A 72,089-nucleotide genomic window follows, 5' to 3' on the forward strand; every position below is an offset into this window, starting at 1 on the left:
GTTTGTTTCTGGGACTTCTGCACACGCGCTCTATGGAGCGTGTCAAGCCTCGTTCTCACCCCAAGTATTGTGGCAGCCATCTTAACCAAGGAATATCCTTCTGGCGGCCATATTTAACTATATTCGGCACATTAGCAAATACAGGAATCTGCCTCACAACCAGAGTGACTTTTACTTCAATACACTTATTAAATCTTACATTTATTGAAGCATATTACAAGTGAACACAAGATATTACCAGACACTTTCTCTACAGTGCGTTTTAACTCGGTATCACGCTCATTACACGTCTACAGTATTTTACAACATGCAGAATGTTACCTGCCCACCTTTTTCCTTGTCTTCACCTGGAGAATCACAAATTCCTTGGAAGAAATGGAAATGTGTTTTTGCGTACTATGCTCGAGTGTGTGGCACATCCTTAAGTGCAGAAAGGAAAATGTCTCTTCTGATGCACTGTTTAGGTTCTGAAGGACAGGAAGACTTCGAAAATCTATCTGAACTTATGATGGAAGAGGCTAGTGATCTTAATGATTTTGAAATCTGTATTAAAAAACTAGACCTACACTACCTGCCCAAAATTTCCACAGTTTTGGAGAGATATCATTTTGGGAAAAGATATCAAAGGTCTGGAGAATCTGTGGAAGAGTACATTACAGTACTTAGGAAATTAGCTTCCACTTGTGGTTTTGGAAGTAGTAAGGATGAAAGATTGAGAGATCAATTCATGTTGGGCTGCAACATTAATAAGGCAAAAGAATATTTCTGGACTAAGGACAATCCATTACTTCATGAAGTAGTGCCTATCGCGAAAACACATGAACATAGCTCAGCTTGTCTTAATGAAATCAGAAAGACGAATTCACTAGGAAAAGATGATGAAATCCAGTTCGTCAGTCAAGGGAGTAGTGTACAAGATAAAACAAGCTCTCAGAAATTAGCAAAAGATAAGTTTAATGGCTTGAGAGCTAAGAAAGGTGTACAGGGAAAATGTTACAGGTGTGGTAAGTTTGGTCACTACACTAATTTAAAGGTTCCATAGGTTGGAAGGTTTTCTGCAAGATTTGCGGGAAAAAGAGACATCTTGCTTCATGTTGCAAGAATTCCAATTTTAAAAAAGGTGTTCAGGAAATAACCCTGGAGGATGAAGATTCTCTGAAAGGATTTGTCTTACAAATAAAAAATGGAACAGGTGGCCCGGTAGAAACAGTACATATTGAAGGAGTTTCTGTCCCTATGATGTTTGATTCTGGAGCAAAGATCACATTAATCCCTATGAGTATTTTCAACAAATATTTGAAACCCTTGGTAAAGTTGTTCAGGCCGGATATTTCTCCTAAAGGATATGGAGGGGAACCTACTAAGCTGTTGGGTTATTTTATAGGTTCCATTCAATACATGGATAGGTTCACAGCCGGTAAGATATATATCTCTGTTAGAGGTGATTCCCTCATTAGTTGGGCTCATCAGAAAGATTTGAGGGTTTTCTTGATCCAAATGAGTCTCCATCAGTTAGACTGAAAGATTTGAGCTGTATTAATGCTGTGAAAATGATAGACCATCTTATGAACAAGAATTCTCTGATCTCTTTCAGTCTAAGCTTGGCTGTTTGAAGTGCTATGTTCATGAGATCAAGATGAGGAGGGGTGTAACTCCAGTAGTCAGTAAAGTGAGAGGTGTTCCCTAAATGGTAAAGGAGAAAATGAGAAGGGAACTAGAAAGGCTGGAACAGGATGGAATAATTGAGAAAATAGATGCCACTGAGTGGTTGGCTCCAGTAGTGATGGCAGTAAAAGCTAATGGTGAGCCAAGACTGTGTGTTGACTTGAGAGAGCTGAATAAGTGAGTGATAATAGATCACTATCCCTTGCCCAATATTAACAAAATGTTAACTCTTCTCAGTGACGCTAAATGTTTTTCATCCTTGACTTGACCTCCGCGTATCACCAAATTAAGCTTCACCAAAATTCTCAAGACTTGACAGCCTTCATAACACCCTTTGGCACTTACAAATTCCTTCCGATGCCTTTTGGGTTGGTCTCTGCGGCTGCAGTTTTTCAACGAGCCATGGAGAAGATTCTTGAAGGGATTCAAGGCGTCAGGATAAACCAAGATGACATTCTAGTGCATGGCAAGGATGTATACACAATACAAGGGTTTGACAAGTTCTCTTGAGATTAAGAGAAAGTGGTTTAACGTTGAAAGCAGAAAAATGCAAGTTTAATCTTGGTGAAATTGATTAGTTAGGTCACAAGAGCTACTCTCTTGGCATTGAACCAAATGAAAACTTAGTCAACACAATTGAAAATCTTGCGAGCCCAACTTCAAAGGAGGAAGTATTGAAGTTTTTAGGGATGGCTGAATTTTACAGTAAATTTATAGACAACTTTTCTGAAAAAAAACAAGACCATCAGAGGGTTGATTAGAAAGGGTGTTACGTTTCGATGGGATAAGGCATGTGAGGATGAATTTAGGAATGTGAAACACTAGCTGAAGTGTGCTCCGTGTTTGCAAAGCTTTGATCCAGGTCAACAAACTATCATTATGGTTGATGCTTGCGCCAAAGGTCTTGCTGATGTTTTACTTCACATTCATAACGGTGTAGAAAAAAATATACTTTTCATCTCAAGGTGCTTAAGGGAGGCAGAATCTAACTATTCAGTGATCGAGAAGGAGGCTCTTGCTGTATATTGGTCAGTGAACAAACTAAGGAAGTTTGTTTGGGGGAGCAAATTCTGTGTGAGAACTGACCACAAACCCCTGAAAGAAATTTTTTAGAAGAAAGGGCTAGATACTATTTCAGGAAGGATCAGGAAATGGGTAGTGACTTTACAAGAATTTTGTTTTGAAGTACAATATGTACCGGGCGCTAAGAATCTTGTTGCAGATTGCTTTTCTAGGCTTGTGAATGAAGTTCCAGAACCTGAAGATCAGATTGCTGGAAGTCTTGATGAATTTGATGTTTGTTCAGGGAAGGAATAATTAAAGAGAGTGAGTGGATGACCGATCTAAATAATGATGTAGTGATGCAAAATGTCCTTAAAAAAATCCAATATGGTTGGGATGGCACTGAGAAACAAGATCAACTCTTATGTGGTTTTTGGAGAGTCAGAGATGAGTTGTCCTCTCAGAGAGGTCTATTATTGAGAGGGACAAAACTGGTTCTTCCAGAGAAACTAAGGGATCAACTTATATCTATAGCACATAAGAGTCATCCAGGCATCTCTAAAATGAAGGAAAGATTAAGGCTTACATATTGGTGGCCAGGAATGGATATCCAAATTGAGCGGAGTGTAAGGAAGTGTGTGGAGTGTTCCAGAGCAGACAAGACCATGATGTGTAGAGTTCAATCCTATGGAAGTGAGGGAGCTACCCAGTGAACCTAGGCAGGAAGTTTCTTTAGACATTTTGGGACCTATTAGATACTCTAGTACTGACAAGTATGTTTTGGCTTTAATAGACATGTATTCAAGGTGGCCTGAAATTGGGATCACATCATCGGTGGAAACTCAGGTTGTCATAGACTTCCTCAATCAGATTTTTGACAGGGAGGGGTTTCCATCTTCCATCCTCACAGACAATGGTATACAGTTTGTCTCTCGAGACATGGAAAGTTTCTTTAGTAACAGAGGACAGATTAGACATAAGAAGGCCTCTCTCTATCATCCTGAGACTAATGGCATGGTAGAGAGATTGAATAGGGTGCTAAAAGAAACTATTCAATTAGCTCTAGCTAATAACAAATGTTGTAAAGAGGAGATTTTGAACAAAATCAAGAACTACAGGTTGACTCCACATACAAGCACAGATCTTACACCTTTTGAGTTGTTTAGGCGCAGAAAACCTAACACGCAAATGTGTCCGTCTTGGGTAAAGGACAAGGTGCGGTCAGAACCTGATATTGGGCATATAGTAGAACATAAGATGGACAGGGAAATTAGAAAAGCTTTGGAAAGAAAGGCCAACTTTGATAGATGGAAAGCAGTAAAGAAAATTGTAATTTCAGTGGGTGATGTCATCAAAGTGAGAAATCCTCGTGTTGGTTTATCCAATACTCATTCTAAATTCTCCTCTCCCATCAAAGTGATAAAAGTCATGAAAAATTCTGTGAAGACAGAAGATCATAGGATATGGAACATTGGGAGAGTGGTAAAAGTTACTGGTGATGGAGAAGATAATTCTGCGAAAGTGAGTGAAAAAAAGTGTGAACAATGGGATGGTGCACTGAGGAGAAGCTCAAGAGTCTATAGACGTCCTAAGTCTTTAGAAGACTTTGTGACCTCAAAGTAACAATTTATGTAACTTTGTTATTTGTTCGTGTTGGAAAAGAGCTTCAATCTTTCACATGTCTGCAAATCTTTCACATGTCTGCAATGCATAAGATTGTATAATTGCATTATTTTCTTCTATATTGTATTGAGTTAGAATTACAAATCTGCTTTTAGTTTTGTTAACAAGGGGAAGATCTGTGGTATTCTAAGTATTCTAAGTTGGAATGATTATTGGAATGTGAGTGTCTCCAAGGAGACTACGACAATTGGAGGGTTGAAGAGGCAGAAGGAGGACGGGGAGAGAATCGTCTGTGGGCTGAGGTGTTTATTACTGCAAGAATCTCTTAAATAAACTTCTGTCTCACTCGAAGAAGCTGTATTCCCAACGATCTTTCACAAGGCTTGTTTGCGGTCTTTCTGCATGGAAATAACTCTGCATCCACCAGCACGCCGTGGGACATCTTCTTTGCAAAGGAGAAGCTCCTGGCATCTTCCGTTGTTGCAGAATCTTCAGCTTCTCCCACCTGGAGGTAGCCATTTTGCACCTTCATCCAGGGTTTAGTGGGCTCCTGCCCCCCGGACACTTTTGTAACTCTTGGACTTGGTCCCCATCCTTTGCAGGTCTTCAGGTCCAGGAATCCGTCTTCAGTGCTTTTCAGTCTGTTGTGGTCTTTGCAGAATCTCCTATCACGACTTTAGTGTGTTTCTGGGGAAGTAGGGACACTTTACTCCTACTTTTTAGGGTCTTGGCCTGGGGTATCTTGGACACCCTTAGTGTTTTCGTACACTCCCAGCAACCCTCTACACACTACACTAGGCCTGGGGTCCCTAAGTGGTTCGCATTCCATTTTCTTAGTATATGGTTTGTGTTGCCCCTAGGCCTATTGCATCCTATTGTATTCTACAGTGTTTGCACTACTTTTCTAACTGTTTACCTACCTGATTTTGGTTTGTGTGTATATTTTGTGTATTTTACTTACCTCTTACAGGAGTATATCCTCTGAGTTATTTTTGGCACATTGTCACTTAAATAAAGTACCTTTATTTTTAGTATCTCTGAGTATTGTGATTCTTATGATATAGTGCTATATGACATAAGTGGTATAGTAGGAGCTTTGCATGTCTCCTAGTTTAGCCTAAGCTGCTCTGCTATAGCTACCTATATCAGCCTAAGCTGCTAGAACACTAATAATCTACTAATAAGGGATAACTGGATCTGACACTAGGTGTACGTACCATCAGGTACCCACTATAAGCCAGGCCAGCCTCCTACAAAGCTTTCATCTAACCCTGAACTGAAACCTCACCCCTTTCCTGGTGTGTTAAGTATTATCTCTCTTCCTGAACCGATTGAATTTGCATGATCTGGAGTGTTTGCAATGGACATCTCTGATTCTGACAAATATACTAGTAATCTTCTATTAAAGGTACTATAGCTATTATAAGAGGTAGTATCATCTCGGGACAGGGAAAATGCAGGTGATCCTTCAGAAAGCCTTGCATTGGGAAAAAATCCTATTCAATTAGTGGTCTGATTTGAATTTTGTGTGTGTAGGGGTTATTTGTCTCAGGACAGTGGAAAGTCTTCTGATTGTGAAGGTACTTGAATTAGTTTGATTAACTGGGGTATTGCTTGTCTTAGGGATAGCTGGTAATCAATGTGTATTATTTCCTCTTGATTCTGGGTCATATAATGGAAAAATGGGACCTATTGCCACGGAATCTGTCAATGCATCTGGAGTGGATAATGAATTCTGAGGAATTGTCATTCCTAAGGCCTGTCCTGTCTGACTTGTGGTTGGTTGTACTGGTGCAGTAGGTATGTCAGATGTCTCATCTTTAACTGTCACGTTTTCTGATCCTGTCTGTATTGTGTTATATAATAGTGGACAACTCAACGACAATTAATTTATAAATTAATTGTCCGAATTACTCTCACAATTGTCATCCTTGTTCTTACTATCACCTGTTGTTTCCTTCTCTTTATTTTCCTTTGGTTTGGGTTTTCCCTCATTTTCCTTTACTAGGGCAGAATATAATCTAGTTCCTTCAATTATGTCAGATTTCCAAGCTTTTTGCTGCTCATCTCATCTAGCCTCTCCAAAAGACCTTACTGCTTTATTCATTCTTCCCTCATACTTCTCTCTCTGTCTTTGAGGTGCCATGGGTTCCCAAGTATTAAGTGCCTCAAACTGTGCAGGGCTAGGAGCTGGTTTCATCTCAAATGAAATTGGACTCAACCACTCAATTATTCTGAAATTAAAGGTTTCCATGTGGAAATTCTAACGCAACCTCTTTCTCAGTAATCTTATGCCATTGTTCAAGCCAGAAACATGCAAGGAGACCTACATGATGACCTGGTGTACCCTCTGGGGGAGTCTCCACTCCCTCTCGAACCGGAAAAACTCACCACCCTTCATTAAACCTTTCATTGCATTAAAGAATTTCATTTTTACAATCCAATTTACCACAGTTGACTTTTCATTTACAAAGGAGGAAGTAATTCTACACCCTCAATCCTCTGCTCGATGTTCACAGCCAATGCCAGTGCAGTTTTACACCAACCAACCTAATCAAGCGTGACACAGTGTGACATCAGTCTCACTACTTGCAGCAGCTCACCCTCCTTTAAAATTTCTATTGTAATCACTTTGTCACTCTAACCTAAATGCAAAATTTGAAAATGCAAGTGTTTTCAATAGCAACCTTCATCTGCTTCACTAAAGGTTCAGGACAGAGAATGTATGGAGCTCACTTTCCGACATACTCAGGATTCACTAATACCAACCTCTCAGAATCATACTTAGAAATTACTGATACTGTTGATGACATTTCAAGTCCAAACCCCCATACACAGCAGACAACAATAAATTAGCCAAGTGTCTTCTCCACTTGTGCATTATCCCGGGATCTTAGGCCATGTCAGACCCGTGTATCAATTTATTAGCAGCAAGCGACACATTCACACAAAAGCTTTGAAAACTCTGAAAAACACTTCACAGCAATCTTACGCACAAGGTATGAAAAGCACAACTGCATTAAAACTCACACATCCGCTGCATAGGAATAACGCTGAAACACCATTAATCTTCTGAACTAACAATGGACTCAGAATTTGGTCTGGGACAAAATCTTAATGGGACAACCTAAATTCCCTATCTTTATCTCCCTAAGGACTGAACCGTCCTCAGCTACCAGCTCTGATAGTGCATTTACCTGTTATGCTCTAAACTAGGTTGACGGTCTTGAAATCCTGCAAAGGGCTAAAACTAGAAATAGGAAACAAATCTATTCAACATTAATCAAATATTAAACAATGCTATCAATTTTGCCATACATTGAAAACCCAAGTCGGAAATCAATTTAAAGTGTTTTATTACAGTTTAACACTCAGGTTAATGTACACGATTTTCAAAAAGATCCTGTAAAGGTACACAATGACAATAGGAAATCCATAACACCGGAAGAACTGTAAGTGTGCTAACATAAGGCAGACTAATAGTTCAGAGACAGCAATGTGGAATATCAACAACAAACTCTGGTGCTTGGACAACAAACGCTGGTGCAATCTGTCACACATTAGGGCAACCGTATATCTTCTGATTAAATAAACCAAGGTGATCAGGAATTTCCTAAAGGAACCTAAGAATACATATATTCCAATCTAATGGACACCAGGATAAAGAGTGAAAAGCCAAATTAGAACAAAAATAATTTGGAAAATTGTCATCAAGAGCAAAAGGAAGATAACAAAAGAAGGCAAAAATTGGGAAACAAGGAAGGTGTCAGCACATCAGAAGCTCGGTCAAGAGCTTTCTTAGGGAATCCAGTGTTAGCCTAAGCCACACTCAGCAAGCATGGGGAAAGGGAATTAGAGGACTATACCTCTCAAAGTCCTGGTAAATCTGTGTTTAGGCTTGTCAGCATAATTCTTCCCTGGGGTCAGGATGGGTCTGCCCCATTCATAAGTGAAAGTCCTAATTAAAACCAAAAGTTTCATTGGTTATCCCTCCTCTGATCAGGAAAATTCCAGTTCCAGCCTCTCATCGCCTTACGGGCAATCTGTAACATCCACATTCTTTCCTAAGACCATCCTGTGAAGGCAAACATCCTTGGGTTTCCGTGTGACTTTGTAACATGATTGAATCAGGACAGTCACATTTCTTTTCAGTCTCTGAGTGTACCTTTTAAGGCTACTTTCTAAAGCTCCATATGAATAAGACAATAGCATATCTATTTACAAGCCAACATTTCTCTGTATGAAATACCTAAAAGAAATGTCATGTTAGCAAAAATGGAAAACTATTTCTTACATTCAGGGGACTATAGTTATTGAGGCCTAGTTCAGCAAAAATAAAGAAATACATTCATGGCACATTTAATTTAAATTACACTAAAATCTGTCACAATAACATTTTCAGACTATAATGTTAATCCAACCCTTATCATTCCAAACTCCATGTTACTGGAAAATGCAAAATGAAACAAATTGTTAACACATGTAAATGAATATCACGAGGAACTACATTTCTTCAATGTTAAGCAACGTTTTCAACATACATGTTAAACAAATCTGTTATTGTTTCAGGGTAATCACTTTTAAACAAGTAGAGGATAGCTGCAGAACCACCATAAATTATTAAAATTTGATTAATTGTGTTATGCCATAGGACTTTGGTTTCCTACACTACATGCAACGCTTAAAACGTGTCAAATATAACACTTTACAATTAGCAAACTATTATTTCAAACATTTGATTCAATAATATAATAATATCAATAAATAAAGTCATTGTGGGCATTCATGACTGATCCTCCTTTAAACCCCACTGGCAGGGTGAGAACTATAATGATTAGGAACACCTAAGTCTCTTTGGAGAATTTATATATAAATCATAACACAACAGGGGCTTATTGGGCAGAAATATCACAACGTGTTTTTTTTTTTAAACAGAAGTTGTTTTTCGTGTGCCAGTGAGCAAGTAGTAAGAAATGTCCTAATGACCACCCTTCATGGTATGAGTGAATATACATCAGGGTAGTACAGTGTTTCAGGTTCAAATGGTATGGACTGTTTATATGGAGTTCCCCCCTAGAACTATTGCTTGACAACATGATAACAAAGTTTTGTTTTTTTTATCAAAAAATGATATGTGCTATAGTGATATACAGAAAAAGTTATACAGTGAATAAAATGTTTTGTAAACATCGTTGAAAAATAGGTAGTATTGTGAATACAATCGTAAATTAAAACCAAAGAAAATTGTAATGTAATTCTATTTTATTTGCATTTGGTGTGTTAAAAACAAATAAAATCTAGACAATGTTAATGTTCGTAACATGCACTGCCTCGTCTGATAACTCACTATGTTTATAAATGGGTCAGGAATCAATAGAGGAATCTGTAAGAAAGTATAATACATGGACATCCTTTCCAGTTCTGAAAAGAAGCTGGTACTCTGAATGACGCTACTTTTTCTCAGGTTTCTCCTCTCTGTCTTGGACACAGATTTGTTTTTCGAGAAGCATCCTGATAACACTGCTGATCAGAATTACACAGTGGACAGACCCTTTCCTGGAGACATTCTTTCTTAAGATCTGTGGACAAGCCCTAGTCTCTGGAGCAAATTTGGCCTTCTGCCAGTTGAAGGAGTAATCTTTGCTGCCTGGAGCAGAGCAGGCCTCCTAGCCAAACCTGCCAAGGCCCAGGTGGCTCTGCCTGTGTATGGAGGTCATCTCAGTAGAAGGAGATACCTAGGAGTCACAAAACCATTGCTGTCCATCTGACAAAAGAGCCAGGAATGACCAGATCAGCAGAGATTGAGGAGCTGCAGAGACATTCTCTAGGAAGACATCTGTATTGAGCCTACATTGCCCAACCTCACAAGTATCATACGGTGACCCATGTTTTTCTGTTCAGCAGAAGACAGACAGTAAAACTCTTCTATTAATCATCATTTTTGGGGTTATGTTCTGAGGAATGCATCCAGTTGTTTTTAAAACCTGGAATCTGTTGTAACCTGTGATATAAGCTAGTAGATGAAAATATTTTTTCATTGTTTAGGGGTTTTAAGTTTGTTTGTCAAAAGTGAAAAACTTATATTTGATAGAAAATGCATACATTTCCAGAAACTGTTATGTAGATGCGGGCAAACACAATGGGTGCATTTTCAAAATATAGTTATGAAAGATTAATTTGTACCCATATATACATATAAAGCAACATACTGCTGTCCTAAAACTAAGATGGCAGACAAGACAAGGAACATGGATAAAGGAATCAATGTGAGGGGCCCAAGCGGACAAGTTGCTGGTGAAGGACGGACATGGAGGAAAGCTGGACCAGTAAATGGGAGAGATGAGTTTAAGAAATGGAGTGCAAAAGACGTATGCCTCTTGGATGCATGAGGTGCAGGGATAAAGTTGGAGGCAGGAATATAGTCCTGCAAGGTGAGAGAAATAATTGACATTGTAGTAGAATGGAATGATAGACTCCGTTTGGGAAGGGCTAGGGACTAGGTGGTTGCACAGTGGAGTGAAATAGTTAATGAGTAGGTTACATTGGGGAAGTTGGAGGTGTAAGGAGGAAGTGTAGGGACTCCTTTCTTTAGACTCTGGCCACTAGGAGTTTACACTGTAGCAAGGTGTTGCTTGAAGCCGTAAGCCTTAGCTCTATCCCCAGTGGATGAGAGCTATTTGAAGCTGAAATGTAAAGATCACCCGAAGTTTGGAATACTCATTACAGATGTCTTATTGGTGCTAGAGGCCGCTTCCTGCTATATCCTCTAATGTCATGACTAGTGTATGAGCATTTCATCAACAACTATACTCAATAATAACTATATGACATTATGAGTACTGCTTCCTGAGGCATGAGCGTGCAATATTGGTGTAATCTGTCATGCAAACTGTGAGGTCTCTGTAAACTGAGTGTGACATCATTAGAATGAACATTTAAATTTTGCCTTATTTTGCTGTCTGTGGCTTCAGATTGTGAAATCTGTGTAATTTTTAGGTCGAGCACGCAAGCTCGTGACCTGTTGTAAGTATTGTGGGCTTTTAACCACACCCACCGCATGCCCATCACTTTCACTCCTTTGTGGGCTTGCCTTTTCAAAATCCTTTGCTAATTGGTAAATGTTTACGTTTTTCCCTCTTTGGGGCGGTTTTGTTACCGCCTTGTAGACTGCCCCTGTTACATGGATAATTGCACGATTGCTGACACGTTTGACTGCGAGCAAACTTCTCTTTCTTTTTGTGTCCCTCCTTCGCGCTCATGCTCATGGCGGACATGGCACTTTGAATCGGCTCGCTTATATCAACTGTTTTACTTTTCATTTTCAATTTAATTGACAAGAAAAGTCCAGTGAGGAATTTACAACGCTAATAGCTGTAACTCAAGCAAATGCGAGACGCATTACATTGCAAATGCTTGTTCATTTTTCCACCCTGATCCTTTCAAGTAGATATTTTGTATAAACTCCTGACTTCAATTCTACTACTTGGGGGGGTAAGTTGAAAGATGAAAGGAAAAAGGTATGTAGGAAGATGATACTTAAGTTTTAAAAATGCTACGCTATGTGAAATTGCACACACAGATTTAACTACATTAAACACCTTTTTAGCACATATGGAGAAAAGGCGCTGAACAATTCTTGACTTTTTTGAGGCAATTTCTTTCGAATTTGGATTGAAGAAGGGAGACATATAACATCCTTGGAAGGGCAGACCTCTTTGGCACCCCGAGAAAGGATTGCAGTTTTTCAGTAATGCCACATAAAAACGCATGGTATTGGAGCCGATTTAGTATAAAGAAGGCTCTTAACATTCTCTAATTTGCTCCATGTTTACAGTTTCCCTAAAGAACAGCCAACAAAACCGCCTTCCAGGAATTCAGGCTTGTCGATTGGCTTAATGCGATTTAGGGCAGTATTTACACCACACAACTTAACAGTTTCATCAACAGCCAATTATGTCCCACCATCTTGAATGCTCAACAGCCACCAGTAACTATGGTCTCCAATTACTAGACCAAAGCCTGCTTCTGCCTCTATATATATAGTGCAACGGTATTTTGGTGAGGGGTATATACCAGCACTTCCACCTTTACTAATTGTCACTATGCACTATCAAGTATGAGCCCTCTTACAGTCTACAGTCAGACTTGAGCATTCTATTTTTACCTAATGGCTTGAAACAGGGGATGGGCTCTCATTATCTGTTACCTCAGGTCAAGTCGACCTAAACTCTTGGAACCTATATGTTAACCAACAGAGGAATGCAGGGAATATACAATTTCATAGTAAACTTTTATTTTTATATAATAGCGCCTCCACGATGAGTATACCTAAAAACGTTTTATTCTATAAAAATGGCAATTTGCACGCACATACGAAATATCATGATTCACTTTAATAAAACACTGCCCGGCCCTGGAGTGGGTGTAAGACATTATGGCCCAGATTTAAGCGGGCCTACAGCCACCTTGCGTCACATTAGCATCATTTCTTTTGCGCGAATGTGGCAGAACAAGGCCAAAAATCGCCACACCGTACATTGTGCCACTTTGTAACCCCTTGTGCCACATTATGCCTGTGCCAGGTATAATGTATGCAAGGCGGGTGCCAAAAAAATGGTGCAAAGCAGGCGTTAAAAGGGGGCATTTAGAAAGAAAGATTGTGCTAAACTCCATGTTCCTTAACATACTATAGATGTAATGGATATATGCGTGGCCCTATTGGGGTTTATGAATCATTGAAAAGTTATTCCGCTGAAGGTAAAAACATATTGGGTATGTTTAAAAAAAGGAAACCTTCTTGGAATGTAATTCCCTTGCAGTACTGTATTATATTTAATAAATCATGGTGAGATTTCCTCATTCCATTATTCCACAAATTCATTCTCAGCTGCAGTGAATACTCTCCTTTTCCTCGACCTCCTACATGGCAGTAAGTTTTTTTGGGGAAACTGCACACTTTTTCTGTTCCCTGTGAAAGTAAATACACTTCACTGCCTGTTCCACCACCGTCCCACTCGTTCGGTTATTCTTCGCTTTCTCTCTCCTCCCTGATTTGGCTGCCTCATCAAGGACAAAGCAGGGAAACACGTTTGCTTTTGTTCTGGCATTAAATAGATCCTGTGTGATTCCGTCCTTCAAACTGCAGAGCTCAAACGGAAGAGAGAGGGCGGTCACTGAAACACGGTTTATGGTCTCATCTCAGGAGTGTCTCTAAGGGTAAATCTGAGACAGGTCCTGGGTAGTGCTCTGCTTAAGAGCTGCCCAGCTCCACCTGTAAAGGGGCATCTTCAGGGTCATTGTCAAAATAAACACAGCTCCTGACCTCCACTCCTTCTCTCTCCGGCTCTTAACTCCCCGCTGACAAAGCTTCTCCCATAGTTCTGCACAGCTCCACATTCCACATGGCAGGAGCTTCAGCTCTGCTGCCGGCAGAACAGAACAGAAACCTCTCCCACATGTCATGCAGATAAAACAAGCATACAGACCTGTGAAATGTGCTCCCGCTCAGAAACCGTAGAGTGGCGTCATTCTGTTCAGGCTAATAGACTCTAGTATCAGATCTGCTGAAGGACTCCAAGTCAAGGGTGGTTTTTATTAACTTTATATAAGCACTGCACCTTCCTGAAGCAAAGTGATTAATGTCACATCATGTAAGGTCGGTTAGGACGTGGAAGATGAGGAGCTCTGTGTGTGCATGCTACTGCGTTTCATTGAAGTTTAAGTAAAGAAAAAGAGAAGGAAAGTTCATTGGGGCACATACACAACGAAGCTACATTTCATGGGCAGTTAGGATGTTAGGGGAATTAATGAACATAGTTTTCATTTTTTTAAGTTATGTTTATTTATGAGACACTAGTCACAATTATGTTCTATAGAAGAGGATGATAATTGTCTTATAGGATAAGAATCAATAGTTAAGCTATAATTTAATGAGTAAAAAACTGTTCACTTTTTGCCAACAAGAAACCCTTTCGTGTTGCGATCCGGTCTTAGTAAAATAATGTAGCACTTGGGAATGAATATACAACCCAGGAGTCCCGCAGTGGAAGCCAGGATGGCGAAAATCTCCACGGCCACCATGTATTTGCCCTTGGTGCTCAGGTAGGCTGGGATGAAGGCCACCCACACACTGCAGAAGACCATCATACTGAATGTAATGAGCTGAGCCTCGTTAAAAGAGTCCGGCAACCTTCTGGCAAAGAACGCCAAAAGAAAGCTCAGGAGAGCCAAAACTCCAATGTAGCCAATAACAAGGTATAGAGCAACAGCAGAGCCATCATTGCACTGCAGAATCATCTTCCCCATTTCAGAGGTGTCTACGTCTGGGAAAGGTGGAGCGAGGATGATCCACACGATATATATTATACCTTCCCCCAAAGATAAGAAGATGACTAAAGAGTTTCCAAGTCTTGGTCCAACCCACTTCCTCAGCTGGCTGCCTGGCTTTGTGGCATTGAAGGCCAGCACTACTGTGACGGTTTTTGCGAGAACGGAAGAAACAGCAATGGTAAAAACAATTGAAAAGCTTGTTTGTCGTAGTACGCATGTTACTTTTACAGGTCGGCCAATGAATATTAAACAGCAAAGGAAGGAAAGTATTAGAGAAATAAGGAGGATGTAGCTCAGGTCTCTGTTGTTGGCTTTTACAAGAGCGGTGTGATGGTGTTTTATAAAGATCCCTAGAACACCAGCTCCTACTACTGAAAAAAGAACTGAGGAGAAGGCTAACAGAACACCCAGCAGATCCTCATAAGACAAAACCTCCAGGGTCCTTGGAATACATGAATCCTTCTTCTCATTGGGCCACTGATCTTTAGGGCACCTTACGCAGTTTTCCATGTCTAGGAGAAAAAGAAGAAGAAATGTAAAAGAGAGAATGTTATGCACAATCCATAAAAACATAAGGAGGTAGAAAACACCTCAGCCCTTAATATTGATATGGGTCTCTTAAAACCATGTTTTTGAAATGCAAATATTTTTATGCTGAAACAAAAATGTGTTAAAAAAAGAATCATGTTAGGTCTGAAGTATTTGTTTACTCCCTTCCTACTACTGGCGAGTCTGACCCTGGCCAAGCTCTAACTCATATGTCCACCCTGCTAGCCTTGATAAGATACACAATGACGTGGCTCTACCTCCCTTGTCCACCACACATGACTCTTTTAACAAGACTCTTCAGTCAGCCTTTGACTCCAAGTTTCTCCACTTGCACTCTGCCGCACCACATATCCAGGCCTGACACACTCCCACCATCACTTTCTTTCATAAGCACGTGTGTCTCCATCCCCAAACGTGGAGTAATTGCCAGCAGACCTCCGACACCTCAACAATTAGAACCATAAATCCCACCACAACAGGTCATTAAACAGCTCAATCTTCCTATAAGTGTGACCTTATCTCCTCAATCAATTCAGTTTTATATCAGCTGCTATTCTGTTTGGTTAGCTATTTACCTTCCTTTTGTGCTGGAGCATATCCACTATTAACTGTGCTTACGATTTCTTTAAAATCATAATTTTCTAGGACACACACAACACATTCCTCACTGTCCCTCTGCACCTATGATCACCAGCAATAGCCCCCTTCAGTTTGCTCAAATCACCTAATTCCCCCCACCAAATCTTCAAAGGAACTTGTTCGCCTACAATTTACTGTGAATCCTTCAAATGACTACCCAGAATGTTTAAAACAGTGCCTGCTTGTATAAAAATAACCCTACAAACGGGGTAAACTGTAAAATATTCCCCATTAAGTGAACATTGGGAAATTGGCATACCTACAAATCTCTCCTCAGGTTATCAAAGTGGAATGATTTATTGTTTGCCAGAGAAGCAGAGGTGACCATACTCAAAATGTCTATTGTAGTATTGTGTTTAATTTTGTTTTATCTGGAGATTGTTTTGTTTAGTGACCACACCACTTTACAGCAGTTTCAGAGGTCTTCAAGGAAATACTTAAGGGAAAGGCAGTTGGGTATCCAGATGGCCAGTGATTCCTTGGTCATGTGGCTTGGTGGACCAGCAGGTCACTATGAGGGAGCAAGTCCTTACACCAACAAGAACAGGAAGTTTCAGTCCAAATATAAATTCAAAAAGTTAAATGTAAATTGGGAGTGCTAAGGAGATTCCACAGATAAGCCTTATGAGAAAACATCAAAATGTAGCATGCCTTACACAAAGCATTCACAGGGATGGCTACCACACTGAATAACTCTTTACTGGATGACATAAGATGTGAAAAAGATTTGGGTCCTTCAGAAAAAAATCCAAGAACATTTCTCTTTAAACAATACTTAAATGTGCAGCTCAATTAGCTGACTGGTATTTTGATCCTAACCTGTTTCCTCTCTGCTCCAATTACCCTCAACGGTCTGACATATTTACTAATTATCCCTGATTGTTTCAAGTAGCTTTTTCAACCACAGCATCATTCGCAAAACCACCACAACCACTACACCTGCTTTTCTTGGAAATAAGCTCACTATTGTTGGTATATCTTAGCACACCCACTGCCAGGACTCCTTCAGACTGCAGAGTAAGAAGAGTGAAAAAAGAAAAACAGTGCAGCAGGTCATTTACATCTATACTCCCAAGATCTGGAGCTGAATCCAGTATCCATCAGTACCGCACCAACGCTGCTCCAATTTAGGAAAGAGTTGAAGACTGAATTTTCAAAGAACACTACGTCACAATGCCTTAACAGTCTGCTAACCAGCTACCTCTCCTATCACTTGTTGATTTACACTTGTCTTTAACCCATTATAGTGTTCTGCTGCCTTTTGGCTAGGTTTGCGCTATATAAATACCACATACATACATACATTTATGTTTAGTAAAATATAATTATCTAGATAGGAAAGGTTACTTATCAAATATGTTGAACTGTACACCTGTTTGCTCAAACAAAATTTCAAATACACTGTAAAAGGGCTCTCACACCCAATACAGGTAGACCAGCACTACAGAAAAACCATAAACAAATACAAATAAAGTCACTGGCTTGAAGTCAAGTTAATTGTGGACCATTAAAATACGATGTCTAGTCAGTTTAAAGAGTATACACCTATCCCTAATGTAGTGAAGGCCACAGCCATGCAGTGCTTTTTTTAAAAAAAAATTTATGCTTAGCGTCTTGAGCTGTTTCCTGCCTTTCATCAGGCATCAGTTTCTGAGTTCCAAGGTTTGTGTGATGTGGTCTGTTTGTTGTAATCCTGGGACGGAATTGGCTGCACTTTTGTTTGTTCTTTACAGTTTATGGACTCCGCACTCTCAGCACCTGGCACCAGTCATGCAGGTCAGCTTTGGGGGTGGTGTTAAATTTGTATGCAGGACCCTTTTACTGATGGAGGGATTGATCTGGCAGAAGTTCACTTTGCAAGTCTTGTTCCTGTAAACGCTTTAATCATGTTCTTGTACCTAATGCTCTATCTCACATTTAGAGGACAGTGGTAATGTGGGAAATGTGCAATAACTGGGCGTGCATTCTACTGATTTTGGTTAATTCTATAATACTGTATAAGAAATGTTGCAACACCATAAAGCATTTCGGGCACCATCCCTCCAATGCACGGCTCAAAGTTCCAAGTACCCACTCACTCAGTCCATGTGTTTAGCCCGGTATACTGGCTTCCTCCATTAACATCACAGGGCTATGCCCACCCTGCTGTTTTCAAGGCGAACCTTTTTCATCTGAAATGTCATCAGCACAGTCAGACATCATCTTGAGCACTGTCTCCTCTTCATCATTTATGTAGTATGTTACATGTACGCATATATTTAACTTCCCGCGACTGTTCAGGCACTACATATTGTCATTGTGCCTGTTGCCTTTTGTCTCCCCATCAATTCTCAATACCTTACGTTTTGGAATAGGTGATGTCTCAGGCCTCACAGGTCTCAGACAAATGACACCAAACTGAAGACCAAGCACATCCCTTCAGCACTTGACTCTCAAGGTAGTGGTGTCGCAGGGAGGTGATGTGGGTTGTAAACTCAGAACTCAATAACACACCTATTAAAACTCAGGTAAATCAGGTGCAGTGAAGGCTTCTATTTTAAGAAAATACACACAAAGCTAAATACTACACATAGAATTGCAAATAAGAATACAATATGCAGTAGGCAAAATTAAAATCTAAATAGTATACAGGATCTTGGTGGGGATAGCAATTTAAGACCCCTCCTAAATTGGCTGCAGATAACCAGGGGACACATTACCTCCCATAAAAATATATAACGGGGGAACCCCATCAATCTAGTCTGCTTACTTTATCTGCAAAGGACCTAGTGTGAAATTGCAAGCCCTAACATGAAAAACTGCAATAGCCCTAACAAGCCTTTTTGTAACATCATGAACTCTTCATAATCAACAGAGTTAGGCCTGCAGGCTCCGCCAAGGTCACCACAAGCAATAAGAAAGGCTGAATGCCTTGAAAATGTATTTGCGTTTATTATTCCTCTGAGCAAAGTTCCACACTATTCCAAAGTCGCTGGGGATTTACTGCTCTAAAAAGGGAGCAGGGAAGAGAGAGTGGTGTGGGTTGGGTGAAAGTTGGAGGGTGGTCGGGCGGGAGACAAAGGGAAGTGGACAATGTGGCTTGGAGGTTGGAGTATTACATGCAGTACCTGGGGCCTTAGAAAGGGCTCGGGTGAGAGGCAGACAGCAGAGATCTGGTGCACTTGCAGCTCAGGCCTAAACAATTTTACTAACTGGATTGCCTGGCTGGTAAATTTTGGTCCAGGCTTTTACCCCTGGGAAATCCAGGTATAGTAACACCAGGGCAGGAATAATTGGGAAAAGCAGTGTCCAACCCAGGAATGAAACTTAGTCCAATTTGCAATCAGCACTAATGCCTGGAAAAGCCTAAATTGTGGACTAATCCTGTACACTCTGACAGCAGCCATTGTGTTATTTCCACATAGAGTTATCCCTAAATTTACATTACCTTCTAAATAGGGGTGGACGGAACTTGCAGCGTTACATAAATACTCCACAATATTCTGTGAGGTTCCACTTACCCATAGGAGTCAGGAAACCTGCATCATAGGACGCGAGCAGCTGAAAATCATTCAAAAGGCTCACGCACTCTTAAGTGCATCACTTGTTTTCTTTATCTGTTGCTGTGATGGACTACTTTGACATTTCTTTGGTGCTCCCTTTTCACTGTGGGTGTTTTAGGCTGGTAGCTGCCTGTGTTTTATTGCAGCATTCCATTCCTCCCACCTCCTCCCATGTAGCTGACATTTGTTTTGGGTTTATTCCAGTGCTGTCCTCACCTCTGGCTTATATAGTAAGCTTATTTTACAAAAGATACACCCGGTTGTTTAGCTCACTGCTCACGAAAGCCACAATATGCCCTTTCTGGTAAAATGTAGCTAAACCTAGAAGCAATGATGTGAAACTTGCTTAGTCTTCGCAGAGTCTCTCTTTCTCCTGGGCCCCTCCCTGCCACCACTCATTACATCGCACACATGACATTGCTTATCTCCTATATTGGGGCCATAAATCTCAGTCTCTCTGCTATTGTTAACTTCATTAGGGCTTTGTCTTGGTAAACAAAGAAGATCTCAGCGCGCACTGACTTGGTAGCCAAAAAAGCGCTCAGCACACGCCAGTCCGATGGAGCATATCATGCACATGGAGCGGTCAGACACGCTGTTCCTCATTGCGACACACTACTACTTTACTCACGAGTGACAGAGTCTCATGGCAGATGTGCGCTGTTGAAATCTTTGGTTACCCTGAGATTTCCAACAGTGCTGCGACCATCACTGCTGAACTCTACCTGTCTGGCCATGATGTCCAGCTCTATCAAGCTCAGTTCCTGAGCCAACATCAAGTTCTTTTCTTCTATGGATAACTTTTTCTCGTCCAATGCCTTCTCCTTCTGCAATCTGAGCTTAGCCAGCTCCAGTTTTAGGTTCCTCTCCTCTCTCCTGTCCTCCACTTCCTCTGGGGTCAGGTTTTTTAGAGGACACACAGCTTCCTGCCCAGAAGGGAACCATCTCTCCTTGCAGACTGGTTGTTCCCATCTCACAGGCAATCCCAGACTATCCACTGAATCCAGATCCAGCTTGTTGTCATCCTTTGTCTCCACATCATCCTCCTGTGGGGTCACATGTGTTACATCTGTTGATTCCAACTAGGCCCTCAGCGCCTTTTCTAGCTCCACCTTCTTGGTGAGGCCTTTAGTAGAAACCCCAAACTCCTTGCAAAAATCCTTGAGTTGTTGCTCTATGTACTTCTCCATTCTGGACAATTCCAACTCCAGTTTTGCAGGTGCACGTGAGGGTGCAGTTATGGGACCTCCATTCAAAGACGTGATTTAGAATAAAAAGCAAAAATGCCAATCAGGGTGAATTGAAAAATAAAAATACCAATTGAAGCAAGTAGGAAGGAAAAAAACAATTATGCCACAAGACAATTGATTTGAATTGGACTAAATGTGGATGGTAGCGTACCCCCATTTACTGTAAGGTATTGTACAAACACAAGTCCTATCCTCACCACTGATCACCAGTGTTAGAAATTGGGTCTCTAGTGGGCAGGGGTATTTCACTCGAAGTAGAAGCCACAATTCTAGTCAGGGTACGCCAGTCACACTTCCTAAATTAACCTGTGCTCACCCTCCTGTAGCTTGGCACTGAGCAGGCAGGGATAACCTAAGAGGCAATGTGTAAAGTATTTGTACAAAACTTGAACTATAGTAACACAGTGAAAACTCCACAAAAAGGCTCCACGGCTGTTTAGAAAAATAGGAAATATTTATCTGATTAAACTTAGACCCAAACAACAAAACATCCAATTACACTTGCAATGGTTATCATGGTTCAAGCTTAGTATTGAAAATCACAGTGCTTAAAAAGATGCAGGAGCTCCCCTATAGGGAGTTCCGGTAAGTTCTCTTTAGAGGAGTCCTTGGACAGCATGCACAATTATGGTTCTGATGCTGTCCGCCAAAAAGTTTGTAGGGTAACCCGGCTCCTCGAGACTGGAAGTCAATGCGGGGTGGAAACACACAACAAGCAGCCAAGAGCTGTGGTGTGGGGTCCCGCAGGGTATGCAAGCACAGAGGCTGTGTAGTCAGCCTCTCCCCTTACTCACAGTACCATGTCCATGTCTGGACAGCTGTGTGTAGATGAAGAAGCGCTATGAGCACTGGCTTGGTGAATGAAGAAGCGCTATCTACCTGACTTGGTGAATGAAGAAGCACTAAATGCGCTAACTTGGCCAGTGAAGACGCACTACACAATGAGTTGGCAAACCAAAAAGCAATATGCGCGCTGATTAAGCAAAAGAGGAAGTACTCGCCACGCGCTGACTTGGTAGATGAAGAATCACTTAACACACGCTGACTTGCTAAATGAAGAAGCGCTTGGCACACACTGAGATGGTAGACGGAGAAGCACTTAGCATGCGCTAGTCAGGTGAAGCATTTCATGCACACGGTGCGGTCAGACACACTGTTCCGCATTGAGATGCACTGCTACTGGGCTCACGAGTGACAGAGTCCCAAGGCAGCGGTGCAAGGTTTAAATTTTTTATGGCCCTAAGATTTAAGACTTTTGGCAAGTTAGTAAGCCCTTGGAGTTAACTGAGATGTCCTTTCAAGTTGTAGAGCAGGAGTAGTCCTCACTGCAAGAGGCAGCAGGCCAACACAGCAGAGTAAGTTGCAAAGTGGCAGTCTCTCCTAGAAGCACAGCAATCGACAGGCAGTAGGGCCAACAGAGCAGTTTGCAAAGTGGCAGTACATCCTGGCTGTATAACTCCTCTTCTTGGCAGTGTCCTCAGAACCCCAAAAGTAAATTGAGTTGGTGGGGTTTGAGGTCCAGTACTTATAACAAAATGTGTCTTTGAAGTGGGGGAGACTTCAAAAGAGGCCTTTGGGGATCACAAGGTCCCTTCCTTTCCTTCCCTGACTCCACACACTCTACAGGGGGGGGTATGCAGCCCTTTGTGTGACGAGAGGCAAAGCCCTATTCTGGTGTAGGTGTCAGCTTCTCCCACCTAGCCCAGGAAGACCTATCAGCCAGGTGATGAACCATCAGGAAGCAAATGTCACACTCAAGCTTCCTTTTTGTGTGACTGTTTATAGGAAAGGCACAAAGTTCAGCCGTTACCGACCCCAAACGTGTACTCAGAGACAGGCAGAGGTACAGAACGGTTAAAGTAAGAAAATGCCAACTTTCTAAAAGGGGCGTTTTCAGATTTACAATTTAAAATCCAACTTCACCACAAGTTGTGATTTTAAATTGTGAGTCCAGAGACACCAAACTCCACATTTTCACCTCTTTCCAATTGGAAATTATACTTAAAGGATGCTTCAAGGCAACCCCAATATTAAGCTATGGGAGAGATAGGCCTTGCAGTAGTGGAAAATGAATTTAAGAGTTTTTCACTACCTGGACACGTTAAACTAAAAGGTACATGTCCAACATTTTAAATACATGCACCCTGTCCTTGGGGCTAACCAGGGCCTACCTTAGGGGTGATTTATATGTAATAAAAAGGAAGGTTTAGGCCTGGCAAGTGTGTACACTGGCCAAGTCGAAATGACAGTGTAAAACTGCACCCAAAGGTAATGCAGTGGCAGGTATGAGACATGTTTGAAGGCTACTTTAGTGGGTGGCACAAGCTGTGCCGCAGCCCTCTAGTAGCATTTCATTTACAGGCCCTGGGCACATGTAACATATAACTACTACTAGGGACTTATAAGTAAATCAAGTATGCCAATTGTGCACAAACCAATGTTAGCATGTTTAGAGGAGACAGCACTTGCACTTTAGCACCTGTCAGCAGTAGTAAAGTACACAGAATCCTAAAAGCCAGCAGAAAAACATGAGTTTGAAAACCAGGAGATCAGAGGGCCAAAAGTTATGAGAAACCATACCAAGGATGCCAGGTCTACCAAGAATCATTTCCTGTCATGGAGGGTTGTCAATGGAATTCACCTTGGTTCAGCAAAATGGGATTTTTGTCTGCTGTACAGGAACAAAATGGTAATTAGCTTGTGCTCACTGCAGCCTCACTCAAACCTCAAGAAGTGCGTCATTAAAAACCACATTGCTGATAAAATATCTGAATTTGTAGAAAACTGAAAGATCTCCATTTGCAAATGTAATAACCCCTGTACAATGCCCACAAACATAACTGAATTTGGAGCATTCTTTGCATTTAATGGTAAATATATACTGAAGGGGAAAAATATATATTTTAATGGTACTAACAACTCCTAATTAAAATGTATAGAATTCAGCTCCAGTAACTAACACGTAGGGCTGATGGTACTGTGCAAGTAGCATTCTGTTTGTGAAAAATAGCACTAAGAAACAGATATAGAAAACTTCCACGTTAACGTCTCTGCAGTTTATCGGGAATGAAAGGTGGCAGAAACTCACGTAAATCTAGCAGGCGGCCATGTCAGAGTGAATAGAAGAGAAAGGAGAAGGTGCTGTTGAGGGAATAAATTACGTTAACGAGCCACATCCCTGTATTCTGCTTGGCTCCAGTAAGGTTAGGCTGACCAGATTTTGAGGAGCAAAAACCGGGACAGGTCAGACATAAAAGAGGGACTAAAGACTTTACTCTCACCTTTATATCTGGCCTGTTCCGTTGTTTTGCGTAGCTTTGTGAATGTGTGCCTATACATGTGTGTTTGTGCCTATACATATGTGTGTGTGTGTGTGTGTGTATGTATATATATATATATATATACACACACATACACACACACACACATATGCACACACACACACGCCTACAAGACTACATATATAAAATTATCTATGGCTTGACCTCCTACCCTGCACCCCTAACACCCCCCCCCATCCACCTCTCTCTGCTCCCCACTCCGTCTTCCTTCTGGGAGCAGAAAGGGGACTGTGTTGCCTGACAGTAGCAGAGAAATTACTTTAATTCCTCCATACTTTGTAGGCGTCTTTAACTTATGCTTCCCTACATGACCTGACCTTTGTCCAAAAAAACGGGACATTTATTCAATGATCTGCCCTTCGTCCCAAAAAACGGGAAATTTATTTAAAATTAAGAGAAGCATGGGGACACCGGGACAGTCCTCTAAATACCGGGAATGTCCGGGGAAATTGGGGACGTCTGGTCACCCTAAGTAAAGTCCACTTCCAAACCTTTATGTGCCATGCTCCTAGTGTTATGGGGTGGATGTTGTTATTCCGGAAAAGCATGCATTCAGATAGACAAGTTTTGCTGTCTGGGTTGCACAAGCGCTGGCACATGATATGACATGACACTGTGACCATAGACATTGAAGATGGACGAGTGTGCTGGAGCCAAGCAGAATACAGGGATGTGGCTCGTCAAGGTAATTCATTTATTTCCTCAACCGCTCCTGTCAGGCTTCACCCACTCTTTCCTCTTCTGTTCACTGGGACACTTACCCGAGTTTTCAACTCCACTCTCCTAGGCCGAAAATAACGAGAGCCCCGCTGCCTGGGAATCAAAGTTGAAAATGTTCTCTAACAAAACAGCTGCAGCCCTGGCAAGTGCCACACATCTCATGTTAGAATAACGCATTTTCGGTCATTTTCTCGCAATGCCTGAGATTGTCACACAAAAGAACCATGTACTGAAGTGTGGTAAAACAGTGTAGTTCAAGTTTTTCACTTTGCTAGAAGCTCTAAGTACTGTTTATCAAAAGACACAAGGTAGTGCGGGTGTATAATGGGAGGTATGGGATTCTCCATATATTACGAAAAAATATGTGTTCTACTGTCACAGAAACTCATATCTCAGCCAAGCGAGCCAGCCCGCCTCAGCATCGCAATTCCGGGGCCCCATGGTCCAAGCACTGGTCCTTTGGTGGGAGGGGGCACTCAAGGGAGATCTAGTGCTGGGGAAAGTGCCCCACGCATGCTTCCTTCCCATAGATCATTAATCAAATAATGATGTGCTGATGCCCAGAAGCTTCTCCCTCCCTGAAGGAATGAAGAGAAAGTGTGGACGAGCACAATGCACCTGAGGTTACACAGCCAGCCCTCCCATTTCTGGTGCTTTGCCGCAGTTTTAAGATCTTCCTAGAGTTTCTCGTTGCTCAAATGGGTGTAATTTCTAATAATTATATGGTTCCATTGTCTTCATCACTTGATTTTGCTTGCGAGAAAGTGTCACTCATAATTACACAGAAATTATGAAAATGTCACACATAGCAGTCTGAAGCCTTGGCTGCTATGAAGCTGTTGCATCATGCAAGCCGCATGCTAATTTTACGTGAGTTTCTGCTGCCTTTCATTCCTGATAACCTGCAGAGACATTGGAAGTTTTCTACAGCTTTTTCTTAGTGTTATTGTTCACAAACAGGATACTAGACTGGCCCGGGAATGCCGCTGCCTCCCTCCATGGATGGAATAATGGTGCATGCATGTGTGGATGTGAGAAGTGTTGGTCGGAATGAATCTGGGATCCTGAAGGAGAGGAAATGAAAAAAGTAATGGAGCAGGGAATCTTTTGGTTCAAAAGAGCAAACAGGATGAGTTGGTGGTGAGATGGAACCTACCAGCAACTGAAAACATGCCATTTGGGAACAAGGAACAGGCTTTAAATGCTGATTGTAAAAAGGGTGGGGGTCCACATTTGTGCAAACAGAATTACCGTGACAAGCACTACAAGCCCATTGTGCAGAAGTGATTGTAAGCACAGAGAACTGAAGGCATAAACAGAAACCTAGGGGCAGCAATGTATTACATCATTTACAATCTTGGTTTCCTTGTTGTTCATCTTCAACCAGCCCGTCATCTTTTAGTTAATGCATTTTAAGTAAAGCTTTTTATTACCATATCGTTGACTCATGGTTAATAAACAATTTTTTTGTGTATATACATAAAAATAAACATAATAATACAGTTATTCTTTATTATTTAAACCACGTATTCCTTTTTATGACATTAATGCTAATATACACTTGTTTTAGCATACATTTACCTGGTGCTTTTACTGCTTTTTAGGTTTCGCCTGCATGCGCACTTGTGTGCATGCTTGTGAAAACTTTTGTTGGTAAAAAAAAAAAAAAAATTAAAAGGGCTTGGAGCCAACCACTTACTTACCTAAACTTACTCCAATGTTGCTCTGATTTACCTACTTCAGATTGGCCAGCACGTCTTCTTCACGTCACTTCCTGTCGCTGTCTTCTTCGCCGATCTTGCTGTCGAGTTGCCTGTGGACCTAGTACTCCTTCCGATCACTTCCTATTGGACACAGGCCAGTGTCCTTCCCACTGGCTGCGACGCTGAAGGTACTTCTTTTTTCTTTTTGCATGCCGTCGTCTTTCTTCTCTGATGACTTCGCTGCCGTCTTCTCTGTCTTCTTTCTTCATTCCTGACTTCTTTTTAATTCCAGCATGTTGTCTTCTTTCTTCAATGCCTTCTCCTCGTCTTCTTTCTTCATTGCCTCCTGTCTTCTTTTTCCTTTCTGCATACCGTCTTCTGTCTTTGCTATCTTCTTTACCGCATGCCGTCTTCTGTCTTCTCACATCTGCACTCTTCTCACGAGACGTGTCTTCTCACGCCTTCTGTCTTCTGCCATCTTCTGTCTTCTTCCACCTTCGGTCTTCTGCTGTGTTCTGTCTTCTTCTGTGTTCTGTCTTCTCCAGTCTTCTGCCGTCTTCTATCTTCCATCTTCTGTCTTTCGGGTTCTTTCTTATGTCTTCTTCCGTGTTCTGTCTTCCATCTTGTGCCTTCTTTTTTCTGTCTACTTTTAGAAGCAGTGCCTGTTTTACCCTCCGTACATGCATGCATTGTCCGCGTTAACATTAATATAACACTTGCAGTATTTGTGGTTCGAAATGTAAAGAAGACTGCAATTTGTGATACTCATCCTGATCTACAGTTTGTAAAGTCAAGCATTCAGATGTGAGAATTGAGTAGCAGACAAGAAATGTGATGTGGTGGACCGGCATCATAACTCACTGGTAGTTTAACCCTAACTGGACCAACTCAATAGAAGTCCGTGTCATCAGCCCCAAGAATAACTTCCCAAATTGCCCTGTGAATGCATGAGTTCATTTCACAACAGTTGTCGAGTTAAATTGTCCAGACCAATATGCAAGCATTTTAGCACTGACGTATTTACATCTGCTTTCATCTCTTTTTAGTGGTTAGTGGCTCATCTGTGACTGTGCAGACATATTTAATTTCCTTAACACTTCGATTTTTCCCAGAGTCCAGCTTCCTACTGAATTTACAGTGGCTCTCACCGAACTCATGTTTGTTTTTCAGCAGATGATCCAACTAAAATACTGCGTCTGCTTTGCAAAACACCTTTACATGGCAATAGGCATAAGGTCTACCAGGGCTATCATCCGCATAAACAAAATTGGGCACCATGATCACGCAACTCAGGAGAAAACATGCAAACATCTTATAGGTATAAAGCCTGCAGTGCGGGCCCCCCATATCATCCTTGTCCGGCGCGTTTCTAGCAGGGGGCCAGGAGGGCCAGGCCCACCCAAGGAACCCCCTGGCCCTCCCAAGGTCCATATAGAAGTATAAATATATATATTTCTTTATTTCCTTAATGGTTAATGAGGGCAATCAGCAGCCTCGCGTTCTGAACCTAAATGGTAAACTTCCTGACAAACACCAGTGGGTAGGATACTTGAAGTGCCAGGGATAGGTGTGAAGTCTGTGGGATGATTGTTGTTTAAATGCTCAGGTGAAAACCAGTGGTACCTGTGATATGTCTATTGTATCAAAAGAGGCTTGCAAGCTACAATTAAACATTACGTAAAAGATGACATAGGGCCAGAGGCGCCAGGATTTTGTGATTCTGCTGATGTCGTGATTTCTGCATAATTATGGATTGGCCGCATTTGCCACATAGTGCCAATAATTTCCAGATTTAAACAAAAAAAAATCTACTTCAAACGGATTAAAAGTAACTAAACCACTACCAAGTGTTGTCATGCAGTAGCAGGCGTTTTGTCACGAACAGGCAAGACACTTCTCTGTCCCAGATTGCTGTGTTTAGATGTTAAACTGATATTAGTGCTGTGAAATCTTTGTTAACATGTAAAAACGAGAAAATGATGAATACTGCTTCAAAATACGCCACATTAGGCCACATAATTTGCCTTTTCTTGTTGCATAATTTATTACACCTTGCAGCATTATTTGGTTTTCCCTTGCCAGGTAATAACAGTTGGGCCTGAATATGGCAGAAACAATCTGAAATGGTTTTGCCATCCTAAGAAAAGTAATTGAAAATATGCATACAATCCGTTTATATCTTTGTAGTGGTTGTAGTTTCTTCCTGCTGTGACCCTATTCTTAACTCATTGTGCTATATGAAAAAAAAACCAAATTTTTCTGAATTGAAAAGACTTTTCGAAGTTTCAATAGCATAACCCAGATACAGCACGGGCCTGCGCAGTGCAAGTTCCTATTATAAGAGAAACAGTATTGGCAACTATTCTGATTGAGAGCTGGCAACATGTACTGCAACTGTCCTAACTACTGCCTACTCCCAATCTCCAGTGGTGCTAGGTGAGTCACATAATTAGAAGGACCCTAAGAGGGAGACAGAACCTTTTAGAGTACAGGGAACTGTGTATTTATTATCTCCCAACAAATTCTCTCTCTATGTCACATGGATAAAATTGGATTATAGGGCTAATGTAACCTCTCTGCCCTAAACCAATAAAATAATATAGTCGGCTAATGCACTTACTGCTAAAATGTTCCTATAATCTGTGGAGTTCTAATATTGCTCTTCAGGATTTTCATTTTTAACTAAAGATTTGGACAGTAAATGTTGTAAAACATTCTATGTCCTGCCATCAATGTAAAAATTCTGAGCTTCTAGCGGTCCCTGTTAAACAACACACTTATTTGAGTTGCAAGTAATTGTGTTTTGGTGCATTTTGAAAGGCTCAGCACATAACCAGGTTAGACCACTAATGTTATTAACTAATAATTAACTCACAGCTATGGAAGTGGTGGTGTCCTTTTGTCAGTAGTCCTGAAAACCCTTCGTCCACAGCTTCCACCACTGTGGCTCTATGAGTAGTGAACTTAGTCATAAATTCTAGATTCTTGACAAGAGGAAATGGTGATAGGAATGGTGCATAGATGAGATATGAAGATTACTTAGAGAGTGTGAGGATAGAAAAGACGTGGGTAAGGAAAAAAGGAAGGATAAAAAAGAATGGTAAGGAAAGAGGTGGATGAAAGAAGAATAAACTAGTGAGTAGAAGGGAAGGTAGAGAGTGTGATAAAGATGTGTTGAAGGTGAATGAATAAGGGTATGGCAGGAGGACAATGAGCAAAGTGGGTGATGGGAATAGGGTGATTGATAGATCTGAACTGAGAAAGAAACAAGAGGTGGGATGAGAAGGAAGAGTGGAAAGGGGTGAAGGTGCTGAAATAGGCTGATAAAGGATTAGGATGATGAAAAACAAAGGTAATCAGAGAGGAGCGATAGAGCATATGGTAAATTGTGTTGGGGCAGAGAAGGTATGTTAAAAGGAGAGTGGTAGAACAGGAGGGAGAGGAGAGTGATGAGTGAGAAGGGGGTTGGAAACAGAGAGGGTGGTGGAATGGAAGAAACTAGAGGAAGAAAAGAAGAGGAGGGGATTTGTCAGTCACAATTTAGAAAAGACTGTTCAGTCTAGAGGCAGTCACCTGACCTATACATTTCCACATTGTCCTCCTTCAAATACTTTCAACTGAAAGGACTGACAGCTCAATATTGGTTGAAAAACTAATCATCAAATTATAGTTATAGTCTTAATCCTCAGAATCAGTGCTGTTGGCACAGTGGCAGCTAACAAACAGATTTGCATATGATGTTTGGCCAGTTGCCACCTTTGACTGCTTTTTCTGTTGTTATTATATTTATTTTAAGTAAATGGTCAACAGTAGGGTCTCCAAAAAGTTGCACAGCCCTGTGCAATCCCTTTAAAATATGCAGCCCCCATAATCTTTGTAGATCTTCTGCGCACACACACACACTGTATAATCTAGGACTCGGTGCTGCTGGTGTTTGAGATGCTGTGAGTTGCCAGTGGGGAACAAGTACAGGGCAGCAGGATTACAAAGTCCATTTATGCACGCCCACAAAAGCACAACCACTTGTTCAGAAACAGTTCAAGCTTCCTTTACAAACACACATGTATTACCCTGGAGGCAGCAGCAGGGAAGGTAAGGCTGACAGACGAGGGTGAGCAGGAGAGAGTCAAGGTTGAGCTGGAGAGAGAGGAGGTTGTTTTTTCAAAGAGGGCGTCTGAAAGCTGAGGCAGGGGTGGGAGACAGGAATGTGCGAGGGAGATAGGAGGTCAGGCAAAGGGGCCAAGGATACTGAGTAAGAGAGAGTGAGGCTGGAGAGGGGAAGAGAAGAAGCAGGCGAGTGCGGGAGAGAGTGAGAGAAAGGCATGGTAGAGAAAGAAAGTCACAGCAGCAGTGAAGAATGAAGTGGGGACGAAAGAAGAATGTGGAAGTACAGTGAGAGGACAGTAAAGTAAGGTAAAGAGAGAGAGGAGATTGAGTCAGAAAAAGAAAAGGGTGATGGGGAAAAAGAGATTAGGATACGTTGGAGAGAGAGAAAGAGGAGGCCACTGCAGGGAGGCAGGAGGATGAGATGGGTGTGATGGAGAAAGAGGAGGGTGAAGTCAAGAGACAAGAGTGAGGCAGGAGGATGCAGAGGGTGGTAAGAGCAAGACGAGGTGGTGGCAAATGAGGGTGAGGCACAGAGGAAGGAGGATGAGGTGTAGAGAAAGGAGGGGCCGGCAAAGAGAAAGGGGCGTGAGATAGGAGAGTGACAGAAAGAGAGAGTAAAATAGATAAAGAACTTAGCTACACAACAAACCCTTAGAGATAGCGGTAACACTAGTAAGCATGACCCACAGTATGCAGAGCATGAAGCTCATCCCCTATAAGACTCCCCGGCATGACCAGACCCAGGTCTCAGACACTCAGGGGATGCTATGCAAATCCATTCATCATCATGGCCCACCTGTGCTTCTTCATGGCCCTCCCAGATCCAGTAACCTGGAGCCGGGCTTGATCCTCGTTAAGGCCTGCAGTGCGGGCTGCTCGTCCGAAGGGGTAGTTATGAATCCCATTACACACTTGTAAAACAATGTTGAATTGGAAACAATTCTTCAGTTTCACTGCCATATTTAAAGTGCTAAATAGTCTTTTTTCCTAATTCTGTTCATAGAACGAGCAGTGTTCTGTGTAACGTTGCACCACGGGTCTCACAATCTCAACAAGCACTGGCAAAGCCAATAGGTTTTGCCTTTGTTTTTTCATTTGCATTCCATCTTGCTATCAAACTGGATTATAAATATTACAAAAAGGTTATAATAATGTTTGCTTTAAAATTGATAAACCGTTTATAGTTGTTTATGTTGTCATGTATGTTAAATTAATAAACAACATAAACAACTATTATCAAATTTAAAACAAACATTATTATAACATTTTCCTAATATTTATAATCCATTTAGATAGTAAGATAGAATGCAAAAGAAAAACAAATGCAAAACCTATTGGCTTTGTCAGTGCTTGTTGCTTGTGGTGCTGTCAGGTGAGTAAAGAAAGGACACAGAGAAGCAAACATTCTTTAATCCAAAAATGTTTAGAACAACTCTCTTTGCCACTGTTCAGTGGGATTTAGTTTTAAGGGGGCTCGATGATTTAAAAAAACATAAAACAGCACCAATCATATTATAAACATTATCTCGGGAGCAGGGATTGCTCACTTAGGCCTAGATTTACTAAGCCTTTGTGTCGCTTGTTTGATGCAGGGCAACAGAAAGGCTTATTTGGAATTTAGAAAGCCACGCAAGGCCTGATTTGTGTGGCCTTGTATGTATTTGTAAAGCAATGTAACACAGCGCAGCTGCTTGGGCTGCATTATGTTACATTTCCACCTTTCAGGCATTCTATGGGTGGAGAATGGGCAGTTCCATGCATCCATCCATAGAGTATTGTGCATTCTCAGATTTACTAAAGCTAGTAAACCCTGGAATGCATCAGATTGCCCCAGTGAGGCATAATGAGAGCATAGTCCTCCTTGTTATTTCGTGTATTCTGCACAACAAATGGACAGAGGAAAATGCCTCTACGGAATTGTTTTTTTTTTTTTGTTGTGCAGGACGGAGTCCCTTCCTACACACAATCCTAGCTGTAAGGTAGGCACCCCAAGAGTGCGTGTGTTGGCGCTAGAAGAGAGCAGAAATGTTCTGTTATCTTTGTATATATGGGGCATATCATCCTTTCACGCAACGAGGCGTAGCACCTTTGGTTGCTCCCCTGGCTTGTGTAAAAGTTTAGTAACTATGTCCCTGTGTCTGGGTGAAAATGTGCATACCTGTTTGGTTTGAAATTTCCCCTTCTGGACACGGGCTGCACGAGTAACAGCATACTTGTTTCTCTCGTTCAGGGACTTTTCTGAATCCGGGCAAGCAGCTTGGACTGCAAACGGAGACAGGAGTCTGTGAAATGTAAAAAACGTGAAGAGCTGTCAAAATGAAGGTGGTTTCAAGACACGCCCCAGTGTCTCGTTGTTTCACTGAGTAGAAACCAGTCTGATTTATTTATTCATTTTCGGTATTGTCATATTGCAAACATAAATGGAAACTGTGGCCAAATAAAATAGTTACACGCCAAGTCTGGTGAAAGACATTCATCGTGAAAAACTAAAGCTATATCAACGTCAAGCAAAGGAATGACCAAGCTCATTGATCTGCAACAGCCAATAAAAAGGAACAAGTGTAGAAAAAGAGGAAAGAATGACATGGAAGAAAAGATCAAAAACGAATATTGTAGTTAATATTACAATTGGTTTGGAGAACATAGCCTGAAAGGGCCTCCCACACATTGTCGCACGATCTTTGACTGATATAAACTTTCCTCCAAAGACATAAGATGTCAATGTCCTGGGTTGGACAGACTATTTCCAAGTGAGTCTTTCTTTTCCAGTTTCACCACACTGATGCTCTTCCAAACTGTCGAAGCTTGCATGACTCAAAGCTTCTAATCTAACATTAGGTCCTTATCATGAGTAATATCATTAAAAACAATTGCTTTGTTAAAGACTTAAGGATGAACGTAAGAATCAAGGTCAGTCCTAACAACAACATCCTCCCTGAACGGTCTCAGAACTCCAAAGTTACTAACAAGTGAAGTGGGACTCTCCGAACTTCTTCACACTTATTGAATCCCTTTGCAGGAAATTAGTTTTAGCCATGTTCTTCTGAATTTCTTTTTTTGGACTGCAAGTAGTATTTCAATCTCAGGAAAGTTGGGGCCTGGCAAGCAACTTGCAACTGCATGAGCACTTCTATAAGAAAACAAATATTTGGCATATATGACCCTTTGTTTAGCCAATTGTGAATTGTGCACAACATGAAGTTACATTTAGTGACAAAGCCTTCAGTAATCATTTCCTTAACTTACACCTGAAGCAAGGGTGTACACAAGGCCACAGGCAGCTCACGGAAGGCTCCCTTGATAAAACAGAAAAGGCAAGCTCAATTTGCAATAAAGGGTCCAGATTTAACTCTTCTGTAAGTGTGTATTAAAATGTTTCGAACAGCTCCTTGCCCTATCAATCTGGAAAATAAGACTTTATTTAAGATTTAGTCTCGGATGAGATCTCCAAATGATATAGTTGACAATACCAATTCACCACCTGTTCCAACCAATGTGCGGAATAATAATAACTGTTAGGAACTTGAAGAAAACGAAGGAAGTGAGTAGGACACTGGAGAGACAAGTTCTAAATTATGCCAACTACAGCCAGTGATCGTCTTAGAACCACTACTTGGTAACCTTGGTAGAACACAGAAACGAAAAATAATTACTACAATGTTGCGAACAAACACGTATTAACATGCAGAACCGGAAACAGAACCCATCAGCTTACCTCTCAACTGGCTGCAAAGTGCTACGACTAGCCTAGGCCCTACCAGGTTCCAGGATCAGAGCCGAATACACAAAGGTGAAGGGCTCAGTACTGCCAAGGCAGCATGTTGACAACAATTCATAGAGAGCAAATTTTGATGCAGATGAGGATTAATACATTTTATAGGGCACTGAGAAGCAGTAGAGGCAGTGTGATCTCTGAAAGTGTTGAAGCGTAATACTTATCAGTAATTCTAGTATGCTGCCAAACAAAACAAGTCTGGCTTCATCAATAATCATTACTGAGCGCTCTCCCCATATCATATTTTTTTAAACGGGGACAAATAGTGAATTTTAAACAATAATTTTCACATACCTTCGCTAAAAGCCATTGCCTCTAAAAGGGCACGTATCATTGGTGGCTTTTCGACAGAGGTATTAGGGCATGGGTACTCGCAAACATTTTCCCAGGGGCCAAAAAGTTTGGTCTGTGACGTGCTTGGGGGCCGCATTGATGCCAGGGCGGTGGCGGGTGGGTGGGGTGACTAGGGGGATTGGTGGCAAGGTAGGTGTAGAGGAACCAAAGGATATACATCTAGTGGGTGAAATAAACAATGGGAAACCAGAAAACCTAGAATTAATCCCGGCTTACCCACTTTTCCAAATTTTGTGATCCTAGGCAATTGTTTAGTGCCACTTTCCCTCCTTTTTCTGCATTATCACATTTAAGATGACCTCGAAATACATGATTCATGGTGTGCACTGCACAAAACCTGCTTCTATGTTTGATTTAATAAACTATAATGTTGTCTATGTCTGATAGGAACCCAGGCCGCCCATAAAGTGCACATACCAAGTGACTTGCCTCTTTAATTTACTATTGGTGGTGTTCTCAGGGTAAGGGAAATAATTAATGTTTTCAAATTTGTGTTTGAAAACTATCACTTTAAAATGAATACATCACAATGCACTGATAAAATAAATTGTACTAAGGCGAAAAAGGTTCTGCATGTTAACTAAATACACTTAGTTTTGAAGAGAGTGTCTTAGTTTTACACTTATGCTGCAAGAGGTCTTTAAAAATGAAGGCGTTTCTAAAGTTAAGTGCAGGAGTCCCTAGTTACTTCCTTTCTTTAACACCAGTTAAGTTTGAAATAAATTATTGTGTGTGTATTTAATATTTTTGTTAGTGCGGAGTCGAGCAAACAGCTGCCCAGTGCTCTTGTTGCCCTAGGGGCCACATGTAAAGGTCAGAGGGGCCGCATGAGGCCCGCGGGCGTACTTTGAGTATCCCTGTATTAGGACAACACCCTGTCACCTGTGAACCCCACCTAGTTCCCCTAAACTATTGCTCAGTGCTATTTATTTCATTTTCCATTGTTGATGAAAACATATCATTTGTGTTTCCATGTACTCTGACTGTGCAGGCTTCTCTGGGCTCCTGATAACAGATGGGGGACGCTTACCATGGGTTCTCTCGTTTTTTTTTCTTCAAAATTTGCCTTGAGTGCCGCAATATGTTAACATTACCTCCAGTGTGCCAATGCCAGGATTTTGTCATGGGTACCACCTTATGCCAAGAGTTGAACAGAATATGCCAGTACCATAATTTTCCATAAACTGGCAGGTGTGCATAGAGCACACCAGTCCCAAGACACAATGCCTAACAACATAAGTTGAATTTGAGCTAAGTAATCCATAGTAATCCAAGTTTTATTTCAATTTCTTCACTAGTTTCAAAGTTCATACATAGGCAACATGGTACCATTCTTCAGATGCATGGAAATGCCTATTTAGGCTTTATTTCACAGCATGTCGAAATTCACGTTTCATCCTGGGTAACCGTGATAACATAAACCCTATGCATTTCAGTCATCAAGAGCTTCATCAGGTGTAACTATAATGTAAGAAAGAAGTCCTTCAGCAAACTACAATGATGTTATGCATATAACCATGAGTAAACGATTAAGCATTCACTGTATTAAAATTAAAATTTTAAGCCGCCACCAAAACATGTTATAAACGATTTTCTCAAGAATAAACACACTCTAATTGGAACCAAAAGGAAAAAAGCAAAAAGTGATCAATACTTCATGCTTCTCCAAGTGCGGTGACATTGAAAAATGTGCCCCTTGCCACATAATGTTGTGAATAGAAGGCGAAGCCACCATGAAACCCAGCTGAAAGTAGACCTAACCTAACCATTAACTCCACTTACCATATGTGTAGAGATACACTGGAGATCATGGTTAGGTTGGCACTGGACTTTGGAACCAGCAGGCATGATTCTCAATGAGGAGCCAGTGAGCAACAGCACCAGGGTTAAGGTGGATACTTACTGCAAACCATCTCCCAGCTTCTTAATATAATTGGAGGTAGAGCCCCTAAAAGCTGGATAGGAGCTTAGGATCCTGCTGCTCTGCTTCAATTATTATTGACCTCAGGGATCCACCGATAATGTCTCTGACAGCCTAAGTTTAGCTGATATACTGTGCTGCCTGAGGCATGCACAGTATGCCTGCTAAGTAAAATGGATTGTGCCCGAGTAAAGGAATTGTAGTTCAGTTACACCTGTCAGACTTGTGCAAGCTAGCCATCCACCTACAGAGTGCCATGTTTTGGACAGCACTCTGTAGATGAATCGTGCCTAAGCTCCCCAACCCCCAGTTCTCCCACCAACTATCATCAGAAGACTGGGGAGCTTGAGAGGGATGACTTTTGCACTGACCGTACTCATGCAGGCACAAAATCAGTTTTTTTTAAGAGCACTGCTACATTTGATAATGTGCACTGTGAGCACAGGCAATGGGCATTATGTACTGGCTCTTAGGTGGCAGGACTGTGTTCTGATGCTCCTGTTGATGAGCCACCACTGGTATTGAGGAGCGAGGCAAGAGAACTAAGAGGAGAATGGATAAGTGTGCCAGAGAACACTGTGAACCTGTGGGACGCATGGCCAAGTAATAAACAATGCAAAAACAACAAGGTGATGGATGGAATGCTTGAATTAATCTCAGCCAATGGCAACTGCTCGAGCGGCATCCAAATCCATTGTTTTTTTGCCCACCATGCCACCCCAGTTTGGACCCAGCCATATGCAAATCAGTCTTGATCCTAATCCCCATGGGAACAGTCCAGCCTAAACTGCCAGGCCATGTCATCCCAGGACTGGAAACAAGCATTCCAGGACCGGTTCCAATGTTGAGCAGGGTTGAGGCTGATTTGAACGTGGCTGGGTCCAAACTGGAATGAGATGGCGAGCAAAAAATACAATGGATTTAGGCTCAGATCTGTGACTGTGGTGAATGTTTGACATTGTTCGGCACTCCGTCCATCATCTGTTTTTTTTTGCAAGTGACAAACAAGTCATAAACCAAGTAAAAAAAACAAAAAATAACTGGAATATGTTGCCAGGCACCTTCCCAGATATAATGTGAATCTTATAGATCAATTTTACCCCATCACCTCAGGCATCCTGCCCCATCCTTGAAGTGAGCACCACATAGTTCTCATCCTTGTTTCTATGTCCCCTGTCTTCCACATTTTCTGTGCCTGGCTTCTTAAGTATAGGTCATAAGCCAGGATATTGGGTTGTACATACTACATTCTCCTGCTCCTCCTTACTATTCCTGTCAGATGTTTTCTTATTTGCACCCACAAAAGTGTGCAGCCAAAAAATTAACATTCACTTAGTACCTACATTATGTCCACGTTACTTTTAAAGTAACAGTTTTGCATAAAACTTCTATTTGTCAACTTCTGTCAGGAAACAGAAAAACAGACAGAACAATTTAGACAGAGTGGCTTAATCATTTCCACCTTCTGGACGGCCTAAGCCTCAGAGACAATTGGAGTCATTCATACATCATCCTTCCGTGGAGCAATGTCCCAGAGTATCAGTTCCACTCCTGCCTGGTGTCCCTCCTGGTCATTGTTTGTCCCTCACCTGATCCCAGGCAGTCTGTATGCCCGGATCCAATAAGTTCATCGTCTGGGAAAGAAAGTTTATCCTGGGAAGGTCCTCCTGGTTCACAGTGCCGATGGTAGTCTTCAGGGGCAGCTCCTCCATATGGGCAGAGGAGCCTCGCCCCCCGCCAGCAGCAGAAGCTGCAAACCTCTCAGAACAAAAGGATAATAAACAATGTTTATTATCCTTTCGTTCTGAAAGGGAAAGGGCCACGGGGTGACGTGCTCTGAGGGAGAGTGCAGCACTTTCCCTCAGAGCGCATGTGTGTTTGGCCGGCCATCTAGGGCCGGTCAAACACACAGGCACTGTAGGCTATCTCTAGTCCAGCAACACAAGCCTGTACAGGCTCCCAGTCTGCCTGGGAGCCTGCGCCTGCACCCTGCGACGGAGGAGTCGTGCGTGGCGAGTTAAGGTAAGTTTTTATTTTTCCAATTAATTTAATGTATTTCTGCCAACCCCCATGCCATGCCTGAACTCCCCAGGGAGTAGGAAACAGTGGTGAGGGGGGGGTCTTACTACATCAGTAAACCACGCCTGCCGTCTGGGCAATTCTCCTCCGTTTTGCCCCCCTCTGTTGCAGATTCTGTGCAAAAGAGCGCTTGTGTGAGTGTGACACTAGTGACCGGCACTTCACACCTGATATATACAAGTTGTAACAATGGTCAGGGCCACACAACCTAGGGCTGCTAGGGCAGGATGTTTACCTTACAAACGTGGAGAAAACCACAATGAAAACTTAAGGTCATCAGTGTGCCATTCAAAAGGACTCACAGTTTCATACCAATGTTTTCAACAAAGTTCCACCCCTTTTTCTTGCATTTCTGTTTTTCCATTGTCGTATGTTTCATTTACTTGAAAGCTCTTTATTATTAATGTCATAACTATAATTTCACAATGGCTTTATTAATCTTCTTGCTTTCTCAAATTTGCTTGAAAATGCACCATTTGCCCACTCTTTTTTCAAAATGTTCCTGGGGGAGGACCCCCCGAGCCCCTTTTGTGACAGGTTTGCTCGCTACGCTCACTCACCCCAAACTTTTACGCCCCACCACTTTCAAATGCCACCAGCCGCCACTGGCAGTCTCCATCATGAGTCATGTTGGAACAAATTCAGGTCTTGTAGAAACTGCTGTTCTCAAGAGAGCACCGGTCATCTTGGGTACAGCTTTTATTTAAGTGGCTTCTAGTTTCTTTAGCCTGCTTGCCTTCATACATCATTCAGGGTCAGGCCATATGCACGGGCACACCTCCATGGCTCTATGAAGACCCAGTTCTGCTTGTTCCAGTCTCTGGAAGCCAGTCTGCCCATTGACAGGCCTCTCTTGGATTGGACCCAAAAAGAAAAGAAGAATGACATTAAGTAAAGCAGAAATAACGCCCTAAGAGCGGTCAGCAACCACCTGTACCATCTCTGCTTCTCAGCACCTGTTGTCTGTGAAATCTGCTTCTGCTGTGAATCCATTCTAACACAAACAAATATATTGTTGGTGACCTTGTACAATCATGGAAAGAAACTACAAAGTTATGCACTTAACACTTATCCACGATACTGTAGAGGGTAAGTAATGTAAACTGATTAAACGTCTGCACCAGCGTAATCCTCGAACTCAAAAGTGGACCGCTGCTCATTCAAAGGATGTAAAATGGAGATACTGAATGAAGAAAATGTGGTGCAAGAGGTATTGAGTGTGAGACAGACCTCGGCCCAGGTTTTCTTTTTGTTTCAAATGCCCCATGTTCTTTTGCTGTATTTAATGTTTGATGCTTCTACCTTTGTTAAGTGGTTGACTCCAGCAGGTGCTAATGTTGAATGTTGGGAACTATGTGTGTGTGATTACTGTGATATAGTTGTCTATATCTCTGTGAAGAAGTCCATTGGTATTGGACAGCATTAAGGGCTTGTGCCAAAACAAGTGTGACGGAGTCCAAAGAGAAGATGAGAGAGATGGTGACATCCATTGTCTCTTCTACTTCTTTTTTACCACCTTCTGCGTTTTTGAGCCAACTAGTCCCATGTGATGAAGCTGGAATAGGCGCGGGCGGGCAAAATGTATCCACACTGTTCGCTCAGGCAAACAGCTTGGACAAAAGGTTACTGGTCTGGCCTGCAGGCCAGATATGCAGTTTCAAAGGATTCTGACTCAATAGGCCTTCCAATCAGTTTAGCAGATACCCAGGCTGTGTTTGCCTAACAATGAGAGTCTAGGAAGAACCATTACAGATTCAGAGTAACTATTCACTGCTTCGGTGTGAGAAAAGAGTGAAGCAGGACTGGGGTTTTTCCTCTGATCCTCTGGAAGGTATAAGTAGGATGCCCTTGGTCAGAGTTTGGATGGAGAAAAAGGCAAAAAGCTAAGGAAAGCTTTGAGGTACCATTCTGGGGAATGGCAACACAAAGCACAGAAGGACTGTATTTACAATAAGGAACCTTGTGAGAACTGGGTTACAATGTAGTAAAATCAGATAGCGCAAGAGACCACATCCAATCACAGTTGTGAGACTTTTTCCAAAATTTTGAAGAGATTTGGAATTGCCAAGGAAAAAGGTACAGAACCTTTTCTAAATGCCTGCCAATGTTTTTGATGAAGAAGTGTTGATAGATGCAGTTTCCTGATTTGTCCCACTCAGAGTTTTTCAGTGTGATGTTCAAGGCAATCATAATTCCGTGTAATAGAGATATCTGGTTTGTGGAGCCTTATTGGTCCTCAGCTTCCAGCTTTGCTCTGCCGATGACTTTAGATCTTTGAAATAAAGTTTCAAGTGCAAAGATTAACATAGGGCGAACTGTAAACCCTTCCATGGGTCCTTCATACCACTACCCTCTATCCAAGGCTGCCTGATTCCCAGTCAACCACATTGACTTTTATTGTATTTTGAGTTCCAATTACTTTCTATAAAATATCCAACCCACACCCTCTCAGGAGAATAAATAAATGGCATGTTCTAAGTTGTCCCCGTAAGACTCTTTATTTCATTTCAAATGAAACAGAAGCAAGCAATTAGAAAACTACCTGTGAATAACTTGAGTTCTAACCTCTTAACCCCCACCCCCCACACCCCAACCCAAGAACAAGTTGATTAGGCCTGTGTAGGCTTTATAATCTAAATGAGCATCCACAAATATCGCTGCTTTCTTTTTTTTAGTAAAGTGTAAGTTTGTAGAGCTTAATGAAAAATATCCTTGCAATCTTGAAATAAAGTTTCAGTTCTGTTAATGACACACCGATTTTTTTAAATTAAAACATTTTTTATTGGTTTCCAACCTTAGCATGGGTCAACAGACATTGTATAGATTAAGTACTTAACAAAGATGTGAACAAGCGGTCCAATTCTCAAACCTTCAGGTGTGTCTGAGCATTCTATAATATTGAACTTTGGTGAAGAACGAGGCCCTTCCTCTCCCTCTCCCCACCCCAGCCCGCTTCTGTCATCAGTCATATGAGTAAAGCCATATAGGTCGCAAGTATCAGTGAGCCTCTCGGGAGTACATCTCCTAGAAGGTAGGGCCGACATATGTAGTCTTCCTAAGAACAATGCCACCCTTTATGAATCATATGTGGGGAAGGTGAGAATGAGAACCTCTTGGGTCGAAATTTGTCTAAACCTCGGGCTTTTTACTCTCTCTCTGCTCACAGTATTGTTTTAGGGACGCTGCTAGCCTCATTGCTGTTATTCCTGTGTCTCATTCTGTGCCCTAAATGCTTCCACTTGTGTGTCCCACTCTAGGGATTTTGGTTTTCGTCTCATCCCTCTGTATTCTTCTCTCCTGAGTGCCAAACTTTCAGCCTGGCTCCAGCGTAATACTTCTTGCCTCCATGAGGGAATGGATGGGGCATGGGGAGACTTCCTGAGCCTTGTCAGCTGCCGTTTCGCCAAGAGCATAGTCATGTCCATGAAGCTTGAAGTTATCTTAGAGCCTCTTGTTTTAGGGTGTAGCCCCAGGAGTAAATAAGCAGGCATCCGTTCCACTGTCTCCTCCGTGACCTCTATCAAAGTGCATCCGTTCCACTGTCTCCTCCGTGACCTCTATCAAAGTGGCTCCTATTGTGGCCCCGTACTGTGAGAGGGACGGACACATCCAAATTATATGAAGAAGGTCAGCGTCAACGGTATGACACCGAGGACACTGCGCTGTTGTCGTGTGATTTATAATATTGAGCCTGTGCGGAGTGAGGTACGCTCGATGAAAAAGGTAAAATTTTATCAGTTTGAATCTAGTGTTGCCGGATACTTTTTACCATATTGTAATAGGAAGGCCCAAACTTTGGCAGGAATGTCTATACCTATATCAGTTGCCCACTTCGTTTTTAGCGTATCCAAAGACATGTGGAGGTCTGCTCGGTATAGCAATCTATTAAGATGCCTGCTGTGTCCCATTGTATGAAGAGCCTGAAGGGCTTCGTATGTTACTAGTTCAGTGCCCTGTGATTCCCAATGATTGCGTACGTAGGTCAATACTTTAGCATGGGTTAAAAAGAAAGTTTCAGACAAGCCATGTACTTGCAAAAGGCCGAGTGCGTCATTAACATGCCATCTTCAAACAAGTCCCCTAGTGTAAATGGTCTCTGCTGTTCCCAAACTCTGGGCATTATCGCCATGATAATTCCTGAGGGGGCAGGGAGCCTGCACAGTGGTATGTTGTGTGCATAGGGGGTTGATGAGGCTGTGTAACGTGTAGCTAGTTTCCAGTAAGCCAACACCGTATGCTAGAGCAAGGTAGTCCCGGGGGTAATTTTGCAAACCAAGGACAACGCAAACGATGAATGAAGCCTTTCTTCCACATCACAACTGTACAATTTATCTCTTCCAGATCATGACCAGCTAGCCAGTACGACAGCCATTGGAGTTGGCCCGCTATACAGTAGGCTTTGAAGTCTGGGGCTCCCAGGCCACCCATGTATGGGGGTAACTGTGATTTCCACAGGCCGACGTGACGGCAACCCTTCCCCCATATTAAATCAATCAGTAAGGAGTTCATTGTTCAAAATATACCAGGTGAAACCATGAGCGGCAGGTTCACAAAATGGTATAAGACACGGGGCAGCAGTACCATTTTTGCCAGGGCTACCCTTCCTGCCACCAAAAGGGGTAGAGTGATCCAGAAATCGACTTGGGACCGGAGCGATGTAATCGTCCAGCTTAAATTACCTTCTAGTGAATCCGCTTGGTCACGGTATATGCAAATAACAAGATAATTGAAGGATACAGGTGCTATTGCAATGCTCATGGGTCCAAATCGAACCGAAGGTTCCGGATAGGTGCCCCGGAAGGACTATGCATTGGTTTTATTGGGATTAATTTGAAGCCCTGATAGAAGTGCAAATCGAGAAAAAATCTGCGCTGCTCTCTCCGTGCCCTGCCGCTAATCCCTATAATACAGTATCATATCATCTGCGTTTAAGGAGCAAGCGTGGGTAGTGGGATTGAGCACAACTCCCCAATCACTTACGCTGTGGTGTGGGTTTTGTGCCAAGGGTTCTAACGCCAATACCAATAAAAGGGGGGACAGAGGACAACCCTGTCTAGTTCCACAGTATATGGGGTAAGAGTCGGAGCTATGCGCACCCGTCTTGACCCTAGCAGTCAGAGCCCTGTATAAGAGCTTCACCCACCGTATAACATCTGGGGGTATGCCATAGGCCTCCAGTGAGGCCAACATCTAGTTCCAGCTGAGAGTGTCGAATGCTTGTCCCATATCTAAGGAAATGCAGCCAGCATGCGGATATTGTTGTTTCGTCTCATCTATCAACTGAAATAGGCGGAGGATATTCATCAATGTACTGCGGCGTGGAACGAATCCACATTGGTCCGTGTGTACTAGCCCCGGAAGAAGTGGGAGGAGTCTGTACGCTAACACTTTACTAAGGAGCTTATATTCTGTATTTAATATAGACAGGGATCTATAAGAGGACATCTGTGTAGGAGATCTATCCAGTTTAAGCAGCAAAGTCACCACTGCTTCTCGAGTTGCGGCCGCAAGCATTCCTTCTTTGAGAGACCTATTATATAACTTCTCTAGGTGGGGGCGCAGGCGATTGGCGCATGTGGCATAAAATTCTACCGGCAATCCATCAGACCCAGGGGTCTTATTACTGCCCATCACCTTCAGTGCCTCGCTGATCTCAGTGATCACGATTGGAGCTCGCAGCGCCTCTCTCTACTACTGTCACCTGCGGAAGCGGATGTTGGTGCAGAAACGTGTATGGTGTTGTGGTCTACAGGCGGAGGCGCGGCACACAGGTCAATATAGTATTGACAGAAGGCGTCGTTGATGCTAGTCTGATTATTTACTATTCCCAACTGTGGAGTTTGTATCATTAATATAGGTGTGGGAAAGTGCTGTGAACAGATTTGTTTGGCAGTAAGGGTGCCAAGTTTGTCCGCTTCTGCATGTGCCCTTTGGGTATAAAATCTGTAATCCACAACACGCAAGCGCTCTAGGAGTTCTGCGTGGCGTATCTGTGCTGTTTGTAATTGCGCTGCCTTGGTGTCATCTAGGGTTGCCTCTTGTTCCAAGGCACCCAGATTATTTTCTAGGTGTATGAGGTCCTTTGGAATTTCCACCTTTGCTCCCACCTGCCTAGAAATGGAGGACCCCCATATTGCGACCTTAAGGGCCTCCCACTCGATCAGTGGGGAGGGGGCAGTGTCTGTGTTTTCTGAAAAGAATGTGTCTATAGTAGTAGCTAGTGTGTCCCTATAGACCGTGTCTTCTCAGAATGTGGGCTGTAGGCGCCATGTTGGTATCGGGGTGGGTACCCGTTCCAGGCGAGTTGGATCTCGAGCGGGTTATGATCAGATAATGTCTTGCCTAAATATGTAGCATGGGTTATGTGGGACTGCAGGCTGGAAGTGCACAGGAATCAGTATAAGTAAGAATGGAGCATGTGCGGGTAGGAGTAAAAGGAATATTCCTTCACGTCCCCATTATGGCTCTGCCATACATCCACTAGGTCCCAACTCTCAACCTGTTGTCACAATGCTCTGGCCTGGTGAACCAGTGCAGCACTTGGAGGGGTGGGTGTGAACGGTCAAGGAGAATGTTCAAGTACCCCATTCGAGTCCCCACCCAGCACCCATGGAAGGTAAGCCCAGTCCGATAACATGGTGGATAAGCATGCGTAAAAAGCATCTTGTTCTTGGTTCGGAGCATAAAAACATCCTAGTACTATCTGTTTTCCATACTGGAGTCCCCTGAGTACTACATATCAATCCTGTGTGTCAATCTTTGTATCTTGGACTGAAAACGGAATCTCTGCCGTTATCCATAAGGTTGCTCCCTGTGCATATGCTGAGAAAGAGGTATGGAACAATTGTCCCTTCCATCTTCGTTGCAGTTTTAGGTCTTCTGGTGTAGTAAGGTGGGTTTTTTGTATGAAGGCCAGGTGAGCGTGGCAACTGTGCAATTGCGCCAGCACCCTGTGTCGTTTATGGAGTGACCCCAGTCCCATAATATTCCAAGTAATTATATTGTATGATTTAGTGATTGTGGCAAATGCGATTAATGTAGTGAATGTCGAGAAATTTCATCCCCATGATGTTACTGCATTAGTGGTGACAGAAGCGTAATAATAACAATCAACACCCCTACCCAATACATGGTCCAGCGTGGAAAAATGTGCTCGACCAGTGCAACAAATACAACAAAACTGTATAAACATGAAGATAGCAAGGCTTTCGCTAGTAAGGTGTAGTGGTTCATATTCCAATCTATATATCTGCAAGGCAATCATATCACATAATAAAGGTCAGGACCCAGGTCTCACATGTAATAAGTTACCCAAATAGTATTTCCCAACTTCAAGCTAATAATACAAGGATATCACACGTAGATGGTGAAGTGCAAATGTAATGCTGGCTAACAACCATTATGTCTTCAAATAGGAATCGGTGTAGCGGTCTGGGTTACAGTGCCGTGGGATGGAGGTTCTCTCCAGCATCATTGCCAGGTTCTCTGAAGTGGAGCCGAGGAAACGATAAGGGCAGCCCTTTGGTCTTTCAAAGTTCATTAGCAGTCTGGGGCGCAATAGTTGGTAGTAATGCTACGCTGCTCTCAGTTTCAGAGTCTGAGTCCCCAGCCAGGGATGACTCTGTGCTGGACCTATGGCGGGGATCCCGTAGAGTAGTAGCAAGTTGAATGGCTTCCAGTTGACATACCTGTTGTGGGGATGGACCTCCTTCTCTGCCGTTTGCGGCGTCCTGTTTACGGCGGGCGTGCCGAGCCCGACGGTTTGATTTCTATGATGCAAACTCATGTTGTTGGTCACTCTGTGTTCCCTGGAAATTTTGAGCTAGCCATTCTCTGGCTGCTGTTGGGAAATCAAAGAAATTAGAACGTCATTCATGTATTACTTTCAATTTTGCTGGAAAAATCAGTGCATATACAAGGCAGTGTGCTCTGAGGTGTCTTTTTACTTCCTGGAAGGAAGCCCAGGGGCGTTGTACTGACATCGCGTAGTCTGAATAGTCTGAATAGAGAGATACTCTGGAGCCAGGACCATGAGCGGCGCGCGTTTCCACGCCCGGAGCAGCTGGTCTCTGTCCCTGTGGTTCAGTATTTTTCCCACTATTGGCCACAGTGGGGCCCCTTGAACAGTTCTCTTGGCCGGCACAAGGTGCGCCTGCTTCACAGTGAGCAGGGCAGATAGGCCTTCCAGCGGCACCATCGACTGTAGCCAGATCTCAACGAACTGAGTGGGGCGATCTACCTCGGTGCCTTCTGAAAGGCCAACAATACGGATGTTATTTCTGCACGCTCTGCCTTCGGTATCTTCGGCACGGTCCTGGAGTTGTTCCACTTGTTTGCGCAGTTGTGTCAACATTGAGTTGTACTCTGACTGTGCTGACAGCAAGGTAGCTAGCACTTGCTCCGTCGATTTGACTCTGTCCGCCAATTTATGCTGGTCATCTTTCAGCAGTTTTAGGTCCGTGGTAATAGCGCCAAGTCTCTGTTCCATTATTACTCTGGAGTCCTGAATTTCCTGTAAAATAAGATCTAGCTTGTCCCCTGATTGCTCTGCTCTCGTGGGAGGAACACAGTCAGATGGTGTGGAGGCAATCACCTCAAGCATCCCTCCAAAGCAAGAACTTTAGGTTAGCAGGGGTCTGCCTGCGTACTACATCTCTCATCACTCCTGGACAGCAGCAGCCATATTGCAGAGATCCCATCCATGCAACCACCTCACCTGATCTGCATCTGGTCCTGCAGGTGTTTGTGCTCTGCCGTTGTACAAGAACCCCACCCGCCGACTCTGGGGCCTCCAGGCTCAGCCGCTTCATATATGTCAGAGGTTGAGCCAGGAGTAGCCATCTTGGCGCACAGTTAGCCACGCCCCCACTAGTACTACCAATAATACAACCACTACTGCTACCATCAGCACCACCACCAATGCAATACAAGCCTCAAACTCAGCTCCACCAATACCACACCATCAGTACCAATAGCAATCACGGTCAAAACCAGTGACTTTAAAGGATATTGCATTGAACAATCATTTCTGCATGCATGTTTGTTTATCACATTAAACCCGAACTCTGACTTTTCCAGTCATTGTTTTTAACATATGCTTCTGGTGCGGCCAGTAGGCAGAAATGTGCCAAAATAATTCAGACATTTCAGAAATGTAAAATACATAATTTGTACAATGATTTTTAGTTTGACAATCATACTGGACAAATAAAATTACTTTATAATCATGTTATTGAATTATCTAAAGGTACCTCTGTGAAGTAAGGGTTCCAGGAGATATTGCTTTCTCCTAGGAAGATGTCTTGAATCCCACCGGCTGAAAAAGAATATCCAACTTTGTTGTAACTGAATGTTTCACCTTGTGAAGCAACAAAGTTCAAAATTTCGAATTGGCTTGGAAGACTGCCAGTTTCATCAAAGTAAATGTCATTTCCGCCAGTAGAGTTGAAGCAAACGGTTTTCATATATTTGTTCAACTAAAGAAATATGTCCAGACACAACAAAAATAGTAGTATTTTTAGTATAGATGATCTTAGCCAAGAAAATAGTACAGTTGCCTATGAAAATAATCACATTATTTGTTTCAGTAAAGTCACAAAAGTAAATAAAATGAGAACGAGAACTATTTCACTCATTGGATGTGGAAATTGGCATCACAAGCATTTACCAATAACATTGAATAGCACATTTTACTTCAATACTAAGGGCTTCATTACGAATTTGGCAGTCATTTGGCAAGACCACTGTGGTGGCGGCCGCCAAAAGACAGCCATGTTGGCGGTAATCCGACTGCCGTATTAAGAGTCACACTGTGAAGGACACCAAAAACAGTCAAAATTCCTACTCCGCCCGGACACAGGAGGGTGGGAAGGATGGTGTTCTACCACCAGCACCACCAGCCTGACACAATTCTACCCACAAAATTACGAGCCACAAATCACCACAGCGGTTCTTCCATTGCAGCAAACCATTGGCTGTCTGAACCGCTGTGTTCAGTACAAACTCCTATTGGAACATAACACCACATTGGACAGTGTGAATACCCCAAATCTGACACACATACACACACCAGACACACCTACTCACCTTACTATATAACACCCCCTCACACGCCCCACAATCCTTTGCAACTAATACCACATATAGAGATACCGAGAACAGGCAAATACACTAATATACCACCTATACTCTGTAGGCACACACACACACACATCTCACTCACACACACCAAACAACTGCACTACCAACACAATACACACATAATGAGCACACACAAACACCACAAGCATCCAACACTCACAACACACCACCTACAACCCCTTCAATCACCCAATATTGCACCCTTACACACAAAACACCTCCCACCCTCAACACAACCACTACCATGTCCCCTCAAAAGCACCCACAATTCATGGACAATGAGTTGAGTGTCATGTTGGATGAAATTGCCAGGTTAGTGCCACAAATGTTTGGAGCACAGGTCCAGCAAACCTCGATTGCCAGGAAAATCTAGTTGTGGCAGAGAATAATCGATAGGGTCAACTCAGTAGGCAGCCATCCACGCACAAGGGAGGACATCAGGAAGAGGTGGAATGACCTACAGGTGAAGGTACGTTTCATGGCATCACAACACCAGATTGCCATTCACAAGTACCCACAACTTCCATGTCACACAATTGTCGTGTCCTGCATGCTTTCTCACCACCCAGTAACTCCCCAATTCATTGCATGTCTCACTACACCTCTTACCTATTCACCTAATGCCTCCTCCTGAATGCCACACCTCCACCCAGCCCAACTGCCCACACAGCCCTGTCCAAAGGCATGGATAGCATCAGCAAATACCATTGCTACGATTCCCACAATGTACTAGCCCATCTACGTGAAAACTTGGAATATGCACATCACCTCACATCCCATGCATGTATGGCTATTGGCTACACCAACTAGATGGTACAACTGAGGACCACTATATGGCAATAACAACAATGCAATGGCACACCACAATGGCAAACAAGGTTAAACACAGGTACAGCTCTGACTAATCCAAATGCCCACTTATCCATATCTCCAACCCTGAAATGGACTCACCATGGTATGGAATGTAAGATGGCAGACTCCATGGTCATGCACAACATGCAAGACAGGACATTTAATCTTGCATACCGACACACTCTCCTCCCACTGGGACATCATGCTGCAATGTCCAGCCATTTTGTGCAACATCAAGCAAGCTTAATTAGTTACTAGGTAACAGTGCTGAACAGTCATGTGAACTATCAGTAGGTACCTGAATACACCCACAGAGCTATAGTTACCAAATCTGATTGACACCAACCAACATGGAGTATGGTACACATGTCCTAGGCTATTATCTACCACCAATGGTATGCTGTGCAGCATCTTTCATTGTCATTGCTGGGAATCATGTTAAGCCACTGTATGCATCTCATAAACAGATACCCATGCACACTTCATATATGTAACTCTGTCTCTCACTTCATCCACAGGTACCCCTACCAGTGCCACCATGGAGAGGACACCAGAGACTGCCAGCCCCCCTCAGGATGAAGGCCCCAGTGAGGACAACACGTCTGGATATTGACGGCCTACCTTGCCCATCTGGGACACCTGGTCAGTCTACGAGTCCCTGCCTCACCCTTCCCACATAATCCCCCCAACCCTCTGGCATCAACATCACAGACAACCCTTCATCTACAAACCTGTGTCCCAAGGACTGTTCAAACTGTTGTGTGCCCCACAGTACAGGGACCTGAGTTGACCCATGACACCCCAGACAAGGAGGATCCTGCAGACACTGGGAGTGGGCACACCATGCCAGGGGTACAGGCACGTTGGGGCAGGGGGCATGGGAGGGGGGCTGTGGGCCAGAGCAGGGAGCCCCAAGGGACTGCATTGACAGGAAACCATCTCCCAAATTCTGGGAACTTACCAACAATCCCGGGACAGGATGGGCCACATTATCACCGAGTTGGGGGAAAACCAAAGCCTGCAGAGGGAATACCACCAGGAGGTCATGCAGCAGTGGCAGGCCCACAGTGCCACCATGGCCTCCATTGCATGGGTGCTTAGGGGCATCAACACCCCCCTGTGTGCTTCCTCCACCCACCAGCAGGCCCCTTCCGCTAGCAACCTAACATTTGAGCCATCTACACCAGTGGCAGCTAGTGGAATGGAGGCCCTGCCAAGGGAACCACATGTCTCGGGCACCCCTTCCTCTGTAGCTGAAGAACCCCAACGCAAATGTGGACATCCACCCAGACATCCCGCTGGAGCAGATGCCAAGACAAAACCCACTGCCAGGAAGTGAACCTCTCCTGATATGTCTCCCTTGTGTGCCACTGAGACACCCTGTTGACTGTTCAGTGACATTACTCCATTTTTCAAAGGAACATGGATACTGGACCTGTGCAACCAACTGCTGATTCCATCTACCATGACATCACTCATCACCTGATGGGCAGTGTATGCACCTTTGTTTTGCCGTACAATATCATGATATGCACAATAAACACCATGGAACACAGCAACTGTATATGTGTCTGTAATTAAACATCAACTAATGTCATGTATTACAAATGAGGTCTGGTAATGCCCCCTACATCCAATAGGCAGTGTAAGGGACAGCAGAGGGAGGCTTCCTCAGCAGGAGACACAGTGAAACAGATATGTCTCAGGACAGATGTCAGAGAGGTATAAATCCTGGGCCACACGCGAATATAGTCAGTATTCCAACCTGCAAAAATACCATGACAGAGAGTACCATCAGGAAGGAAGGCATGATGCCCCACATTCCACATATGCAGGTCACAGATGTCGTGCCTACTCCAGCATACCTCCTAAGCAGGGGCCCACAGATACTATGTATACATCTCCAGTCACAGATTATACACACTAATTACTTTACCTGCCAACTGTCATGTTCAAACAACTTTTCTGCTGTCGGTTACTAATGGCTAATGACAATGAATGCCTCAAACCACAGGTATCAGAGGCACTGAGTAAGATACCACAGTCAGAAGGTGGAATGACATGAGAACAGGAGAATGCAACCAACATACCTCTATACTGGTCTGTCCATTTGAGATGTGAATGTAGGACACTGCAGTGAAAACACTTGTTAGAGCTGAAACACTTTTACTGTACACCTTACATTCTATCAGTCAGCTCCCACATGTCACACATTGGGATAGGACCACATAACACCCCACTGATGAACCAAGTTAGGAGGACAATTGTCACTAAAGATTGTGGACATACAAAACATGAAAACTCCACTCAACATACCTGTATGTGACTGGAAGTACTGATTGATTAGCTCAGTCCTAGTGTTAGCTGCACCTTCCTCCTCTGCCTCCTCATCACTTACCATTTCAGCATTTCCAGCTACTGGGCCAGCTGCCTCACCCTAATCAGCTAGCAATATTATCTGACGTCTCAGGGCTAGAATGTGGAGCATGCAGCAGGCAACAATTATCTGGTATACCTTTTGGGGCGAGTAGAGGAGAGCACCTCTAGATAGGTCCAGGCACCTGAATCTGGCCTTCAGGAGGCAAAATGTTCTTTCAGTTACACGTCTTGTCCTCCCGTGGGCCTCACTGAAATGGAGTTCCCCTTCCATGGCAGGATACCTCACTGGTGTCAAAAGCCAAGGAAGGTTAGGATAGCCAGAGTCACCTGTGTGCACACATTCAGGACCAGTGAAATTACAGGCACAGCGACAGGGCAGATAGTGATGACAGGTGCCATAATAGTGAAACCCCTTATAATGCATACATACCAAGGAGCCAGGTCCTCTCTGTGTATAGTCGTGCCATCATGTGTGGGACATTGCTGTTCCTCAAAATGTAGGAGTCATGCACAGATCCAGGATACTTGGCTGTGACTTGCGAGATGTATTGGTCTGCCAGACACATCACCCGAACATTCATGGAGTGATAGTTCTTTCTGTTCCTATACACTTGTTCATTGGCACCGGGAGGGACCATGGCTATATGAGTCCCATCAATGGCCCTTACCACATGAGGAATGTGTACCATAACATAAAAGTCTGCCTTCACATAGGCCAAGTCCGCATGTTGGGGGAACCTGATGTAACTATCCAGGTGCTTACAAAGCACACAGTACATCCTTAAACACCAGACAGAACATGGGCTGAGACATTCCTGCAGTTAAGCCCATTATATTCTGAAAGAAACCTATGGCAAGAGAACGTAGCACTGACAAGACTTGTACTGTGGGAGGGATGCAATAGGGATAGTGTATGACTGGCAAGAGATCTGGGTCCAAATATGTACATAGATCCATGATGGTATGAAGATTTAGATGATAGTTCTGGATGACATGCCTGTCCTCCATGGTTACAAGGTCAACTAGTGGACGGTACACTGGTGGTTGTCTCATTCTCCTCATGGCAGGATACCTAGGTTGAGAGGAGAGAACGTACATTGAGTAAAGCAGTTGACACATGGTAGTAGAACATGTTAAAATAACATACACCTAACACTGTAGGGCATGCGTAGCACTGCTGACATACACTATAACGGCCATGCTGAAATGTTTTGGACACCATGTTTGAGGCACATTGCCGTACATGTAAGTCGTATAGGACAAATGTCATGTGTAATGTACAATATGTGGCAGACTGAGCTGTCCTGCACTGATCAAATGATACGTAATGGACTATACCAATATAGTGTAATCGCCTGTGTGCTTCCAAGTATCTGAACATGGCCATCATCATATATAATGCCACATCACATTATTGTGTCATGACTGTCACAATTTTTTGCTTTACCATGATGCCACAGCATAGGCTTACGCTGCCCTTTGGGAGATTATGTGTATGGTGCACTTATTTTGGACATCCATCATTTATAGGTGCACGAAATGGAAGCCGCCTGTCCTGCTGAAGGGGACAGTTGGAAATGACTTAAGTCCACCTGTGGATGTTGTCATGGCGGTAGGCATTCGCAACTGCTGTGCAACTTGTCATTGGTTAACATTGCTGCTTGTGGCAGACTGGAGCCAATGGCGATGACCACAGTCGGTGATGGTCCTGTGCGTGGTGGCCATGACCGCCATTTTCTGCAGCCTTGCTCACTTGACTCCGGACACTGTTGCTAGCCTGAGCTGCTGTGTACTGTCTCTAGGAGCCATTGTGCCACATCCTGCAGATGATAGGGCCCCAGTCCTCACCCCACAAGAGCTGGAGAAGCTTGTGGAGGAGGTCCTACCCCTATATGAATAGCTATATGGGGCAGTAGAGGAGCAGGTGAGTCCAATGCTATAGTCATGTGTGATAGTGGTTGCGTGTGACAGTGAATCGTGCAAGTGAACTGGTGAGGAAGTATATGCATGCAGAGGGCATAAAATGTAGGTGTGTGAGGATGGGAATGTGTGGGACCTAGCTGAGACAGATGTGTATTGCCCACTGCTGTTGGTATAGTGCCAGTGTATATGACTTTCTGCTTCTGTATGTGTCATCCATGCAGGTGAACACCCATCGGAAGAAAGGGATCTGGAGTGCCATCGCCAAGCAAGTGCGGACCCTGGGGGTCCACAGCTGGCAGAGCACCGATTGTCGCAAGCGGTGAGAGGACCTGAGACCCTGGGCCCAGGAGACTGCAGTGGCCCAGCTAGTGATGTCCTACCAATGAGGGAGGGGTGCCCATCGGACCCTGACCCCCCTAATGGCCCACATTTTGGCAGTGGCCTACGCTGAGGTTAATGGGCATTTGAGGGCAGCACAGCAGCCACAAGGGGGTGAGTGCTGACTGTATCCTGGGACTTGGCTCTGGTTGTATGGTGTTAGGTGTCTCACTGTAGCTTCTTTGACAATGTAGTTTGTGCAACATGTATGTAGACTAGTGGACATGGGTAGCACCCACCCGGCCTGACTATTAGTTGTAGATGTGTCCTCATGGTTTGCTGTCAGTGGATGTACATATCCTGTATCAAGACATTTCCATGTCTACATGCGGAGAAGGTCAAATTACATTGGAACATGTGTGACTCCATCCTGCCTTTTCTATTGATGTGATCTTATGTTTCACCCTACCCATTGCATATGACCTGGTCTGTCCATCAGCATTTGAGCATTAGTGGCTCTAAGGTGAAAGTCCATTCCCTTCTGTATTGCTCACCTGAATTTGCAACTGGGTGACTCATTTTGCACAGGGACTATAGACATCAAGTACTGGTACTGGTATTGAATCCATTTGAGGCAGACATTCCAGTTCCACCACAGACATTGGCCTGTATAGGATTTAACTTATGACTTGGTAGTTGTATTTCCATATTATGTTCATCTTCTATCAATGGGGTATGTGAGGCTGCAACAGTAGGATTAATAATGTGTGTGTTTGATTTGGTATGATTGCAATCATCATGCATTTCAATTTGCTAGACTTGTTGGGATATGACCTTGAACCCCATGGGATAGTACTAAAGGTGGTAAGTGCCTAGGCAGACCTGACCTTTGACAACATTGTTTAGTTGCAGCCTCCATCATGTCTCAATGGTTACTTGGGGGCACATCTAATGGAGTGGGACAGTGACTGATACCCTTGACCTAGCTGAAGTGGGTGATTTGGACAGGATTCAGTATTGTATGACTCATGAGATGTTGAAGTGAAATATTTGTTATTTTTTCTTTCCTGTAGCTACCCTATGTAGTTGTAGGATCTGTTGTTAGTGCTATAGCAGTCTTGTTGTTCCTTGTGTGCATAATGCTTACATGTCTTTTCAGTCTGGCATGTGTGTTGTCTGGACTTAGGTACAGGTTATTACATGTCTGGAATGGTGTGAGTGATGGTGGTGTTATAATGTTGTAAAGTCCAACTATTGAAACTGCATGTCTGGTGGAATTGTAAGTGGTCCATGTTGGCATATATGTGTTCCTGAAGTTCATCACTTGTTACACTGCACTCAGTGATTGTGTATGGATGTGTAGTGTGTGCCATCGGGCCACTGTAGATGCACTTAGTTGTAAGAATAGTAGTGTTATATATGTGTTTATTGTCTGCAGATATTCCTCTGTGATTGTGTCAAACCTATCACATGCCTGTGCCCCTGACATGTATTCTACACATCAGATGTTAACTGTGTGGGTGTCCAACTTGAGGTGTCTACATCAGTTATCAGTTCACTATTGTTTTTTCTGTATATATTGTTAGTTCAGCCATGTTATGTGTCAGGCAGGTGCTGTGTGGTGTGTGAGTGGAGTAGTCTTCACTATCATAGAACTTTACAAAGGACATGGACTGATCAGGTGTTGTAACTGTAAAGGCCTGATGTGTTTTGTCCAGTCACCAGCACTTCCAATAGGTGATAGGAATATGGAGCGGTATTAATAGGATTCTGGTAGTCATTTATACTTCAGCCAGGGCATGATGTGTATGCAAACATGGCTTTGGTGGTGATCATGTGGATGACTCCAGTCATGCTGACTTACTTGGATTTAGATGTGGGTGTGTGGCTTGCCATGCAGGGGTGGGTAGTAGTGACATGTTGTGACATGATGTAGGATGTGTATTGTCACCAGAGATAGCCAGGAGATGTATTCCTACAGATGTGCAACTCTAAATGTGTGTATGTGAGGTATATGTTAACCCTCTCTCTTCTTCTCACTCTATCTCCCTCCCTCTCTCTCTCTAATTGTGTGCATCAGCATCAGCAGGTGAAGGTGACTGGGCACAGGTGATTAGGGCTGTTGCAAGCCACGAGACCCGGAGTGCTGCTACCAGCAACAGCGAGGGACCTCATCGCACGAAGGGCAATGGGAGTGTCACGGGGGAAACCGGATCTTCACCATTCATCTTCGGACTCCTCCTCCAGTGGACACTCCTTGGTGGTGGTGGACCCTTCTGGGACCACCCCAGCACCATCTTTGCCCCAGTCAGTCCTGCTGCCCTCAGTGAGGAGGCTAATGACCTCCTGAGGTCCATTTCTGTGGGTCAGTCCACCATCGCGAATGCCATCAAGGGACTGGCAGCTCAAGTCCAGCAGAGCAATGGGTTCCGCGTTCTTGGAGGTGCACTGATTGGCCTACAGAGATCCTTTCAGGCTCTGGCCTCCACATTGACGGCAGCCAGTCACCCTTTGTCTCCCATCCCCCCTCCACCTACCTCTTCCCAATCCCAAACCCTTCTTCCCAAACCCAGCCAAAGCATACAGACAGACAAGCATGCACCCACCTCAACATCCAGGGCTACAGCTGAGAAACACTAGCACCACAAGACCCACCACCGGCATGCACACAAACAACATCCACTACCTGCACAGACTGCCCCCAAATGGTCTGTGTTCCTCCCCAAGTCCAGCCCTTCCACCTCCAAGTCCTCCCCTGCCCCCATGCTAGTACTCATGACCCGCCCCCTGCCAAAAAGTCGACCCCTCCCAAGTGTTCCTAGCCCTCCCCTAAAGCTCGCCCTATGCCCCCCAAGCCCAATTAACCCCATCCCAAACCCAAGCCCGCCCCCCTCCACCACCCTAATCCCTGAGGTGCCTGCCTGCCCCCTTGATGCCCTTCCCTGTGGAGTTCATATTGCAGTCAGGAGTCATGTAGGGGCACACAGAAGTGCCATTTTTGCATTGTACATAGTTATTTATTTCTTGCCATATTTATATTTTTAATATATCTGGGCCAACCAGCTGTTGGTTCCATGGTCACTTATTTGTCCTGCCTTTCTTTCCACATGGCTGTTTAGGTCTTGCCTGCTTTGGTTTGTGTGTGAGTGACCTGTATGTGTAGTGGTTGTGCTAGTTGTGTCTGGGTCGCATGTGTGGATGTGGTCCTGGCATTTGTCCCGCAGTGATGGCAGTTTATTGTGCGTAGGAAATGTTTGTGTTTGGAACTTGCATGTATGTTGATATTTCGTGTATTGTTGGTGTTGACATTTGTAATGGTGGTGTTGTGTGCCCTGGTGTGTTTGTAATGTGTGCATGCATGCGTGTGTGTGGTGACGGGTATATCAGAAGCGTTGTGTGGTGTGTTAGCGTGGTATGACCTTCGTTGTATGGCTGTTTGATTGTGTGTATTGGCTGTCAGGTGTTGTTACGTGTCGTTGTATGTAAGTAGTGTCAGGTGGATGTGTGTATTATATGTGCTTGCTGAGGCCTTTATGCTGTTGTGGTCTATTTGTGTGAATCGGTGGTGTTGTGTATTGTTGTGTTCGACTGTGCCGGTGCTGTGTGTCTGCAGATTGGTGTGTGTATTGAATGTGTGTGTTGGCCGTGGTGTGTGTAGTAAGTGTGTGCACGTGTGTATGTGGCTGTGTGTGAATTTGTATATCATTGTGAGGTAACATGTGTGTGTCGCCCTCGCCACCCGCCCTGGATGTGTATGTTGTGGGTGCATGGGTACTTTGGCTTTTCCCTACAGTGTCAGGTAGGTGTGTGTACTTACGGTTGTTGTCATCATCGCTGATTCCGGAGTCGTTGTGCGAGCAGTGGGAAGACGTGCAGTTCAGGTTCCATGGTGGCTCCGGACAGGTATGTGTTCCAGAAGGTGTCTTCTTTTATAGGGTGGGTTTCTGCCAGGGTTTCCATGATGGTGCGACCACAGCAGAAACCTTGGCGGTTTGCAGCCTCATAATCTGTCTGGTGGGAACATGGTGTCTGCCGGCCTGAAAGTGACTACTGTCATCTGTGGCGGCCTGCCCACACTGGCGGTGCCAGAGGTGGATTGACTGTATTGTGTTGGGAAGACAATGCATTGGGCACAAACACAATACATTGCTCCAAGCAAGATTCAACAGGTGTGTGTCATAATGTGCTGTATGTGTAACAGTTGGGTTAGGTAGCATTTTCACTTGTCCATTGAAGGAGCACTGTGGAAGGAAGACTGTGAAGAAGATGAAGATGTGGAGCAGGAGGCTTAAAAGCTACAAACACAGGCAATATGCATCAAGGGAAATCTGCCAGTAAGAATGTGCTCTGTCCTCTTAGGCACTGCAGGGCTCACATGTGGGGATAAACATGTTTCTGTCCTGTCACCTCTCCTGTTGGACCTGTGCTGCTCTGAGATGTGTGATGGATTTGCAAGTTGTAAGGGTTTGTCAAAGTTCGGTACACTTGATAAGGGGGTGTTTCCCACGCCTTGTTGATGTAAAAACAGAGAAGCCAGTTAAGGTCTACAAAAACAAAGCAGCTTCAATTTACTGGTTACAGATGCTCAGTGGCATCCCCACACATTGGTAAAGGTAAAGAACTTGAGTATTTTGTTAAAAAAAAGCCCTGTTATGAGTCTAGTGGATGGGAACACCTGTCCGCCAAACTCCCGACCGGGTGGTCACCGCCATGCTGGCGACCCTTCCCCAGTCCCCATTAAGACTTTCCCACTGGGCTGACTGGCAAAACCAAGGTACAGAGCAGTCATGCTTTACTTATGGGCAGTGTGTAAAGTATTTATGCAACACTTGAAACAGTGAAAACACCACCCAAACAAATTCCATACCAGGTTAGAAGAATAGAGCAGAATTTGAAAAATGAAACAAGATCAAAACAACAAACCTCCTATCACTAGAACTGGACTGGTGAACTTTCAAAGAATAAACTGCAATATTGAGCCTAAAAGCATATAGTGCTGTCTGTTCACCCTGGACCTGGTCACAGTCAAAAGTTCAAGCTGACTGCGATGGAGCATGGGTCAGATACAGTCCCAGATTGTCCTACTGAAGCTCTACCTTCTCAAGAATTGTGACATGAGTCCCGTTCGGGGGGAAGAAGTTAGCCGGGAGCAATGAGAGGGTCGCTGGCGATGATCGGTGGAGTGCCAGCAGCTGGCTTCGTATTGCAAGATGACACCTTGCTGTGGTGATTCATGCGGGTGGATGATTTTTGCTGTGTAAAGAGATAAACTTCTTGCTGCTTGCACTGGATTTACAGGAGAGCACTGAGGTTCTGAAGCGAGCATGCCTATTCACGTTTACAAAGAGCCCAACAGCTTGACTTTAAGGGCTTAAAAACACTTCCAAGGGCCCATGACCTGAGAGGACCTCGTAGGGGTCAGGAGATTATTTAAGACAGGTCCAGGAGCTGGGGGCAGCCTGTTATGACTCTGAGGCTCAGATCAGGAGGCCAACAGACTAGTCCTTTGAGTCACTCTGGGATCATGGGTTCAAGATGGACTCCAGGTCCAGTTTTCCCTCGCCAGGCAAGAGGGCAACAGATCAGCACAGCAAGGAAGTAGCTGCTTCAGAGCACAGCAGGTCTTCATCCTTCCCACAGAGTATCCTCCGGTCCAGAAGTGTACTGAAGTGGTGGTGTCTGAGGTCCAGTTCTTATACTCTCTTTTACTCTGGGGTAGACTGGGGTAGACTTCAAATACAGGCCTTTGAAGTGCAGAGAGGCTCTGCCATTCCTGCCGTGGCACCAGACTAACATCGGGGGGTATGCAGCCCTTTGTGTGGGGACATGACACAACCTATTCAAGTGTAAGTGAGATTGGGTCCAGCTCCTCCCTGCCAGGATGGCCCATCAAGTCACAGCTAAGCTTCCAGTGGTTGTGGCTGCCTAGGGGGGATACACAAAGCCGAGCTGTCACCCACTTCAGGCATGTGATCAGAGACAGGCAGCAGGGACCAAATGGTTAAAGTAAGAAAATGCAAACTTTCTAAACGTGGCATTTTCAGAACTGCAATTTAAAATCTGAATTGATCATAAGTTTGGATTTTAAATTGTGATTTCAGAGACACAAAACATGAACATTCTATCTCTTCAGAACTGGGAATTACAGTTATAAAATGCAATAAGGTAATCTATATGTTATCCTATCGGAGAGATATGCCTTGCAGTAGTGTAAAACGACTTTGGCAGTTTTTCACTACCAGGACAAGTAAATATTAAAAGTACATGTCCTGCCCTTTAAATACACTGCACCCCGCCCTCTGGTTTGTCTAGGTCCTATCTTAGGGGTGACATATGTATAAAAAGGGAGGGTTTGGGCCTGGCAAAAGGTTTCCTTTGCCAGGTAGACATGGCTGTGTAAAACTGCACACACAGGTTCTGCAATGACAGGCCTAAGACATGGTTAATGTGGTACTTGAGTGGGTAGCACAATTAGTGCTGCAGCCCAACAAGCAGTGTTTAATGTACAGGCTCTGGACACACATAGTGCCACTTTATAAGGGACTTTTAAGTAAATTAAATATTCCAATTGGAGATAAGCCAATATTACCATGTTAAGGGGAGACAACACAATCACTTTAGCTTTGGTTAGCAAGTATAATACCAGCAAAACCAAGGTCAGAAACGTAGAGGAGGTAGGTAAAATGTTGGGGGAAGGCCACCCTAAGGCTGTCATGACTAACATCAGGTAAAATCAACAATCAGGAGTGTAAACCATACACTAAACATTGATAGTACCCCAGTTAGTGAACTCCATTCACTAAACAAAACAGGCAAGATCACTGATTCTCTTGCAATTGGAACATGCAAACTTGTGTACAGAAGCCTCCCCAAAATCCAAATTGAAACGTTGCAGGTATTGCACAACAAGGTAGCAATAGTGTTGTTATATCTGAAAGAACATAAGCATAAAATCACAGGCTTAAAAGGGTGAACACTTGACAGATGCAAGCATACCCCATGTTTTGCACAGAGAGATGCAGGTATAATCTTTGGAAGAATGTTCTGATGGACATCCTTGCTGATATACACTTTACCTTGGGTGTGAGTGAATCTGGTGCCAAGTGGTTCTACTACTGATGTATGCACTGAACATGGTGACATAATAAAAAGGTTGCAAAATGTGATGTAAATAAATCAATACCAAATATAAAATATATGAATAAGCTGTTTTTCTTTTGTCTGGTAAACTGTACCCTAAAGTTGGATTTTGTTATACTGCTTTTTATGTAGACTGCTATTTTTAGGTTTGCATTGATAGCTTTAGCTGTTTACTAGGTGTCTTGTAAATAATGTACAAGTGGCCTTTGGATCATCCCCTTTCATCAGTAGCTTGGTTGGATCAGTGTTCTATGGGGAGTATTAGTCTGTCTCCTTAGGGAAGAGGATGTGGTGCTACTACCACAGTTGCTGACTTTGGAAATGGGAAACCAGGTTTGAGTACCTGCATCAGCTTACTTCCTGTGATTCTGGGCAAATCACTTAACCTCCCCATCCCTAAAAAATAAAAAAGGGGATCTGGCCTTATGTAATATAATTGCTGCTCATGTAAAGTGCTGCAGTGCCCTTAGGTTGAGGGTGTGCTGTATAAAACTTCAAAAAACCCTAGGAAGTGCCTGTAGTGATTCTTGTCCGCATGCTCAGCAGTCCTTGTGCACTAACTGCTACCCATGCGGTGTGCATTGCCTGGGTCCAGTGTCAGGGGTATGTGCTGCCTCCTTGTGACATATCAGACAAAGAGGAACTTGTTCTCTTGTGACCACTCACCTGAAGGCTAGCGGTGGATGTCCAGACTCACGGTGTCTAGTTTCTGTAGTCACAGTCTCACTTCCCCTCTCTTATCTTTAGTCCCTGGCTCCTAACATCACCTCATATTTCTTCAGAGCTCATTAGGGGTTTAGGGCACATGTGATCTAACTGTGTAAATGAATGTATAAGGACTTGGTTACAGTACCAAGACATCTGTTGGTGATAGCAAGCCAAATAATTATGCCTAATGGTATCTGAAGTCTTGAATGAGACAGCTTTGTGCATCTTCTTACAGAAATGTCTTACAAAAATATGGCCACCCTAGAAGTAAACATGAAAAACCAAAAAAATATAATTGTCTACAAAAATATTGATGTTCCAAATATCTAAAATACCGTAATATCAAAAACAAAAATATACTAACACAAAAATACTGTTAAATATATTCAACATGACCAAAATATTAATATCAAAAATACTGACTACAACAATGTCATCTACAAAATTTAAAAAGTAGTACAATTTGAAAACAACAAATAACTACTCAAAAAACAGAAATTAACAAAACACAATTTAAAATATTTAAATTACTTTATTTACTATATATACTCATATTAAAATCATTAAAAGTATCTCAAAATTAATATCTACTTACAATAAAACTCAAATACATATATGCCATTACAAACATATTTAATGTAAAATATATATCATTAAACACATAAAAATCATAATATATTTTGTAATAAATCATTAAATGTAATTATATAATCATGTAAATAAAAGTACTTAATAACTATAACATACATAACATTAAACCAAAAGCCATAATTAGTGTCCACCAAATAAGGAATACACTGACAAAAAAATTCAAAACCCACACAAACCAACCAATAATGTGTAACATTAAAAATACAAAAATTTTACTAAGTAGATTAACACTATTACGAGAGCACAAAAACAGCTTTACTTAGCAAGAAAAACAACATCTACAAGAAGTGGCACGCTGGTGGATTTCAGAGAGACAAAACGAAGACCCAACTACCAAAACTGCCACAATCCACTTCAAAGAATTATTAACACACTGGCTTAAAATCAATTAATATTAAATGATAAACTTTTAAGTTAAAAGTGACCACTAAAATATTATTTTTCTTTATATCTCCAAACTATAGTTTACATGACAACGTCCAACACAAAATTACTAACCTGCTAAACAAAAACACTGCCTTTCCTAAAACAAGCTAGACAAATAAATGTTTAAAAATAAGTAAACAGAATTACATATTTAACAACTTAAAAAACAAACAATAAAAATACAACTAACACAAATCAAACTCTGAATCTCCATTAGGTGGCGACCAAAGAGAACATCTTCTGAAATGTCAGTGATATAAGTTATGTCCTGTCTAGTATGTTGGTTTGTATATGATTGAACCGAGCATTGTGGGTGATTTTTGAAAGGTTCAACAGCACAGTTTGTCAATCTTTATCATTAAATACTTGCTGGGGTTTGTTTTCCCAAGCCTGCCTAACAAGCCCTAATATTCCATTTTATTGTATCAAATCTCACTGTATAGTTAAGGGACCATTCCCCACCTGTGTCCTATGCTACGGAGAGTTGAAGCGCTGTATATGTTGGAGGGGTTCCTGCCGCTACTCCTGCCAGGTTGCCTGGAGGATGTGACAAAGTCGACGATTGGTCTGCCAGGGACTGAAAGATCAACAGGCCCCCATTCTCATACATCTCACCAACCATGGACAGCCCAGCTGGTTCCCAGGGTATCAATTCAATGTTGAAATCGTACCATCCACTATTCACACAGATTTGCACCATACATGATGAATATCATAACTAACTCAAACATACCCTAAGTGTACGTACCACTTCCCACCAAGCAAAGTACTTCATATTAAAAAACTCTTACACAATTTAAAACCAAAATTAACAACTACTACCCACAAAAAATTAACATTGCCTTTGAACAACTGTTAAAGCCAGAGTTTCTTGAATCTTAATCTCTTGGTGAAGTCTTCAAATAGAATCCTTCACCGGTCATATAGACCTTTGATTGTCGACTTGAAGTATAAAAGAGGCACTAAAATCAGCAATGCATGTCAAGAAAACCAATATGGCCCCACAAAAATAACAAAGAGGATGATGTTCAAACCTTAAGGGTTTATTATCAAATGAATTTAGATTACAAAATAGATCAATCAGCAGAATTAAAGGAAACATACCATAAGTGCATGCATGTTCAAATGATCATGCAAACTAAATGTATATATTATTATCCCACCCAAGCAGGTTCCATAAAGGAACTTCCCTATGCTAAATATAGTAGAAATAGTAGAAAGGGGAAATTCTATGAACCAGATTTAAGCTTCAAAGAAAAGAGACTGAATATTCAAGCATGAAGCTTAACACTCTGGCAGGGTAAACCAGCAGAGTAAAGCAGAGTAGAGAAGAGGTCTTTTCTCACCCAAGTCAGGAAAAGGTTTCTGTCTGTATTCTGAAAAGCACACACATAAAAAGAGAAAAAAGGATTCTAACATGCCTCTCTTTATCTATTTGCACCACAAACGAATCATAAACTGTAATCCCCTGGAGCAGGTAGACTCCTTAATTTTCCCATCTTCCAACAAAGGAGCAGTCATCTGGACGACCTTCAATGTAACATCAGTCCAATTTGCCTGGTACTGGATGGCTTCTTCCGCCCTATAAGTCTTTTGACACCAGATTTTAATTAAAAGATCAGTCCTGCCTAACACTGCAAGTTGAACTATAAGGCTATTTTAATTTAACAAGCGTTTGATAAGACACCTCCAGAAGAGAGAAAAACAAAACACTGGCAAAACAGTTTGTAAAACCTAACATGTGCACTAAGGCCAGGTCACAAGTTAACCCACATTAGGTACATAACAGACTTAAACTATAATCAGTATAAATAATCATAGCAATGCAGTTTAAGGAAGACATACATTTTTTTTCATTGTGAATTCATTATTGTAACTCAACTAAATATATGGGTAGCTTTCTTTAAAGTATATATATATAGCCACTTACTACATTTACTAAATACAATGTGCACATTTTAATACAAATATACGCATAGAATATATATTTCCAATATAAAGGTGTGGGCATTCATTTTATGCTGATCCACAAGCAACAAGAAACACAACATTAAAAATGTACCCACACACAGCAATACAAGACTGTTATTACCATTTTAACCAAAGCATTTGGAGAATCCTTCAAATATTGACACTAATGGCCTCATCACAAGTTTGGCGGTCTGACCACCTGACTGCCATAGTGGTGGCCACCAAAAGACCGCCACAGTGGCAGTCATACAGACCGCCTTTTTATGACATACACAGGCAGGATCGCCAAAAGCCAGCCAAAAATGCTAGACCACCAGTACCGTTGAGGGCAAGAAATAGGCGGTCCGACCACCAACAGCCCACTGACCAACCACCAATCGTATTACAGGTCAAAAGTCACAGTGGCGGTCAGCCATGGTGGACTGCCAATGTTGGTCCGAACCACAGTGGTTCACGGTCACCAAAGTAATACACAACACCATACTGAATGGATTTGAAAGCAACACAGCTGACACAGTGCCACACTCAATTCACTTGCAAAGCACACTATAAAACACACCCTTTCGCACACTACAATCCTTTTCATCTCCAACACCATACACAGAAGCCAGAGCACATCGAATAATTTCCCAAATATAGAATAGGCACCCATCCAACTTTCTCAAAGCACATTTCCCACACCCTCAACACACTTACATTTCCAATCACATCCATTTGCAGTACCCAACTTCATGAACTTAGTGTCACGTGTTAATTCCCTTCTTTTCATTTAACACCACCATGTCACCCCAGAAAAAATCCCCATTTCACTGAAAATGAGTTAAGAGTCATGGTGGATGAAATCAAAAGAGCAGAGCCACAATTGTTCGAATCACAAGTCCAAAACTGTATTATCACCAGGAAATAGGAAATGTGGTGAAGGATAGTCGATAGGGTGAATTCTTTAGGCCCCACTCTGTGCACAAAGAACAACACCAGGAAGCAGTGGAACGACCTCAGGGAGAAGGTCCGTTCCATGGCATCCAAGCACCAGCTGCTGGTCCAGAAGACTAGTGGTGGTTCCCCTCTCACTTACAACTCACCTACTTGGATGAGAAGGTCTTGGCCATCCTGAGGGCTTGACAGGATTACCTCTGGGACGTTTTGCCACCTTCACTGTCACCCCACTCACCAACCCACTGTCCACTTGTCCATAGACCCCTGTCTGGCATCTCACATGTGAAGTAGACTCACCTGGGGGAATAACATCTGTGTATAGTGTTTGTAGTACAGGAGTTGACAGCACTAAAATACCCAGCAGACACTGACCCACAATTCCAAAAAAAAGTGTATCCTACTCAAAAATGCCTTGTTTGTCAACTCCCGTTGAAGTGTACCCACCTGAGAGGATGACCTTTGTATAGTTTGTGTGTTCTACAGGCACTGACAGGACTGTAAGGCCAAGAGGCACTGGTACTGCCACTCCACTCACACTCATCCACCACAGGGTCCTCTGATCAAATGACCCTTGACCTTGAACTCCCCATTGAAGTGTACTCACCTGAGAGGATGACCTTTGTATAGTGTGTGTGTGGGTGTAGTACAGGCACTGACAGGACTGCTAAGGCCAGGAGGCACTGCTACTGTCATTCCATTCAACCACCACAATGTCCTCTGATCAAAAGAGCCTTGCACCTGAACTCCCCCATTGAAGTGTACCCACCTGAGGGGATGACATCTGTATAGTGTGTGTGTAGTACAAGCACTGCCAGGACTGCTAAGGCCAGGAGACACTGGTACTGTCCCTCCACTCAGCCACCACATGGTCCTCTGATCAGATGACCCTTTTCCCTGAACTCCCCATTGAAGTGTACTTATCTGACAGGATGACATCCCTATAGCGTGTGTGTAGTAGAAGCACTGACTGCTAAGACTACAGACACCAGAACAATGTCTTCTACTCTGAAGTCCACTGTACTTTAAAGTCTCATATGATGTGAACTCACTGGGGGAGTTGGCATCTGTCAGGTATTGGGGAGCAGTGAGAGTGAAAGAACTGCAAGTCACAGCAGGCACGAGTACCCCAACTTCAAACACCAAAAACAGTGTTCTCCCCCAAAATGCCCCTGTGTACCAAATCATCATTGAAATCTACTCACTTGGGAGGAAACCATTAGTATTGTGTGTGTGATACAGAGAGTTACATGGCTGCAACTCACAGGAGGCTCCCTAACTGTCACTCCAACCACCAGTCCACTATACATTTGCAAATATACCCTTCTATGGGAATCCACACGTGAAGTGCACTCAGCTGGGGGAATGACATAGAACAAGTGCATGAAGTACGGGGAGTGATATGACTGCCAAGGCCAGGAGGCTCTGGCTCACCTAATCCAAACACAAGCCCAGTGTGCATCTGTCCAAAAATCCTTTTCATTTACTCGCAATGGAAGTTTACTCACCTGGGAGGATAACTTATGTATACTGCGTGTAGTACATGGAAAAACATGACTGTAAATCCCAGGAGGGCCAGTCCCTGTAACTCCAGTCACCAGGCCAGTCTCCATTTGCCATAATGCGCCTGTATGTGAACTCACAAATGAAGTTTACTCACCTGGGAGGGAGCAAGAGACAGATCATGGTACACTCTGTGATGCGGCTAACCACCTAAATCTATCTTGAACAGCTAATCCAAGATGTAAATATTGGGGACAGAAAGGACATCTCAACCTGTGTGCAATTAAAAAAAATAACCCAAGGCCTCAAAATGCTTCACCTGTATAGTATGGGAAGCAGACACATTCACAACTAATTGACCACATGATGACTACAGTCAAATATACAACAAAGTCCTGGGTCTTCCTGCATAATAGTCAAATAGGCTTTGAAAGGATCAGAGCCACATCCTGCCCATCCACTGTTTTGCCTGCACTGGTGGCAAGATGTAAGTCAATGCCCTTCCTCCCAAGTGTTAATGGACTCATAAATTCTGCAGTTGGTTGACTGAAATGGAATTTGTATGTTTCACAAATGTCAGGTCAGTACAAATGATAGCATGTGTACCGGTCACATACCGTAAACTTGCCAATCCAACGTGTACACAGACTTTGCTAAATGTCACTGTTAGCTATTGGAGGTAGATGTTACAACACAACCTGTAACTTTGTATCTCTCACAGCAACAGGTTGAGCTGCCACTTGGGACACTGTGCCCATAGAAGAGACTTCCACTACCCCCATGGATGAAGCTGTCAGTGAGGACAACCGTCCAGGACGTCTGGACTTTGAGGTTGGTTCTGGCCTATCAGGGCAACCTGGCAAGACAACACCTGTGAGCCTCACCATGACCACATCAACTCCTCCCAGCCTGGTTGCATCAACATTGCAGGCAGCCATTCGCTCCCGAACCATTGTCCCTAGGACAATGACAACCATCTTGTGCCCCCCCAGTCCAGGATCCTGAGTCACAGCAACACACCTCTGACAATGATGGTCCTGGAAACAGTGGTAGGTGCAATCTGTGGCAAGGGCACAGGCATGTGGGGATAGGGTGCGTGGGAGGGATGTTGTGGGCCAGCAGCACCAAGCCTCTGGGGATGGTCCTGGCCAGGACACCACCAGCCAAGTCTTGGGAGCCTATCAGGAGTCCCAAGTCGTGATTGGCCAGGTACTTACCAAACTGAGAGAAATCAAGCAGCTGCAGAGGGACTTCCATTGTGAATCACTAAAGAAGTGGGAGGCCATCAACACCATCCAGGCCTTCCTATCAGGGGTGTTCAGGGTGATAGGCAGTACCCTGATCAGGGACCGTGAGCAACACCACACCACTCCCTTTGGCCAAGTAACATAAGGCACTTCTACATCTGTGGAAGCCACTGGAAGGGAGGCCCTGCCAGGTATCACTATGGGGAGTTATATTAATCCCATAGTTGCTCTTACACAGACAATTTCTGACGTTTTGCACTTAGATTATGCTGTTGCAGGTTGACGGCCTTGTTATATAGTCTGTCTTAATAATTTCTTGAAGCTATCCCAGAAAGTGAATGTGCCTTTTATATATTTAGTGTATCCTTTCAGAAGCAGCTACATCGTTAAGATCTTGTGGCCTTTCTCTCCTACAAGATGTTGGCCATTTATCGGAGTTGTGGTTAGACATCTCTTTGCTCCGGACATATAGAAAGCGTACATAGTTAAGTTCTTTGCAACGTTTCTTCTATAAGATGGCGGCTGACGTAGAGTCGCATTTTGTCATCGCCTGTTCCGGATATATAGAAAATTATGCTGTAATGGCGTATGTTCCACAATTGTTATGCTTTAAATACAGTCTCTAAATGGTAGAAGTAGATGTCAGTTATTGTAAAAAAAGATATACCGAGGGACAATGTGTGTTGCCCTTTGAATCGCGCTGCTCTAAACGTGATTACTAAACGGGAAAAATGGACACCAATTTTAGTTATCAGAAGATATCGTGGATAGTTATGTTGTACATTCTGCACTAGCAGCCCATTTTATCTCCAAGACCTTCTGGATCGTTCCCCTATAAGATGGCTCCCATCTTCAGACCGGTTTTTGATACCATGCTTTTCCAGCCTAGGTAGTACGTTATTCCCGTAACGGGCAGACGCCGCGCAATCGTTATACTTTAACCCCTTCTGTGCCACGGTCGTAATGGCCTGCGGCACAGTGCTCATGTGCAGAGGACATAACCATTACATCCTGGGCACTGAGCTCAGAGGGAGCGCTAGCGCTTCCTGTGTGGGCTTCCCTCCCACCCCCCCAAGGCAGGGATGGAAGGGGAAGCCCTTACCCTTCCACCCTGACCCCCCCTGCCCCCCCCCAGTGACGTCTGATGATGTCAGCGCGTAATCCAAGGGTCGCGCCCCCGGGGGGCACTTTGTATTTAGACTATTTCTGCCCCCCTTGGGGGCAGATCTGCCGATTTTTGTTAGGTCAATCTGCCCCCAAGGGGGGCAGAAACCACCAGGCACCGGGGATCTTTTTTTTTGCACCAATGTCATGCAAGGGGAGCGACCCCTTAGGCAAGGGGGTCGCTCCACAGATCGGCCTATTGTTATTAGGCCCGGGGGGGGCAGAAGCCTCTATGAGCCAGGGATACATTTTTTTGTTTTTTAGAGGTGGGGAGCGACCCGGTAGGCAAGGGTCACTCCCCGGGAGAGGGGGGGCAAATTTATTTTAGGCCTTTTCTGCTCCCCTGCGGACAGATCGGCCTATTGTTATTAGGCCGATTAAGCCTCTAGGCACCAGGGATAAAAAATGTTTTTGTTTTGTTTTTTAGAGGTGGGGAGTGACCCCTTAGTCAAGGGTCGCTCCCCTTGGGGGCAAATTGTATTTAGAACATTTCTTCCCCCCTTGGGGGCAGATCGGCCGATTTTTGTTAGGCCAATCTGCCCCTATTGGGGCAGAAACCCCTTAGGCACCAGGGATTGGTGTGTGTGTATGTGTGTGTTTTCCTCAGGGGGGCAGCCCCTTGGGTAAGGGTCGCTCCCCATGGGGGCACATTACTGTTGGCCATATCTGCCCTCCTTCAGGGCAGATGGGCATATTTTTGGAAGGCCCATCTGCCCCCAAGGTGGGGGGGGGGGCAGAAAGCCTACCAGAGGCCAGGGAAGTTTTTTTTTCAAAAATAAGAGGGTGGGGGTATGGCCATGTAAATGGGAACAAAGTTGTTCTGCCCACCAGTGGGCAGATGGGGCAATTACCCCTGATCCACACCCCGGGGGGGCAGAAAGTCTACTAGATGCCAGGGAAATAAAAAAAACAAAAAATATTGGGGTGGTGGCTACCAACCAGTATAGGCCTGGTTACGCCCCCACCCCAACTGAAGGGGGTAACAGTCTTTCAGCTCTCCCCCACACTCTAAAACAACTTATCCCACAGCAAGCAAGAAGACAGTTGATTATTTTGGGTTTTAGTTTTACATTTGGGCCATGAGAGCTTGGCTAACTCTCAAAATCGTCCCACTTGGAATGGTGAGGGATGCACTTTTTGGATTTTGGGACGCTGCCATGTAGAAAAATTCACAAGACCTAGACACATCTGAAAACTAAACATCTGGGTGATTCCATGGTGGTGTGTTTCACATGCACCCCGCACCATTTTTGTACCCACAATCCCCTGCAAACCTCCAACTTTGCTGGAAATCACACAGTTTTCCCATATTTTTGTGATGGAACCTTCCGGAATCTGCAGGAATCCACAAAATTCCTACCACCCAGCATCGTCTCATCTATACCAATAAAGATTCTGCTGCACTTGTCAGCCTAAAAATGTTTTTTTGTAAACTGTCCTTTTGGACCTCCTTTGGTTCCCCCTCAATATCAACATGTTTTTGGCTCTTCCCTTTCACAAGCACGTGGCCCACCTACACAAATGAGGTATTATTTTTACCGGGAGGCTGAGGGGAACATTGGGTGGTATGAAATGTGTCCCAGTGCGGTGATCCCACACAAAAATGTGGGAAAAATGTGATTTCTTAGCTAACTTTGAGGTTTGCTGAGGATTCTGGTTAAGAAAACATTGGGGAATCCACGCAAGTCACACCTCCCTGGACTCCCTCAGGTTTGCAAAGGATTATGGGTAACAGAATCTGGTCAGAGCTTCACAAGTCACCCCATCTTGGATTCCCCTAGGTGTCTAGTTTTCAAAACTGCGCAGGTTTGCTAGGTTTCCCTAGGTGCCGGCGGAGCTAGAGGCCAAAATCCACAGCTAGCCACTTTGCAAGAAACAGCTCTGTTTTCTTTGTGAAAATGTGATGTGTCCATGTTGTGTTTTTGGGCAGTTCCTGTTGCGGGCGCTAGGCCTACCCACGCAAGTGAGGTACCATTTTTATCGGCAGACATGGGGGAATACAGAATAGCAAAACAAGTGTTATTGCCCCTTGTCTTTCTCTACATTTTTTCCTTCAAATGTAAGACAGTGTGTAAAAAAGACCTGTAATTCACATTCTAGTATGGGCACCCCGGAATTCAGAGATGTGCAAATAA

The 72,089-nt window shown here is 43.3% G+C and overlaps 1 protein-coding gene across 1 annotated transcript; it reads right to left on the minus strand.

The window, feature by feature from the left end:
- Window positions 1-13,948: 13,948 nt before the first annotated feature.
- Window positions 13,949-46,385, minus strand: LOC138262391 (vomeronasal type-2 receptor 26-like). Its single transcript, XM_069212292.1, has 4 exons — window positions 46,288-46,385; window positions 32,921-33,003; window positions 32,629-32,829; window positions 13,949-15,131 (listed from the first exon to the last, which is right to left on the minus strand). Exons 1-4 carry the CDS (start codon window positions 46,383-46,385, stop codon window positions 14,236-14,238), a joined length of 1,278 nt encoding a protein of 425 aa, XP_069068393.1. The 3' UTR covers window positions 13,949-14,235.
- Between the last annotated feature and the right edge of the window lie 25,704 nt (window positions 46,386-72,089).

The sequence above is a fragment of the Pleurodeles waltl genome, chromosome 10 (assembly GCF_031143425.1).
Source record: "Pleurodeles waltl isolate 20211129_DDA chromosome 10, aPleWal1.hap1.20221129, whole genome shotgun sequence".
NCBI lineage: Eukaryota > Metazoa > Chordata > Amphibia > Caudata > Salamandridae > Pleurodeles > Pleurodeles waltl.

Coding starts and splice junctions, on each gene's coding strand:
- LOC138262391 (XM_069212292.1), bottom strand. CDS start 46,385: ATGAGTTTGCATCATAGAAATCAAACCGTCGGGCTCGGCACGCCCGCC. Junction 33,004..46,287: donor GAGGTCCATCCCCACAACAG/GTATGTCAACTG, acceptor TGGCTGTTGCAG/ATCAATGAGCTTGGTCATTC. Junction 32,830..32,920: donor TCTTTCACCAGACTTGGCGT/GTAACTATTTTA, acceptor GTTTCTACTCAG/TGAAACAACGAGACACTGGG.